The sequence below is a fragment of the Caretta caretta genome, chromosome 9 (genome assembly GCF_965140235.1).
Source record: "Caretta caretta isolate rCarCar2 chromosome 9, rCarCar1.hap1, whole genome shotgun sequence".
NCBI lineage: Eukaryota > Metazoa > Chordata > Testudines > Cheloniidae > Caretta > Caretta caretta.
The window spans coordinates 36,797,124-36,869,212 of NC_134214.1; the positions used below are offsets into that span (position 1 = coordinate 36,797,124).

The 72,089-nt window shown below is 44.2% G+C and overlaps 1 protein-coding gene across 5 annotated transcripts; it reads left to right on the forward strand.

Moving 5' to 3' along the window:
• Positions 1 to 277: 277 nt before the first annotated feature.
• FAM124B (family with sequence similarity 124 member B) lies at positions 278 to 33,375 on the forward strand. Of its 5 annotated transcripts, XM_048863015.2 has the most exons (9): positions 278 to 409; positions 5,820 to 5,851; positions 14,258 to 14,477; positions 14,613 to 14,825; positions 14,934 to 14,989; positions 15,335 to 15,394; positions 16,590 to 16,748; positions 20,212 to 20,954; positions 30,113 to 33,375. In XM_048863015.2, exons 8-9 carry the CDS (start codon positions 20,223 to 20,225, stop codon positions 30,755 to 30,757), a joined length of 1,377 nt encoding a protein of 458 aa, XP_048718972.2. In that variant the 5' UTR covers positions 278 to 409; positions 5,820 to 5,851; positions 14,258 to 14,477; positions 14,613 to 14,825; positions 14,934 to 14,989; positions 15,335 to 15,394; positions 16,590 to 16,748; positions 20,212 to 20,222; the 3' UTR covers positions 30,758 to 33,375. The 5 variants fall into 5 exon arrangements, with proteins under 5 accessions (XP_048718972.2, XP_048718973.2, XP_048718969.2 ...); XM_048863016.2 differs by lacking the exon at positions 16,590 to 16,748; XM_048863012.2 differs by lacking the exon at positions 16,590 to 16,748 and having other exon boundaries at positions 14,934 to 15,394.
• The last annotated feature ends 38,714 nt before the right edge of the window (positions 33,376 to 72,089 follow it).

The window sequence follows — 72,089 nt, forward strand, 5'->3', positions numbered from 1 at the left end:
TTGACTAAAAAATGTCCTTGATTTGGTTGCAATATTTTATTTCCCAAGTAGCTCCCCTGCCTCTTCCCCATGGGTAATTCGTACAAACACCCTCCCGCCTTTCCTGTTCTCTCCCTGCAGGTATCTGCAGCTGCTGTCCCAGACTTGGATTTATACTTCTCTGGGATGATCTCTGGACCAGGCTTCTAGCTAGCAGCTGCTGGCTAGGGCAGGGGAGGAGCAAGTGGAAAGGAGGTAGGCGTGTGGTGCAGCAGGCTGAAGTGTGACTGGCAAGTCCAGGCGGGGATAGTGAGGTTCTTGCTGGCTCAGAGCACTGCACTGAGAGCTGCTCTCTAGAGGTCATGCTGCTGTGAAAGAACATCCTCCTGCTGCAGCATGAGTGCCCGGGCTCCAGGGCAGATACTGCAGGGTAGGTGGGGGCTGCTGCTCTTGTGTCTGGGGAGGCTGTGGGGTGTAAGCTGGTTAGTAATGGGTTTGTTGTTTGGTATCTAGGTGGCAGAGATCAGACAGTCCTTTCTCTTGGACACTCACTCCTGCTGCTGGTGCAGCTTTACATAACATAAGAATGGCCATCTAGCCCAGTATTCTGCCTTCTGACAGTGGCTGGTGCCAAGTACTTCAGAGGGACTGTACAGAACAGGGCAATTATCTAGTGATCCATCCCCTGTGGTCCAGTCCCAGCTTCTGGCAGGCAGAGGTTTGGAAGTGCACAGAGATGAGTGTTGCATACACAGTATTGTAGAACAAGGATTTCATGCCAGTGTGAGTTTAACTCTCTCTGTACTTAAATTTCTTTCTTTGCAGAGGGGTGGGTCTAGTGGGTGCTCAGTAGAACTAGGGAAGGGGGAATGGATGCAGGACTGGCTGTGGAGTGGAGTCCCTGAGTAGTGGAGCTGTCTTCCTAAAGCTTCCCCAGCCTCTTTTATCTCTTTGCTACTAGACTGACAGACCTGGGAGCGGGTGTGGGGAATGGAGGCTCTGAGTCAGACAGTAAATTCTTCAGGACCGGACTCTTGCCTTGTTCTGTAAAATGCCACGTTCACTTCTGGCGCTCTGTAAACAATGGTTATCAGGGGTTGGATCACTAGAACAGTTCTATTACTAAAACTGACGAGTATCTGGTGACTGAAGCTGGCTCTGAACTGGTCACAAAATATTCACAGACCATGTCCTAGCCCAGCCCATGAATCTTGTGCAGTGGGGACTTGGAAAGCAAAGAATTAAAAATGTCAGACCCAATGCAGCAGGCATGCTATTGTATTCCTCCCAGGAAGGGGGCATTCAAATGGCTGGGTAGATTTGCTATGGGGATCGTGTTTCCTCTTCGCCACTCAGGAAGTTTATTTTAGTGTGTGTCTGTCTGTCTCCCACCCCAACCCCATTGGAACTACGTGGATGTGATCCCACTGTTGAGAGCCATCTGAGCACACATAGGATCTTTCCCAGCTTCTTCAGGTTTTACTTTTTAATCAATGAGAAATAATTGTCTTTATTTAAAAACACCTACTGTATCTGTTTCACCCCCTTCTCTAATACTTCAAAATGCAAGGACATTTTTGTGTTGGGGAAAACTTTGTTCATGTGGGATCAACTAACTGGCTAAGAACATAAGAGGTTACCACGGTAACAAGCTTATTCATTTCCTTTCTGGGGTATTTGAGAAATGTGCCCTTTTGACTTGTGTTTAACTTCCCCTACTCCAGTGCTTCTCTTCTCTCAGCCCTGCCCTGCAATCTGAGGGTAAATGTAAAAACAAGTGATAGGGTTCTTCACTGATTGTTTTGGCATTGCTTTTGATTGTGAGAATGAGATACATGTTGGAAGCCAGTGAAACCAATTAGTTCGCCCGTTGCTGCTCTTGTTGATGTCAAACACTTAGTGTGGTTTTGATGAATCCAACAGAAAAACGGTCTATGCTGCTTGAAAGAGAAGTGAGCTTTATGGTTAAACAACAAAACCAGCATGTGGGGAGAGGACTTTATTAACCATGTGTTAAATTAACAAATTATAAAGCACAGTTTGCAACGTAAGCATGTAGCTGACGCTGTATGTACAAAATATCATTGCAAAACTAGTGTGATACTTAATTGCATGCAGTTGTAGAATGGGCTATTTATGGGGCTAAACCCTGTCATGATCTATAGAATCACAGACCTTCTTATACAGGAGGCATTTATTAAAGAAAGCAGCTAAAACTAAAGACCCAAACAGGCTTCCACAAAGCTTGAGTTCCCACTTTGTTGACCAACTACCACACTTTGGAACTCTGTCCAGCACACAGAGACATCTAGTGGCTGAATAATATACTGCAAATAGACATTGCATTTCAAGCCCTCTCCTCCATGAGTACAGGAAGCCCTGTCTGCAGTAGAATCCCTGTTGAGGAAGAGGGAGAGGAAGGATTTCAGGAGCTTGTGCAGGGACTGCAGAACCCAGCTCCCAAGGGGCTATCACCAAGGCTGACCATAGCTCCTCAGGGACGAGGCCAGTGTATCCAGTCCTCAGGCTGGAGTAGTGGCTACAGAGACGTTCCCATTCTGTTTGTGCTCTGAGGACTTTCGAGAAGATCTCTAGGCCAGCTGTTTGGGCTGGTGTCTGGAAACAAGATTTGCCCCTAAAATTAATTAACTAAAAAAAAAAAAAAGAATGCCATCCCCCACTCCTACACCTACCTGTGCACATGGACTTAGTGTTGCTCAGAGCAATATGGACTCAATTGTGAGTCTCAGCTGCTTACAGAGTAGGACCCTAACCATCCTAAGGGTGGTGCCCAGAATGTGTGCTGAGGGAGCCAAGGACACATTTGTTTAACTGATTCCAGAGGAAGCAAGTAATTACTTCAGAGCTACATGTTAACTCTGCAATAAAGGGCTCTTCCTCTGAGGAAGGCATTTGCCTATGAAGGATGTATACTTTTGTGGGGTTATTTCTCAGTGACGGGAAATGTTTCCCAATGGGCTTTTATTAAAATGCTCGTATTTCAGCTCATTTCCCCCTCACATAGACCATGTGCCCTAAGACAAGGATGTCAAGACAAGGTGAACAGGATGATCACACGGGCGGCTCTCTTCAGTGGGAAAATGTTGCTAGTGCTGGGGACCTTGTCTATGTTATGCTGGCTTGTTTCCGTCCCTTAAAGAAAAGATATATCTTCCTGTTGGGAGCAGATGATCAGCCTTTGTTTCCTCCTATCCATGCAAGTTTAACATGTTTTTCTTCTTGCTAAAACCCATTGTAATGTCCTGTCGTATCCACTGTGAATACCTCGGACACCTTTTGAGGGGCTCAACGTACTTCACCTAAGTTATGATGACGATGACAACTTTTCATTATTTGTATTACAGTGCCTAAAGGGCCCAATCAGGGACCAAGGCCCCATTGTGCTAGGCATAGTCCACAGATGTAATAACAAGAGGATCCTGGCCCCATAGAGCTTATAATCTTAGCATATGATAAGACACAGAGAGGCTACAACTAAATGGGGGTAAGGACAAACTAACAGTGAAATGTTCATGCTTAATATAACTAGCAGCACTTAGAGCACACCACCAGCAGGCTCAGATTCCCCTGCTCTGATTTACAGGACAAGCGTGCTGGCCTCCGAGCTACTCTACATGTGCTTACTGACAGCATTCAAGAGTGAAACTGAGTTGCTCACATGAATCAGTTGTTTTTTCATTAGTTCATGTTATTTTTTCTTGAGCCTGTCAATCAGGACAGTGAGTAATCAGACACGTGCTCTTCAGTAATAATTATTTTAACAGAATCGGCAAGCCGCCAAGCTGCATTCTCTCTGTGTTTATATCAGGCTTATTAATCACATCAGCTGAAGCATTTGGTTCCTGCCTACTGACGTTCCATGACTTTTCGCAATGCTTCCAGAGTTTCTGTGCTGTCCTGTAATTTGTTGCGAGGCGCCGAGGCCAGTTCTGCCTTCAGATACATGAGCACATCTCTCATTAACGCCAGCGGAAGCAGTGCCCAGGTAGCTTAAGTATGTGAGTCTGAGATGTTAGAATGGGCTTCTCCAAAGAAATTGCCCGCCCGCCTGCCTGAAAATTCTCTTGTGTGAAGAGAAACATGTTTCAGAGGATCAGTCTGATGACTAGATTAGGGCTAGGCCTCCCCGTAATGTGTTAGAACTTGTAAGAAGGTAGAAAAGGTACAGAAGGGGTTTCTTTGTTGGGGGACTGGGCATGTGCCAAGCTCTGCAAATACATCCCTATCCCTCAGTTCAAAGGAGGCCACCACAATCACATCTGAGCATTGTTATTCCCTGCCAACTGTGGGGCCACTGCTGTCTACAGTGCCCTGGCAACATGACTCCAATGGAGTCATGCTTTCAGGGTTTCTTTCGTTTACAGCAGCCCGTGGTCCCATCCATTTGGGGACATTCCAATGGGAGGGGACGGTGGTTGCCGAAAGTTAACACAGCTTGCGGATGGAGGATGGTCTTGTGTTTAAGGCATTCAACTGAGTCTGGGAATCCATTCCCGTCTCTGCCACAGATTTCCTATGTGACCCTATGCAAGTCACTTAATTTATTTCAGCTTGCTATCTGTAAACAGGGTTAGTTGTACTTCCATAGCTCCCAGGGGTGTTGGGAGATTAATGTTTGTGAGGTGCTCAGCTCACTGTGGGGGCAGTATAAGTACTTTGATGGAATATTTTGCAGTGGAGTTCCTCCTGGGTGCCATGCTTTGGTCAAGGGAGGGAGGTGCCACTGAGATATCTGTCTGCCTCTCTCCTTATTCTTAAATCCATACGTGGAGGAATGGTTCTAGGAGAATGATCTCCCAGTAACAGTTCTCTGGAAGTGCTTTGGGTTAACTGCCAGTCTAAGGTAGTGTCCTTTCTCTGCTTTCAATCATAAGGTGTGTGTGTGTGTGTGTGTGAGAGAGAGAGAGAGAGTCTCATGAATGTTGGTGAGGAGAAATGTAGGTGGATATTTTGTATATCACCACAAAAACTGTAAAATGTGCATTCCCAAATGCCATCCCCTGGGAATCTGTTTTACTGATCCCACTTGTTTAATATTAAAGATTTTAATATTGGGAAATGAGTAGTATGAAGGGTCAAGTTACTTAAACTTAAAATGTCAGAGCAAGTTGGTGGTAGATTGGAAATAGAACCCAGGAGTCCTAAAACTCAGTCCCTTGCTCTCACTACAGGACATGCTACCCTGATTAATTATTATGATATTGTATTCATTCACTGACCTTATTTCTTACCCTTCCATAGCTAGTAATGGGTGAGAAATTTTGAAACTGCATTAAAAGTGTTCACATTAATTGATTTAATTGATAAAGATTTTTTTGCACCTGCTGTGACCTTCTTCCCTTGATGAAATTGCAGGGGCTTGGTAACCTTTCTGAGACAAAGTACATAGCTGTATTGGCAGAAAATGCTATTTCCAAGGTGCATAATGAACTTGGACCAGGATTAGGGAATTGAAAGCAAGAGGTGAGAACAGACATTGAAAATGGAGTCAGACCAAAAACAAAGTGTTTCGAGCTCAGTGCATTCCAACAGTTCATCTGCAGCTGTGTGACGTGACTGCAGTTGGGAAGCTTCCCACTGTAGAAGGCTTCAGAAGGGAGCATTTGACACTGAGGGCAGATTTTACTTTCCAAAACTGCATGAAAAATTGAAAGCAAGCAAAAACAGTGGTATCTCAAGAGTGTATAATGTAAGTGATCAATTTTAATAGTGAAGATAGCTATTGACTCATGCAGCTATAATTCATAGTTTGTAGAAGCTTTTAATTTCAAACACAGTTTTGGTCAAAATAGCATTGACCTTGAATTTTGTTTTCACAGATCTCACTGCAGTGGAGTGTGATCAACCAGCAGTAAGTAACTTTCCCCCTCTAGATAATGCACTTGTTTATTACATAAATTTAAAAACAGTGGGGGGCAGGCAAGGAGGATAGTGCTAATTCAATTCTTCCAGCATGAACTTTCTAAGAACCTTGCTGTACTTACTTGGGCTTTTTCCCTGCTCAGGACTGCACCTTACCAAAAGTAATACCATTAAAGTCTTCTGATGTGCTTCAATTTATGGTCCAATCCTCAACTGCGTGAAACGCCTATTGGAAACAATGGGAATTCAGCACAAGTCAGAACTGCAGGTTTCAGCTGTGGATTCTTTGCAGAGAGATGTGTGTTAATAATTCCTAAGCTGGAATGTGTTATGAGGGGCACTGGTAATTACAGTAGTCAGAAAACTGGCAAAACTTTACTAAAAAGTGAATAGAAAAAACACCCCTAAACCGAGGCCATCTTGATCCAAGTTAGGGCATGTCTACACCGGCAGAGTTACAGCCCCACTCAGAGAGCGTTGAAGGGAAACTGCTGTTGTGTGTTCACACTGTCAGCTGCCCGCTCAATAGCATGTTCACAGTTGTGGCGCTTGCTGCAGTATTTGGAGCGGTGCACTCTGGGCAGTTATCCCACAGAGCATCTCTTCCTCTTCTGCCGCTAAGAGTTGTGGGAAGGTGGAGAGGGTCGCGGGGCACACTGGCTCCTGTCCCAATGCCCCATGATGCATTGCTTCACCTCCCCGCAATCCCTGTGCTTCTGTCTGCATTTGGAGCCCTCTTTCAAGGGTTTGTGTACTGTGCGGTCTGCCTCTTTGGGCTGCAGGAATGGATCCCGAATTGTTGACTAATATGGTGCTCGCTCTGACCAACACGTCACGAGTGGCAGTGTAGTTATTCCTTTAACTACAAAGGCAAGAGGAGTGCGACATTGATCTCGCCACACGTACTAGCTAAGACACGAGATGGCTTGTGGCATTCACGGAGGTGCTGACCACAGTGGAACGCCGCTTTTGCGCTTGGGAAACAAGCACTGAGTGGTGGGATCACATCGTGATGCACGTCTGGGATGACGAGCAGTGGCTGCAGAACTTTTGGATGAGGAAAGCAACATTTATGGGACTGTGTGATGAGCTCACCCCAGCCCTGCGGCACAAGGACATGAGAATGAGAGGTGCCCTGCTGTTGGAGAAGCATGTGACAATTGCACTGTGGAAGCTGGCTACTCCAGACTGCTACCAATCAGTCGCTAATCAGTTTGTAGTGGGAAAGTCGACTGTTGGAGTTGTGTCAACGGAAGTCTGTAGGGCCATTAATCGCATCCTGCTCCGAAAGACAGTGACTCTGGGACATTGTGGATGACTTTTCACAAATAGGCTTTCCTAACTGCGTAGGGGTGATAGATAGCACGCATATTCCAATTCTGGCACCAGATCACCTAGCCATCAAGTACATTAATTGCCAGAGGTATTTCTCAATGGTTCTCCAGGCGCTTATGGATCACCATGGGCATTTCACAGAAATTAACGCAGGCTGGTCCGGAAAGATGCATGACGCATGCATCTTTCAGAACACTGGCCTGTTCTGGAAGCTGCAAGCAGGGACTTTCGTCCCAGACCAGAAGATCACTGTAGGGGAAGTCAAAATGCCTGTTGTGATCCTGGGAGACCCCGCATACCCCTTAATGCCATGGCTTATGAAGCCATACATGGGGCAACTTGATAGCTGCAAGGAGCTGTTCAACAACAGGCTGAGCAAGTGCAGAATTACTGTTGAGTGTGCTTTTTGCTGTTTAAAAGTCTGCTGGTGCTGCCTCAATGGGAACCTGGACTTGGCTGATTACAATATTCCTATGCTTATAGTCGCGTGCTCTACGCTCCATAATATTTGTGAAGGGAAGGGTGAAAGCTTCACTCAGGGCTGGACCACAGAGGCTCAGCCCCTGGAGGCTGAGTTTGAACAGCCAGAGACCAGGGCTATTAGAGGGGTGCAGCACGGGGCCATAAGGATCAGGGATGCCTTGAGGCAGCAATTTGAAGCTGAAAGCCACTAATATTCTTTATGATGTTTGGGAGTGCAGTGCTTGTAATGCTAGGAAGTGATTGGTGCAGACGATGCAATATGTGGATTTAAAATAATTGTATGTTGCTCTGCAGGGCTCTTTTTGCTTTCAATTAATAGAAAAAAGATTGCTTTTAAACCAACACAATTCTTTCATTAAAAGGCAACAACCAGAGGAGAGAGTCAAACCAAAAAAGCCATTTGCACTGAGGGGGAAGGGAAGGTCCCAGGAGGAGGAGGGGTCCTGGGATGGCTAAAGATTTGTGTATGTCCAGGGATCATATCCAACCTCCTTTGGAGTACAGTGCAGCAGGTACTGTACTTCAGCTGGGCCAAACTGTACAGTGATGGGTGTTGAGTGCAGTGGGTACTGGGAGTCCGCAGTGCTGGATTGTGAGGGGGGAGGAGTGGAATGCCATGGGTATAGACTGGAACCAGGAGGTTGATAAGAGTGTGTTGGCAGTCTCTGCGGGGCACATGGGAAAGTGTTTTGCGACAGCGGCTGCAGGGGAAGGCGGGTGCAGAGCTGGTTTGAAGAGCTAGTATTGCCTGGAGCATGTCTGCTTGGTGCTCCATAACCTTTAAGAGCCGCTCCGTGGCTTCGTTCTGGAGTGCCGCATGCTCCTTTTGATCCCTCTTCTCACTGTCCCACCACTCCTTCAATTCCTGTTTCTGCATCATAACATCACACAGAAAGTCCTCCTTAGTTCTTCTTGGCTGTTTTCTAATTCTGCGCAGCCGTTCAGTCACCAATAACAAAGAATGAGCCTGGGCTCCCAGTGTCATCTCTGTGAAGTTTAAATGCAACATTTTACAGAAGCAGTATTGTTTGCAACACAGAGAACACTGATTCAGTGATTTAAATCAGAGCCAGTACTCTCATACCTCTCACTAACTGGCTGACCCCAGGCAAGCACACATGAGCCACAAGACCCGCAAAATGGTGAGTAGCCGCAGGGTCAGGGTAAATCACTCTTCCCAGACCCTGCTGTACACTGGGCACATGGCTCTTGGGGAGAGCCAGCACTGTAGTCGGGGGCTGATAATCATTCCTGTCCCCACACTTTCCACAGGCTGTGTTCATTATGGAAGATATCTTGCTGCTGAGGGTGAGCAGGGAATCAAGGGAGGATCTTCTCCCAGCCTGCAGCTTCCACCCCGGCCCCTATGCAGCTCGCCTGTGTGCAGCAATGGTTCCCCCGCCCCCCGTGATATCACAGTGGCATGGAAAAGTTACTGTTAATGGGGCAAGAAACAAAGCAGCTCTGCCAAAGAACCTGCAGCAGTGGATTGCCCAGTATCTCCAGGAGAGTTTCCTGGAGATCTGAGGGAGATTCCCGTGAAGTGAGAGAGTCAATCAACAGCCTGTTTTGCTGCTGAGACTAGGCATATGGTGGGAGACAAGCCTGCTTTCTGCAACCCTCCTGCCCCCAACAACTCACTTCAGCGATTCCCAAAATCAGACCCGCTTACCAGGGGCCTCCTCTCCTGTTTGCACTTCACCACTCTGCGACAGCTGTGACTGGCTACCCTCCTCTGGGGTAGAAAAGAGCTCCTGGCTGCATGCATCTCTGGCCTCCGAGTCATCCTCTGCCTCTGGGTCCCCCTCCCCCTCCACATCCTCGTCCAAGATTTCCTCCTCCTGGCTCGGTCCACTTCCGACTGGCACTTGAGCCACCGTGGAGGTGGGGTCACCACCGAGTATCGCGTCCAGCTCTTTGTAGAACCGGCAGCTCGTGGGCACAGCACCAGAGTGGCGGTTTGCCTTCTCCGCCTTGTGGTAGGCGTTCCGCAGCGCCTTCACTTTGACCCTGAACTGCACTGTGTCCCAGTCCTGGCCCCTTTCTGTCACGCATTGTGAAATCTGTCTGTAGGTATCACAATTCCTAGAGCTGGAGCGCAGCTGGGGCTGCACAGCTTCCTCTCCCCAAATGCTGATGAGGTCCAGCAGCTCAGCATTGCTCCGGGTGCGTGGAGCAGGCATGGCCACCTGGCAAGATGTGCTGAGACCACTGCACACAGCACCAAGCAAACAGGAAGGGGATTTTCAAAATGCCCCAGGAATTTACGGGGTGGGGATGACGGTTGGTCACCTGAGGGCAGGGCAGTAGAATTCAAACCGATGAGCAGAGAGGTGAGAACAGGCCTTGTGGGACCTCCTGGAGTCCAATCGCAGCGCTGTAATCCACCAGGGCGTCTACACCGGCACCGCAGTGCTGTAGCCTTGGCGCAGAAAGCTCGACGGCCTCTCATTGGGGTGGGGTTTTTTTACAGCGCTGCAATTGCGGAGTTTCTGTGCACTAAGTGACTTGGCAGTGTGTACACCTCAGGAGTTACAGCTCAGAAAAACGTAGACTGGACCTTAGAGTGCTGCTGTGCTTTGAGCATTCAGCTCATGAGCTGTAACAGGAATTGTGCAGAACTCAGCCTATACCCCAGGAATGGTAATGTCTTCTCTTTGCCATTATCTTCACTATAGTAGTTTCTTCCTCTTTTTAATCATAATAATATATTCACATTACAGTAGCAGCCAAAGGTCCCCTCCATGACCCCATGGTGTTAGGTGCTGTATGAAGAGAGAGGTGTAGCCATGATTCCTGCTCGGAGCAGTTTTCTGCCTGCTATTGTGCTGGCCATACAATGTGAATTTCTTTGTTTTATGGTATTTGACATTAGGCCAACTCTTAAAGGGTCAGCAAACTACTAAAGCATCAGGAAATAGAGAGACAGAGGGAATAACACAGTGCCCGCTGTGTTGTAAATTATCTATTGGACAGGCTGCCAGACCCTCCTTTCCACTTGGACAAAAAGTGGATTTAGTTATGCACATTCACAAGTACAGCATAAAGAAAGATCTGGGTGCTTTTCGCATACGTTTTCTAATGCGTGGAGTGCCTAAAGCTTGCACAGGGCTGCCAGGATTAGGCCAATCATCCTGTGTCATGAGCCCAATTGTTAAAAATGGCTATTTCTCACATGGTCTGTTGGCAGAGGTGGTGAACTACAGGCTTCTGAGTTTGGAACTTCTACCTAGTGTGGAACAAGTCACCCCAAACATTCTACTCAGTAGTATAATATATTGTACCAGTTCCACCATCTAAAGCTGGAAGATCCCTGTCCCTGTTTTTATGTAATTCTGTCCTCTGCCCAAACCTTTCTGTAATGTCATACACTAAAGAATCCCAGGGGTTTTGCTGTGTCTGCTGCAGAAGCCATTGTAGGACCCTGCAAGTCACTCCCCCAGATGCTAATTTTCAGTGTTTTTCTTGTGTTTTCTGGTTAGAAGCTGCCCCTTTTAAAATTCCCCTCGAAGGGGTTAATAATCTCTACAGCTTCTCTATCATGATGTTGGCTTCAAGTTAATCAGTGACAAGATCTTAAACTTCCACATAATGTAGGATCCATGCCTGTTTTTTTAAATTAGAATTATAGGTGTATTATTCCCTGTCTGGAGGAGTTGCCCTGAGGAAGGGAAGTAATCTGGAGTCTCACATAGCATGGATCTCAATTGTTTCTTAAAGTGAAGGCTAGATTGACTGGCGAGCATGCCGTCTCCTGGTGACTTGTTCTTATTAACACTTTTTAGGGTGCTGCAAATTTCAGCATCAGTTTATTGGCCTCTTCCAGACCTGAGGGAAAACTCTGTGTGGCTCGAAAGCTGGTCCCTTCCACCCACAGAAGTTGGGCCAATAAAAGATATTACCTCATCCACCTTTTCTCTCTCGCTGGCTTTTTAAGCATTTCTCTGTAAATCGCCTTCAATGTAATTAAATTTAGAGTTTGTTTTTTCCCCTCCTGATTCTGATTTACTTTGTTTACATTTAGCTATTGAATATAAGAGAATTTTCACTTTAGTTTGGAGTCTTTTCTCCCTGCCAGGTCCCTGTGGATTAGCCAAGTCTGCAGATACCTCAAAGGAACATTGATTTGTTTGTAAAAAAAAAAAAACAAAAAAACCACCACTGTTTCGACTAGAATTTGGAGAAGTTCCTGGAGCTGTTTCTGTTGGCCTCAGGGTCTGGAGTAGCTCGTTTTAGGGTAGACCTGGCCTTTTACATTTGTCTTCTAGGTGGCCATTCATTCAATGCTGCTTGTCAGTACTCTCCTAACATCCCCCACTGTCCAGCCCCTCCTGCTTTCATAAAATCCCAAATGGCAGGCCAGAGCATGGCCTGCCCCTGCATGGGTGCTCCGGGGAACAGGGCACAGGAAGTACGTGCCATGGTGTCAGCTGCTGTCACACTCCTGGCAAGTTCTTGCCCCCATCTCTGCACCAGCCAGCAAAGTTAGCAAACCCTGGTGCATTCCTGTTAGGGTATAGTAGCAGCTGCACTGTCCCTGCACATCAGGAAGATACAGGGATATTTTCAATTTTTTCCTTCTACCCTGACATCTTAATTTTTCACTGATGTAAAGATCTTTTTCTAATGGTACCATTTTATTTTTTTAAATTTATTTTTCTTTTCTTAGGAACAAAAATCTTTAGTACCCAAGTCAACGAGCAGGAGCTGGACACAAAGTCCTACTTCATCCTATTACCCCCCGCAATAGTAGATCTGGAACTGATATGGTAGTTCCCTTACAGATGTCCTCCATTTGTACTAAAGATACATTATAATTATAATGTATAATACCCAGCTATGACGTAGCACTTTTCATGTGTAGATCTCAAAGCACATTACAAAGAAGGTTACTACCATTTTACAGATGGGAAATTGAGGCATAGAGAATGGACACGATAGGCCCACGGTCACTCAGCAGGTCAGTGGCAGAACTGGAAATAGAAATCCTGGTTTCTCAAATCACCATCAGTTGCTCTATTTGCTACACCACTTTGCCTCTTATATTATTTCACAAGTAGAAGTAGAAATGGTTGAAATTTTTTGAACAAGAATTTTCACTGAAGAATGTGGGGTCTTATTTAAACAACATGTTGTGGAAAACTGTTGACTTTTTGGAGGTGTTTCTTTTTTGTGATTTTAGTGAAAAATATTGATTAAAAGTTGTGAATATTTTAATAAAAAGGAAAAAAAGACCTCGTTGGAACCTTGTAAAATAAGAAAAATCTGAAATTTCAAATTTTTGGGAGATTTATTTTTTTTAAATTCAACCAGCTCTAAATAGGTGTTTTTCCCCCAGAGTTTTACTGAGCCTCCACGAGGCTGATTTGTACATTATAGGTTTTAGGTACTTAACCTTTCATAAAAAACAGTTAAGAAGAAATCTTGGAGCTGGTTTAAGACTATCTTTTGGAAATGCCACCCATCTTGCTGAGGTAATATAAACCAGAATTCTTTGGAGCTGGTATGTGAAAAGGGAGGGAAAACTGCCTTGATCAGTCTTCTAACCATTTGCCTATTTTCAGCTATAATCAGGTTAGCACGTACTATAGTTACCCCTGTTTTATGTTACTCATCAGAGGTTAAAATGGGCAAGCTATATTTCACAGCTTTAAAAAGGCATAGAGTGTGACTACTCAGAGCTGAGAGTTGGGATTTTGAGCTGCCGGAAGCTGGGGCACACAACCATTAGCTTTTAGTCAGGAAATCCTAACTTGCTGGGGCTTGAGAGTGCAGGATTTTCTGCAGAGTGCTCTGTGCATCTTTGGTTACAGCAGTTCCCTTGATGGCTTTCCACCATTCTTGTCTCTGGATTGTTTGGAAAGCGCACATCAGGAAAGTAGTTCATTTGAAGGACTGCAGAGATTTCCTTCTTCACTTGATCCTTTCATGAAATTTTCACTAGGATATAGTTGTGGTTGACTTCCTCTGTGTAATCAAGAGGGGCAAGTTTATGGCTGTGGCATCTGTAAAACCACACACCATGTCCCTGCCAAGGCTGTCTGAAAATGTCTAATAGTGGGGAGACTGATTTATTCACTGAGTTCTTTGTTCCTTTACCCCTCTTCGATCTAGCTACTGCGTCTCATGCATTTAATAATAATAGGAGCTGGCAGGGGTGGGAGAGCATAGCAGCCTGGTTTATCAAAGTTGCGGAAGCTCACAAATCCAGTCCTCCAGAGTGTAGGTTTGAGGCCAACATCTTTCATGTCTCTCTTCAATGACCCACTCCTTTATTTATATAGAATTAGGGTTTGTTCTTGATGGGCCTGATACAATGATGTCAACAGAAAGACTCCCACTGACTAGAGTGGGCTTTGGCTCAGGCCCCAAAAGATCATTGTGAAATCTGAACCTACCAAGCCCTCAGTCTGGAAAGTGGGTTCTTCTTTTCTTGTATTGATCACCCATGCAGAACCCATCTATCCAGGCCATACAGGTGGAAATATTGGTCCCCCTGAGGTCAATGGAAATTTTGTCTATAGTGTTTTTTATGTCAATGCATAGTCTCATTCCATTCTCTTTTCTGCCTTTTCAGTTCCCTTTGCTGCTGGTGGTCTTTGTCCATTTTGATGTTATACAGTGTGATTGGATGGGAGAGGAAATACTCTGACTATTCTGCAGGTTTTATAGTCTGAGAGACCAGAATCTGTATGTGCAGCTCCCATTGACTTCCAGGGATATGCCCGCACTTTGTGGAGAACTGGAAAACTCTTTTATGACTCAATTTCTCCTCTCCTTGCATGGTTACCTGCCAGGTGTGAAGGTTTTTTTCTTGAAATAAGACAGGGCATGCAGTCTCTGAGGGGGAAATCACTATCTGTAAATGAACTATCAAGAATTAAAATCACTGGGTGATGGTAATTAATGCAAATCCTTACATGTGTCCCCAGAAGTACCACCCCCGGGGGAAATTCCATATCTTGGGTTTGCCCAGGTTCAAGAGGCCCAGCAAACAAAGAACTGGGAATTGTATAAAGTGATAAACCCAGCAAGGGGTCATTCACTTGATGAAAGAACTGAAATGACAGCGTGGCCAAGAGGTTTGAGATCCTGCCGAAGGGGTTTGAAGGACTTTGAAACTCACCAGGAACTCCATGTAGAAGGTGGGTGATGCCTGGCAAAACAGGATGCACATAAGCTGTTCCTTGTTTTCAAGATGTGTTTTTTTCTGTAATGCTAGTGTTCTGAATAAATGTTTTTGCTTTATGAAGGCTGGCTGCTCACTGGCTAACCCTGTCGTCATCCCTGGGAGTGAACAGGATGGCAGGTACTAAACTGAAGTCAGACTTGCTAAGGTGATCACAGTGAGTTGCAGGAGGAAATAGCAGCCTTAAATCCCTGATCTGGAGGAAGAGGAATGCAGGGGGTGCACATTCCCCAAGCTGTCTTTTAGAGTTAGCAAGAAGCTGCCTATCATCTTAGCCAGCAAGGGAACATTGTCTGGCCAAAGATCTTGTGAGCCGTGAAACTCTATCTTGTCTGTTGACCTCTTAGAATACTGTTCCTTAAGGAAAGCATCTCAAGTCACTGGGACTGTTTGTGAGAGCTTGTCCGAAGCTTGTTTTCAAAGGCAGCCTTTTGCTAATTTTTGAATCTTCATTCCTGATGAAAGCTTGCAGAAGTGACTTGGAGCCAGCAGCCTAAGGTGCAGCCTCCTCATTAGCTCCCTCAGGTAAGATAATCAGGGGGATGGTGAGGTTCCACTTCATTCTCTTGTTGTTGTCTGGGATGATCTCATTGTCTTATGAAATCAGACCCTTTTGCATCCTAGCAGAGGTCTGCATTTTCTGTACCTCTTCTATCATAGACCTTTGTTAGTTTTCTAACCTTTTCTGCATTGGTCAGTTGTGGATAAGAAACTGGAAACACCAAAAGAGAAGCCTGTGTTAATGCATTTAATGTTCTAGGGATGAGGGGGTTTTTGGTTTTTTTCCCCTTTCTTCCAGTCATTGTGGTTTTACTTTCCTGGAAAGAAAACATGTTCCTGAGCTGCAAAATTTGGATCCATAGCCAGACTCCTTGAATTTCAGGCATGTTTAAATCTGAGTCTGACCACAATGAATAAATGGTTTGCTCAGTGTCTGTTATGAAAATGCTTTGTGTTTGATCAGATGGACCTTTTCCAGTTGGTGGGTCCAAAAATCAATTTAACCAGGATCTAGAAGGGTGGGGATGAGTCAAAAATCAGAATTCCAGGTCGACAATCAGCATGTAGATTTGTGCTCTACGTGTTTCTTCTTTCTCTACTGGAAAGTGCTGAAAACCTGGTGTGTTGGAATGAATTTTACAGTAAAAAGGATGCAAGAAGTGTTGGTAAAATTACCTATGCTTTACAGTCGTCGTTGTAGCCTGTTGATTACATGAGGCCCTGCCCAGAAACGCTTAGGCAATTCCTACTCAAGCTAAAACTCTTTTATTGACTTCAGTGGTAGCTCTGTCTGTGCCCATGGGGGTTCTGAAAGGTATTGTGTTTAAGTTCGGAGCCATAGTTCCGTTAGAGCTGAGAATTCATTGACCATGCTATAGCTAAGAGGGATTTTAAGGGGACATCAGTGCTGCAGCTGGGTATGAGCCTCCCAGCCCAAGCAGACATACATGCACTAGCTAGCGTGCTAACAGTAACAATGTGGATGTTAGGCCGGGGGGCTAGCTGCCTGAGTACAGGCCTGCCCAGCCCACCGGCTCCATGTTCAGGGGGCAAGGCCCGTGCATCTGGCCGCATTGCTATTTTTAGTATGCTAGTTTGAGTAGAGCTAGTGCATGTCTGTCTAGCTGGGCGGGGAGGCTGGGTCCCAGCTGCAGTGTGTTCATACTCGAAGAACCCACTTTTTTACCTGGTTAAAACCACTTGCCAATTTTCACATTAGCACCTTATTTTGGATTTGTATAACCCGGCATGTATTGCTGCATCCTTTGAGACATCAGTAGCTGATTTTCTTCTCTACCGTATGCTGGGAGAATATGACAGGAGCCACGAACACCAGATCAGAAGTGGAGCTGGATTTTTTGCAAACTTGATCGATCACGTATGTTTTTTTCCTTCATTTGCTCTCTGATGTATTAAGTACATTGTGTAGACCTGTTGGTATGAATATACAAGGGCACTAAACACTTGTAGGCTACTTTATCATGGCATTATCCTCGTGCTGATGCTGTCCCTTTTGAAATCAATGGAAAGACTCTCACTGACTTCACTGGAAGTTTGATGAAGACTTAATGCCTATATATTTTTAATTTTAATAACTCCCCTGCCCCCCCCCCATGCTAGCTCGTAAAATTTCAGTTTAAAATACTCTATTTTTTGTGTTGCATTCAAGAATGTGTCTCCTTCCTGAATATATTTTTACATCCATGGAGTTTTTACTCAGCCAGGCTGTCATAGTGACCTGAACAGAGGTGGAAAAACTGCTTGTTTCCAGAGGTATTGCAGTGAGGTTGATGTGACTCACAACAAGGAAACTAGGGCAAACCATGCTCTCTGTTCACACCTATGAAAACTAAGGGCTTGCCAACAAGCTAGTATATCGGCTCCTTCACTCCTGAGTGTACATGCTGTACTGGAGAAAGGGAAGGAGATGACAATTACTTGTAATCGGATTATTACTGCACTGATCTCTTCTCATGTGTTTCTTCCCCCCCCCCCCCCACACACAGTATAGGGGCTTGCTGGGACATAGGAGGGGAATAGGTTTTTTCCAGCTCTAAGCAGGAGGGATTCTCCGATGCTCCTTTTTCAGTGCTACTCGTGTACTCAGTATGTTGAAACTGAACGTGACCATGCCACTTTCCCTTTGGTGCTCTTGCTAGCACCCTGGGGAAAATGGCGTGTTTAGAAGTAGCAGCACCATGGTGATCCTGGGGAGAGCAAGTGTGGACCAAGGAGGGAGAAAGATGCACACACAAACACACACAATGGGAGTGAAGAGAGAGAGACACCCGATGGGACTGGTGGGGGAGGGGGACACACAGCGTGGGGAGGAAACCCACAAACGGGATGGCAGAATGGATTGACTGCTTAGTCAGGAAGGTATCCAAAGTAGTGGCTGATGATTCAGGTGTTGGTAGAACGGTTGTATCAATAAACACGTGGTCCTGAATATATTTTACGCTCTGATCAGCTACAGTGGGGTTTGTTTTTTGTTTTCTGGCTTATATCATCATCTTCATCCTTCATCATCCTCTATATAGTAGGTTTGATCAGAAAACAACCACAATAATGGGGTTTTTTTTACATATGAGCACAGTAGTGACCCGATAGCCTAGGATGCCCCTTCCAAGCTGCTTGGCTCAGCTGCAGCCTGCCTAAGAGCATGGGTACCATTTGCACTAGTATTACTTACTGAAGACCAAAACCTGAAGTTCCTCCTTAGTTCTAATCAGTCCTCCTCACTCAGGCAAACACCCCGTTCATCTCAAACACAGAGGAAGCCAGCTGACTTTGCTTTCCCATTCGCTGGTATATGAGGTTCAGCACACAGTTAATCAAATATTCCCTTCCCTTTGGGCTGACAAAGGTGCCTTAGAAAAAATGTTGTTCAGAATTCATTTACAGTGTTTCATCTGAAGCCTTAAACACTTACATTGCTTGAAGTGCTATAATTGGTTTCTGTTCTTTTCATTGAATTCCTGTAATTGTCGCCAGGGTAGTTCTGCCCCCACTGCATTTCACTGCAGTTACTGTCAAGTAGCCAGGGCTGTAAAACAGATTTTTGTATAAAACTTCCCCAGATCTTACCTATATCTAATCTATAATTCTGTATTTTATATTGGGATTATCACCATGGTAAAAACCTAGATTAATTAAAATAAGAGTGATTCTCTCTCTCTATGTATGTATATAAAATATATATTTTAAAGTCGATTAAAAGTGGTCTTTTATAATGAGACACATAAGGCCACAACATTCAGACATGGAACTTTCCAAACTTCAAGGTTGTTCAAACCTGGTGTTTCAGTTCAGTCCATTATGGTTCAGTCCATAACATTTGGTTTAAAATACAAACTTTTAATGAACGAGGCTGCTGTCTGTACTGCAGTTTGAAAGTTATTCACTGCTGGATCAAAGTTTGGATAACACAATCCCTTCAAAAACAGAGTTTTGTTAATGCCCGGGTTTGGAAACACCGTTGTTGAACAACAATAGCTGTCATTTTGTGCACTCTGCTTCTTTGGAAAGAGGAAAAGCAAAGAGAGCTGTGGTTCCTAAACATATGTAGTCAGATACATCACCAGAAATTATAATCCTTGACCTAAATACATGCAGAAGTAAAGAAAGTTCTGTCTGAAGAATTGAGGTTAACTTGCTCTGTGTAAATTGCTTCTGAATTGGCAACATGATGGAGAACCCAGGGCCAGTATTGTTTAGTTGTCCAGGGTCCCTAGAGAAAAGCTGGAAGGAGTAATGTTTTCAGCATTCTTTTTGTAGTTGGGTAGAAACTATATTCATCTGTAAAGGCAAATAATAATGGTCATGATCTGTTTACATGCACAAATAACATAAATGTAGGAGCCTATCCAAATACAGCGTAGCAATAGAAATGCACCAAAAAAGGGGGGGGGGGGGGAAGAGGGGAAACCCGGCACTGGGATTACTTTGGAATAAATGTAATAAACAGGGCACTGAAATATTTTGATTAGAACCGAAGGGCAGCATGCTCTCCCTGCTGTGTAAAATGGCACAATGGGAAAACTAGGATTTAAGGCATCTCCCTAAACTCTTGTCTTTCCTTAGATTGATTCACATCTGCACTAATTGTTATCTGCGCAGTTCACATTTGTTTTTCTTTTGTTAGCCTGTTTCCCTTTCTCTTTTTAAAGAATAGTTTATCCGCACACCCTGGAAGGGTGTTACTCATAAAGATCACAAGCTTTAGATCTAGCAAAAACATTGGCACGTTGACTAAAAAAACAATGCATGCTGAGGCTTTAAAACACAAGTGCCGCATTGCATTTGCACTGAGGCAGTAACTGCGTCTCTTGTTGTCCGTTGCCAGGGTTCTGCTAGATCTCAAAGTTTGCATTTCCATGGTCAACTGGCAAGTATATTTTAAAAGTAATCTACGCATTTGAGAATAACTGCGCTAGTATTTCAGTGTTCTTAATCGCCACTGTATTGCACTATGAAGGACAAAAATGTTAGGGCTTGGGTTTTTTGTTTTTGAGGGGGAATGTCAGATGGTTTCTATTTGTATTAGTTGTTGGTTAAAGATCAGGACTGGGAGAGACTTATTCACAGTGAGAGATTTATTCACAGCTCTGTCACTGTTCCTCTGTATGACCTTGGGCAAATCTCTTAACCTCTTTGTGCTTCGTCTTTTATCCGTAAAATATAGATACAGCTACAAGTCTTTACTTCACAGGGATGTTGTGAGGCATGTAAAGCATGCTGAGATCTTCAGATGGGAAGCAAAAGAGAAATCCAAAGTATAATTGTTTATGATTATTCAGTGTATATGGAAGCACTCATCTGTCTTTATTTTTATTCTCAAGGTGATTTTACAATGGATGGAAGAGCAGACTCGTTGGTGATGACTGTGCATCTTCTTGCCACCTCTGGACATTCATTACTCTTGCAGCAAACTCTTGATCGGCTTCTGGCGTGGATCTGCCTGGATGTTCGCCTCTTCCTCGTATCCGAACGTGTTACTCCATTGAAGTATTATGAGAAATATCGCCGGAAAAGCTCTGGATTTCCTGGGATGTCCATTCTCCTTTTCCTGCATGAGGACTTTGGGGAAGAACGGATTTTTCGGGTCCATGATTTTTTCCAGCACCCTCCATGGCAGGATCACCACATGCAACATGCTAATGGGAAACTGTACCCTTATGCACCTGCTAGTCAGGAATTTTATGGTCTGGATGAGCATATGCCTGTATGGGGTTTGCGGCAAGTTCATTATGGCACTGAAATTCTGCGTGTGACCCTCTACTGTAGCTTTGATAACTATGATGATGCAGTCAGACTTTACGAGATGATTCTGCAGAAAGAAGCATCTATGCAGAAGAGTAACTTCTGTGTCTTTGTGCTGTATGCAACAGAAACCGTTGCTGTTCAGCTCTGCTTGAAGCAGCTTCCCCCTGGGGTCTCTGTTGAACTGAAAGAATCTTCTGTGTTGCAATTCAAGGTGCATGAAATTGGGAAGCTGGTACCTCTTCTGCCTAATCCATGTATTCCTATCAGTAGCACCCGATGGCAAACTCAGGACTACGAAGGAAACAAAATCTTGCTTCAGGTATTGGGTTTTTTGTGTGTTTTCTCTTTAATTCAATAGGTGACTTGCTAGCAAAGAACACAGGGTCTGATTGGAAGATAGTTGTTTTACTATTATTTATTTCTTCCTTCAAATTTATAGACTATTTATAGCTGTCCATCCCATACTCTGGGTGCTTTCCCCATTAATAAAACCACACAAAGTAACATAAAAAGATTGCCAGATATTTTTGTAATATCTCCCCCTGGGCTGATACGACATTGCGCAGTTAGACTTGATAAATGATAACCTGAAATGCAAGGCCTTTGCAGGCTGGTCTGTAGACAAAGTTTCACCCTCCGATCAAATTACTGTAAGTGCCTGAATTATTTCTTTATGATAAGGGTTTAGAGTGGAAAAGCTTTCAGAAGCTGATTTCTAGCTGTGCTATTGGGTGCCACCCGAGGAAGGGTATATTTGGGTGTATGGTATCCTTCAATTTTTGTGAATGTTTAGTTGTTCAACTGAGCCGTGAAACTGTACTGCCTAGGCTGGAGTGAATAAATCATAGTGAATAAAGGCTTGTTTCCATGGGTAGTTTTTTTCATGTTAACTTTTGGTTTTTTGGCTTAAACTGACTTGTGTTCACATGGCACAATTCTTTTTAGAATAATCTTGTGTCCTTTTGCAAATTAGATAATCCATTTTGAAAGTGGATTTAGTTCATTTCAGGATGAATTGGTCTGGAAAATGGTTCAAGTGGACCTGTCTGTATTTTGGATGAACTTTTTCACCTTTGGCAGTCCTCCTACTGCTATCCCACACTGCATTGCTTTACATTTGATTTGATCTGTCTGCCTACTTATGTGCACTTTACTGGTCTGGAAGTTGGGAATTTGCATTCGCATCCCCCTTGATATTTGCCAGGAAATCCACTTCAAACATATTGTCCCAAAAGTCCGTTCTTGTTTGGCACGTTGTTCAGTATAGTTCTGTGATCCTTCAGGCCTTACATTACATCTCCTGCCTAGAGGTTACATATGATCCCAGCCCACAATGACACACAAACTTTGCATTTAGTACAGTGGACCCCAAGCACACTTAATTCAGTAAGGTTTCTTCAAGGCTATGGCAGGCTAACATGCATATCAGATATTGTGCATATCTGTCACAGGTAGCATCCCCATTGTACGGATGGGGAAATGGAGGCAGAAAGATTAAAAGCTTGATATATTTGAGGGCATTGTGAGAAGTTGGAGATAAGCATTACACACCTAACAGGAAGCACCCCGCACTTGGTGTTATTGGGCAGTAAATGAGTCACCCAGAGCTAGAAATGAAAAAAATGAATTCAGTGGCTCTGATTCTCCACGCACTTTAAATCAGTTTAACTCCCTTGACTTTAATGAACTAAGTCCTGATTAGCACCAGTGTGAGGGAAAGAATCAGGCCCAATAGCTTTTATAGCTATTTGAGGCAGGAACTTTCATTTAGTATATGGATGTATAGCACCTAACACAACAGGGCCTTGATCTGGTTGTAGGCTCTTGGCATTGCTGTAATACAGTAATAATTACTAAGAGTTAACTTTAAAATGGCTTCATCTTCAAATGGTGGACAGGAGTAAGAGCTATGGGAACAGGCCCAGTATTTGTAACATGCTTTTGAATCAATCTACCTGAATATTTTAGAAATGTCAATTTTGGGGTTGAAAATTTTCCACAAAAAAGTTTGTTTTCCAACGAGTTTATAGATTTAATAGATTTTTTTGAAAATTCAAAATTTCAATTAAAACATATCAACTAAGTGTATTGCTGAACTATTATTCCTTTTGGATCTAAATTACTCAGCATTTTCCATTTAAACATTTTTATGTCCTCGTATTTTCATCCATTTTCTCATACTTCTGTGTACAGTATAATTTGGATTATTTTAATAATTTGTAGCAATCCTGTGTAGTTTTAATTTTTCTCTGATTCTTTGGCAGAAGGATTTCGCCTTCATTTTTATTTTTTCTCTTTCTATTCCTTCTAGAGATTATTTGGTACAATTCCTGCTAATCCATGGCTAATTTCTACACTGATCTCTCACTGTTAATTCTCAATGCAGCTTTTGCTTTTAAGTGTTTGCACTTTTCATCCTGTCTCTCTGAAAATTAGGTGGCTACCCATTTGATGTAGGCAAGGGCTTCACTTTGACAGATGCATTTGAATTCCCTGGCAGGAGAGCGTTAGGATTTGTTTTTTAGCTGTGACTCATCCGCCTCCCGTCAAGGGAACTGGGAGCCAGTCTGAACTTGGGGTTTATGTTTTGTTTTGTTGCTTCGAGAAGCACATTGATATGCTGATAGTTTGGCATGAAGAGCCTGATCCTGTGACCCGGGGACTCTCAGATCCCACGAGAGGTAATGGAAGTCGAGGGCTCTCAGCACCTCCCAGGATTGTATTCTTCATGCTGAAGAAAAGACAGTATCCCTGGTTTGTCAATTAAGAAAAGGAACTAATCCTACTTAAGTCACAAAGGTTCCATATGATCCCTTGCTAATGACCAGTTAGCATTAGTTAGGGCATCTCCATGTTGAATGACTTTTTGGAAACCTATTTAATAGTTTGTCTCTGTTAAGGGATCACCTTCCTGCTTTTCAGTCTGTCCTCCCTGTTGCAGAACTTATCTTGATCAATTACAAGTATAAAATATCCTTGGCTTATCACGCTTACTAGTCCAGGGGTGGGCAAACTTTTTGGCCTGAGGGCCACATCAGGTTTCGGAAATGGTATGGAGGGCCGGTTAGGGGAGGCTGTGCCCTGCCCCCTATCTGCCCCCCCTTGCTTCTCACCCACTGACGGCGCCCCCCCCCGGGACCCCTGCCCCATCCAGCCCGTCCCCCAGCTCCCTGTTCCCTGACCGCCCCCAGAATCCCTGCCTCTGACTGCCCCCCACTGCCCCATCCAACCCCCCCTCCTTCCTGACTGCCCCCCCGGGACCCCTGCCCCCATTCAACTCCCCACCCACCGTTCCCTGCCCTCTGACTGCTCCTGCCCCATCCACACCCCCACCCCCTGACCACCACCCTGAACTCCCCTGCCCTCTATCCAACCCCCTGCCCCCTGACCGTGCAGCACAGAGCACCTGTCAAGGTTCCTCCCCCACTCTGAACTCTAGGGTACAGATGTGGGGACCTGCATGAAAAACCTCCTAAGCTTATCTTTACCAGCTTAGGTCAAAACTTCCCCAAGGTACAAAATATTCCACCCGTTGTCCTTGGATTGGCCGCTACCACCACCAAACTAATACTGGTTACTGGGGAAGAGCTGTTTGGACGCGTCCTTCCCCCCAAAATACTTCCCAAAACCCTGCACCCCACTTCCTGGACAAGGTTTGGTAAAAAGCCTCACCAATTTGCCTAGGTGACTACAGACCCAGACCCTTGGATCTTAAGAACAATGAACAATCCTCCCAACACTTGCACCCCCCCTTTCCTGGGAAATGTTGGATAAAAAGCCTCACCAATTTGCATAGGTGACCACAGACCCAAACCCTTGGATCTGAGAACAATGAAAAAGCATTCAGTTTTCTTACAAGAAAACTTTTAATAAAAATAGAAGTAAATAGAAATAAAGAAATCCCCCCTGTAAAATCAGGATGGTAGATATCTTACAGGGTAATTAGATTCAAAAACATAGAGAACCCCTCTAGGCAAAACCTTAAGTTACAAAAAAGATACACAGACAGAAATAGTTATTCTATTCAGCACAATTCTTTTCTCAGCCATTTAAAGAAATCATCATCTAACGCATCTCTAGCTAGATTACTTACTAAAAGTTCTAAGACTTCATTCCTGGTCTATCCCCGGTAAAGACCAGCATATCGACAGACTATAGACAGACCCTTTGTTTCTCTCCCTCCTCCCAGCTTTTGAAAGCATCTTGTCTCTTCATTGGTCATTTTGGTCAGGTGCCAGCGAGGTACCTTTAGCTTCTTAATCCTTTACAGGTGAGAGGAGCTTTCCCCTGGCCAGGAGGGATTTCAAAGGGGTTTACCCTTCCCTTTATATTTATGACAGCACCAGTGGCTGGCAGCGCTACATCCGCACCGCCCAGAGCGTTGCCCGGCCACCCAGAGCGTTGCTCCGGCGTAGTGTAGGACATAGCTCTCTGTAAGTGCTACCAGTAGCACGTTCCTACGCGGAGCAGTTTAATACTCTACACCAGCAGCATGGCGCACTGAGGCTGCGGGGGAGGGGGCGAGTGGGGGTGGGCCCGGGGACTAGCCTCCCGGGCCAGGAGCTCAGAGGCTGGGCAGGAGGGTCCCGCAGGCCGGATGTGCTCACCCCTATACTAGTCACTCTGTCTGTTCTTCAGAGAATCATAGGTGAGCATTTTTTCTGTCACAGCAGGTGTCAACAGGTGGCAGTGTTACACATAACTTTCCAAGCTCTCTTGTGTTATGACTTGTCTACATGGCGACACAGTTGCAACAAGGTGTGACTGTAAAGTGCTGCGCTAGCTTGCCTTGCACTAAGTGGGTCCTGCTACCATGCACTAAGAGGTCGGTAGTGCGTTTTGACACTAACAGCAGTATGACAAAGTGCACTACAGAATGTTTAGAACATGGTAGCATAGTTCACATGGCAACTTAGTATGTGTTAGGCTAATCCACAGTACATTCACACCCTGGGTTGCCACACATTAAGTTACTGTGTAGACAGGCCCTAAGTGTTTGAGCAAATGTTCAGTCTTAGAAGGACATTGCTGTGTGCTGTTAGTGACTTGGTTACACTAGGTTCTGTGTATAGGCAATCTACAGAGAGGGAGCTGTGTGAGCAGCAGGAAAGTTTGCTCACTGCCTGGGTCTCTGATTATAATCGGTTCTTGAGGCAGAGTTGCTCTCTGGGCATTAGCGTTGAGTTGAGATGCCTGAAAAAAGGGATTGCCCTGCATGCTATTTGTGATTGTCTCTGTTCCAGGACTGGCATATGTGTGTAAATAAAACAAGTTACACTTAGTGACAGAGTCAGGGTGTATTCTGATTTCTTCACCACTGGGAAGCCAAACATCTGCTACCACTTGGCAGAGGGGCAGCTCTGGCATCAGACTGAGACATGGGTGTTGTAAGAGGGGGCAACCCTTTTCAGATAAAGATGCTTGGGTATCAAAATACATTTGGTGACTTAAGGCCTGATCCTGCAAACCCTGAGTCATATGACTTATGCTTACTTGAGTGAGTAGTTTTTTACTCCTTACTAAGAACTACTTCCAAGAGTCAGGGTTGGCAGGCTCTCACCCATAATTACCATTCTCCTTCTGATCCCTCTGTTTTTTTTTCCTCCAGCAAATAAATGATGCTTGGAGTCTATTACTATTCTTATATTTGGGTTATTTATTATGGGATAGATAGTATAATTGATAAGAGACCTGATATTTCACATGCTCACACGTCCTCCGTGATCTCAGTTGTCTTCCTTGAGTTATCTTTAGTTACTTTACTGTTCCATTCTCTACCCTTTCCTGAAGGGTTTATAGGTGATTGCTAATGCTCATACTTCGTTGATATAATCATAGAAATTTAGGGCTGGAAAGGACCACAAGAGGTCATCTGGTCCACTCCCCCATGCTGAAGCAGGACCAAGTGTACCTAGACCATCCCTGACAGGTGGTTGGAGGTTTTTAAGACAAGGTTAGACAATCATAGGGATTCCACAACCTTCCTTGGTTACCTATTCCAGTACTTAACTATTTTTATCATTAGAAAGTTTTCCCTAATCTAAATCTCCCTTGCTAAAGATTGTCAGTTACTTCTTGTCCCACCTTCAGTGGACATGGAGAACAATTGATCGCCATCCTCTTTATAAAACACCCTTACATATTTGAAGACTGTTATGAGGTCCCCCACAGCCTTCTTTTCTCAACACTAAACGTGCCCAGTATTTTTAACCTTTCCACATAGATCAGCTTTTCTAAACCTTTTCTCTTTTTTGTTCCTCTCCTCGGAGTTCTCTCCAGTTTGTCCACATCTTTCCTGAAGTGTGGTGCCCAGAACTGGACACAATACTCCAGCTGAGGCCTGACTAGTACCATGCAGAATGGGACAATTACCTCCGTATCTTCCATACGACCCTTCTATTATAATACACCCCAAAATGATAGTGGCCTTTTCTGCACCTACATCACACTGTTGGTTTGTATTCAATTTGTGATCCATTATAACTCCCAGTAGTACTGCAGTACAACTGTCTAGCCAGTCATTCTGTTATGTAGTTGTGCATTTGACTTTTTTCCTTCCTAAGTGTAGTACTTTGCACCTGCCTTTATTGAATTTCATCTTAAGAACATAAGAAATACCATACTGGGTCACACCAATGATCTATCTAGCCCAATATCCTGTCTCCAACAATGGCTAGTACCAGAGCTTCAAGGGGAGTGTACAGCACAGGGCAGTTGGAGAAATCTACCCCTGTTTTCTCCTCCTGTCTTCCGGCAGTCAGAGGTTTAGGACTGCCCCAAAAGTGGGGTTGCATCCCTGACCATCTTGGCTAGAAGCTATTGTTGGTCCTTTCATCCATGAAATTATCTAGTTATTTTTTGAACCCAGTTATAGGTATGGCCAGCACAACATCCAATGGCAATGGGTTCCACAGGTTAATTGTGTGTTGTGTGAAAGTTACTTCCTCTTCTTCGTATTAAATCTGCTGCCTATGCATTTTTTTTTGTATTGTGGGAAAAGGTAAATAACACTTCTTTATTCACTTTTTCCACATCATTTATGACTTTTAGACCTGTATCTTATCCCCCCTGACTTGTCAATTTTTTTTTGAAGCCAAGCACCCCTAATCTTTTTAGTCTCTCCTCTTATGGAAGCCATTCCTTTATCATCTCTGTTGCCCTTCTCTGAACTTTTTCCAGTTCCGCTATGTCCTTTTTGAGATGGGGGGACCAGAACTGTGGGCACATCATGGATTTACAGAGAGATTATAATATTTACTGTCTTGCAGTCCATGGTTTGGGCATCTTCTTCACATTTGCATATCATGCTGTCCATTTGTGTAGTAGGAAATTGCGTTGTGAGGTTCTGAGGCATTTCACTGTGATCCTTATCTTACATAGCCTGGCAAAGCCAGGTAGCCGATCTGTAGGATCTATAATGAGATCTTGATTCTTGACCTGGCTGTTTATCCACAGCCTCTGCCATTTGTCTTTTGGTGATGGTCCCAAGGTTTTGAGAGCTTTGGTCATTAACCAGAAGGGATTTCAGTATTTAAGGGCATCATCTTGGGGACATATGGAGGTCTTCACAAAAAAGTTAGTCTGGATTTGTTATCACACAGTTGTATTCTCATATTATTGCAAACCACTGATAACTACTCAGAGTATGGTTTTTTTAACTAGTTGTGCACCAACCTTATAGTAATTTAATCTAGATCACATTTCCTTAGTTTGCTTATGAGAATATCATGTGGGATTATGTCAAAAGCCTTATTATATCACATCTACAGCTTTTCCTTGATCCAATAGTCCAGTAACCCTGTCAAAGAAGGAAATTAGGTTGGTTTGGCATGATTTGTTCTTGAAAAATCCATGGTGGCTATTACTTATCACTCTATTATTCTGTTGGTGCTTACAAATTGATTGTTTAAAAATTTATTCCAGCATCTTTCCATGTATCGACGGTAGGCTGAATGGTTTATAATTCTCTAGGTTCTCTTTGTTTCCTCTTTTAAAGATAGGTACTATGTTTGCCCTTCTCCAGTCCTCTGGGACCTTGCCCATCATCCATGAGCTCTTGAAGGCAATCGCTATTGATTCCAAGATTTCTTCAGCTAATTCCTTAAGTAGTATAGAATGAATTTAATCAGGGCCTGATGACTAGAATACATCTAACCTATCTAAATATTCTTTAGCTTGTTCTTCCCATGTTCTGGCTTGTGTTCCTTCCCCCTTGTTAATATTAATTGTGTTAAGCATCTGGTTGCATGTTACGTTTTTAGAGAAGACTGAAGCAAAAAAGGCATCAAACACCTCTGCCTTCATGATGTCATCCATTAGTGGCTCCCCTTCCCCACTAAGTAGTTGACCTAGCCTTCCTTTCTTCTTTCTCTGATTCCTAATGTATTTATAGAACCCTTCTTATTTCCTTTCATGTCCCTTGCTAGGTGTAACTGCTTTTTTTGTGCCATAGCTTTCTGATTTTTGTCCCCACATGCTTATGCTAGTCTTTTGAACTCATCCTTAGCAATTTGTCCATGTTTTCACTTTTTGTAGGATTCCCTTTTGATTTTCAGGTCATTAATGAGCTCCTCATGGAGCCAAATTGGCCTCTTCCTATTCTTGCTATTTTTCCTTTGTGTCAGGATAGTTTGCTGTTGTGCCTTTAATATTTTCTCTTTGAGAAACTGCCACGTCTCCTGAACAATTTTTCCCTTCTGTTCTTCCCCTCCCTACCTGTCAATTGTCTAAGATTGTTAAAGTCTGTTTTTTTTAAGTCCATTGTCCTTATTCTGCTGCTCTCACTCCTTCCTTTCCTTAGAATCATGAAATCTATCATTTCATGGTCACTTTCCTCCAAGTTGCCTTAAACCTTCAGATTCACAACCAATTTCTCCCTGTTAGTCAGAACCAAGCCTAACGTGGCCACCCCCATGGTTACTACTTCCGCCTTCTGAAACAAGAAGTTGTTCCCAACGCACTCCAAGAACTCACTAGACACTTTGTGTTCTGAAGTATTACTTTTTCCAACAGATTTTAATCTTAAAACTCATATGAAAAATGTTAGTTATTTTAACACAAATCAGACTGGATTTTTGGAATCTCAGAACTAAATCAACAAACTAATTTAACATTTGTATGAGACCATAAAATTCAGTGCATGTGTGACTTAAAATAAGGTTAGAAATGATGACTCTAATGGTACCACTGAATCTTTGTTTTTGTTTTGTTTTTCTTTATCAAAAGAGTGAGATTTGTGAACTGTGATTAGTTTCAAAATAAAATGATAAATTTATACATTGAAATGAATGTATTCATAAATTCTTTAGCATGGGTTTCCACATCCGAGTTGTGTAACTGCAGAAGATACTAATGGGACCCTTAATCATTAAGTTGTAGATGATTTCAGCATGATAGCTGCAGTTGAGGACACAGTAGTCACTTCATTGCTGTTCAAGCAATGGTTTAATAGTGTTCTCATCAATCTTTCTTTAACAGGTGCAAGGCAACTCAAAACACACTGAAAAAAATGATGGACTTTCCAATCAGCACAATAATGCAGGTGAAGAAAAGATCCTACAGAATTCCACTCTAGCCCCTTTTCCCACAAAGTGGGTTAATTCAGAGCAGAAAAGCCGGAAGGTCAGAATGATGAAGTGTAAAATCAAATCAGAACACGGAATTATTTCTGGGAGTGTTAGCAGCACCCCACAGAGTAACTCCTGCTCTGCATCCCAGGCCAGCAGTCCAGCAGCTACTTCACAGACTGATACCACCTCTTTCAATGTAAGTGCAGGCACTACACTGACCACCTCCAGCCAAGAAATCCGGTTTCGAAGGCAAGAAGCAGAGACCAATGTTGACACAGGATTCACAGTAGTAAATTCTGAATTCACTCCATCTCCCCTTAGCAGGTTTTCAAGGGACTTGCAGGACAGCCTTCCTCAAGCACAAGCACCAAATTATTCATTAGCTGCTGCTGGCTCCAGAATCAACTTGCCTTCTGAGGCGAGAACCCATCTGCCGTCATTTGCTGTCAAAAGAAATGAAGGCGCAGGACAGACAGCTTCAGACTTTCACTTGCGAATATCAAGAGCAAACTATGGGAATGGAAATGAAGAGGAGGAGGAATTCTTTATTTGACTTGAAACAAATGTGCCTGACAGACTGACTTTAAAACTGATAGCTAAATGCTTTATTCTGGAAACGGAGAGAAAGCAATCTGCATGCTGTTTAACTCTGTGTTTAGACCTAGGCTACCTGTTCTGTGATGGAAAAAGACTTCAGTGGGGTTTTATTGCAATAGAGTGACTCACGTACAAAAATGCTAATGGGACGGAGGGCAAAACCACAAAAAATAATCATGTGCAGTTACACAGTGAGTTTGATTCTTTTCAATACAGAGCACCCAACAGCCTAATTGTGCAATGAATGGGAATAAGCCATGCGAGTCCTATTGCTGTTTGTAAATGTTAATCAGTAGCCTGTGACACGTTCTGTCTTGTGTAGTTGCATTGGAGGGCTTTGGCAGTGGGGAGGCAGTGGAACGCTGCACTGCGAAAAATAGCACTGCGGACTCGGGAGGCGCTGCGTGAGTGTGCAGAGAGCTGTGCAGGGTACACAGAGTTCAGGTGTGCAGGGCACTCGACTCACCTAAAACAGTGCCTCAGCGTCTACTCTGCTATTTATATCTGTGCTAGCTGGGCGTGCAGTGTCTGGACCCTACATGCTGCCATACGTGTACATGTACCTTCGGTAGTGGCATGGTCACAAGGTGTGAACAGGCTTGCAATGTTTTTCTCCTTCTAGGTGCCCTCTCATTTCTCCCTCTGCCATCATTCAGACTTGAAAACTGTGAATGTGATCATTCATATGCATTTAAATGAGACCAAATCACGCCCTCATACTGCTTCTTTTCAAATTTTTGAAGAAAACTATTTAAAATCAATCGTTTGACCTCTTTTTTTTCTCCCCATGAAGCACATTCCCCCTGCCCTCATAGTGCTCCATGGAATAAAGTTAGAAACCATATGCAAGATCTTTATTAGACCTCTGTGCAATTATCAACATGGTGAAAATCCCAATTGAATTTTAAATGACAGGAGACCAACAGGAACCATTGGAGCTGAGAGAGCTACCAGAATGGTAAAAGCTAAACAGTCAGTAAGCCGTGCTCACCAAATGGCAAATGAAGCCATTCATTTAAAAGAAACAAATGTTTATTACCAAGATTAGATTTATTTAAAGTTTGCCTACTCAAGAACGGTTCCCTAGGCCTGAAAGGAGGAGAATTAGAGGGGGCTTGACTGAGGGGTCAAAAATTACAAAGAGCATGGCAAAAATCTGATCAGCCCTTTTTACTCTTGTCCAGAATATGAGGAACACATGGAACCTCACTGCCAAAAAAGGGTAAATGTGGAGTCATGACAAGGAGATGCTACTTTACACTGTGTCTGCTGAAAGTGTCTGCTCTGTCCTGGCTGATGGAATGTTTCATAACAGAGGATTAGGGCTTGACTAGGTTTACATTTGTCATGCTCTTGCCTGCTCTGAGGGAGAACAGACTAGGGAGGGGATGACCAGTGCTGCACCCCATTCATTTCAGATTTAGCCACATCACCATCCCTCGCCAGTAACCAGCCCACTTGAGACTTGTGAACTCAGGCAACCTGGTTTAAGCTTTGCACAGAGTATGCATTATATCAGAGTGCCTGAGGACCCAAGAATCCTGCAGCAGAATTAAGGTCCTGCTTACTGCTGAGTACCAGGGCTGTGCATATAACACTCCTGCTGCTACTGCACAAGGACATTGAGATGCCCACTGCAGCTTGCCTATTAGAAAGGGCTGGAAAATGTTATGATCATTAACAACATTTGCGTCTATGCTAGCTAAAATAAGGAGAGTAAACACACCTTATGCTTCAGTGTGTGACCTTGATTACCCAGGCAGGTCCAAAAGGGTTAATTTCCCCTTTGTGAACAGCCTAGCCTAATCAGCCAGGGGGGCGCTGTGGTTTGTTGGTGTTTTGGCTTGGGGGAGGCTAACTCCCACTTTCATTCCATCCACTTTCTCTTGAATAAATCTGCAAAAGGCTCCTGCTTAGACCTTGAAGTGTGGGTCTTCTCTGAAAAATAACTGTGTAATAGCACAGCATCCTCTCACTCAGCAGATCTGCTCTGCTCCTGTTGTCTCCGAATCCTATCTGTGTATTTCAGTGACACAAAACAAGCTGGGTCAGCTCACATCTTTGTTGCTTTGCGTTGTTTCAGTAGGAGTTCTTTCTTTATGGGATTAAATGCCGGATTGTGAGCAGTGCTGAACACCCTCAGTGGCCATTCAAATGAAAGGGACCTGTGGGTTTTCAGGATCAGGCCCTAATACTGCCAAGATAGAATCAGATGAGTCAGAGCAACTGAGGCTGTTGTTCTCCAGCTGCAACTGTGTGTGTGCTGGGAGAACGAGTTCTGATGTGTAGAATGACACATGTTCCTAACATTATTTTCATCTGCTACATATTGTCATACCGTGCCAGGCTGTCCTGAAAACGGATTCTTATTTTCCTGTGTCCTGTGCAAAGGAAACCATACTGTGTGGCTTGACATGCAGAGTTATAGATCCGAGGTAGAACGTCCATTGCCAGAGATAACTGATCTTCCATTTTATACCTGTACCATGATACACTTACTTTTTTAAAAGATGTGTCATCCTACAGTCTGTAGTAGTTTTAATAATTTTCAATAAAACATAACAAGACATTTTACTGCATATAAGCTGATTATTAACAACAACATCGAGTGGTATAAATTTACCCAGCACTTCATAAACCCAGAGCAAGGTGATTTGCCACCACTGGAGACATGCTAATATGAAGAAGCCAAACGAACACAGGACAAGGGAGAACAGTTCAGGAAAGGATTGGTGGTGGTGGATTACTGGAGAGGAGAATGACGTAGGGGATGGATTCCTGGAATAAGAGGTTTTAAGAAGGGATTTAATGGCTTGTGCCCTAAAAATAGAAGTGTAGCTGTGATGGCATGAGTGCCGGCAGGGTTAGCCGCCCAAGTATGTGTCTAGAGTCTGGAATGGGCTTGCACTTGGGGCCACTAACTTCTTCTGTCACTCGCATTGCTGTGCTTGCACTTCCAGTTTGAGCACACTAGCTTGATCACCTTCCAGCTTCAGTGAAAACAGACCCTGAGTTGAGTGGAGCTAGTCCTAATTTGCCCTAAGAGAATCAGGCCTTGCGGGGGGTGGGGACAAAGGGTGCCTTATGGACAAAAAAGCCAATTCTCTAGCACATAGAAAAGAATGAATGATGGTTCAAATTTAACATAGGGAGGAGGCGACACTATGCTGGTGAGTGAGGTTTAAATGACTAGACAGGTAAGAGCAGTGAGGAGAGAACTGGGAGGCGCATAGAGAGTGAATAATGAGATCTACACAGGCCCAAGATCACATAGGGTTATGTGATGCAGAGGGTTAGGAGCTATACTCGGATTTCTCTTCAGAGCAGTTTTTCCTAGTCGATAGAGCACTGGATTAGGACTCAGAATCCCTGGGTTCTATTTCCAGCTCTGCCACTGGTCTGCAGGGTGACCTTGGATAAAGTCATGTTCAGTCCCCGGGCCTCAGTTTCCCCTTCTGTAAAATGGGGACAATGATCCTGACCTCCTTTGTAAAGTGCTTTGCGTTACACTGATGAAAAGTGCTAGATAAGAGTTTGGTGCTGGTATAACTTAATGTATTGGTATTTATAAAAGATGATGTTCTGTTAAAAGGTGTCTCCTACAACACTCTCCCCACAAGTCAAAGTCACAGTCTTGTATTGCCATTTGAAACAACAAATAATAAACTTATTATGCCATTACAGGCTGCTAAATAGCTAAACCTCTTCACCCTTGAATGCTCCAAGCAATGGATAGAACAACTTCCATTTCCACAAGTACCTGGGAGCCAAGGTAGGCCTTGCAACATGTGCAGAAAGTAAATGTATCCAGTGTCTCAGTTCTCACTCACCACATGGAGGGCACGTTGGTGCTATGTCCAGAGCTCACAGTTATGCTCTGCTTACCAGGTTCATGAAAAGCAGAGTGTAATTTGGAGCAGTCCAGAGGCTGCCCTAACTGACAGCAGGGACTGGGTAGGCTCCTGGTTGCCCCAAAATATGAATGCAGAGGTATCTAAAAGGCACTTCCATGGCCCCCACCACCCTGTTCCTATCCCAAATGCAGGAATAGAATCATACAGAATTGGGGCCAATATTTTCCCCCAGAAGAAAGAATTCACGATTTCAGCAACACACATGTAAAAGGAAAATTCCAGTGTCAAAATCTGAGTGACTAAATCTAATCACATATAAATGTAGTCTTCCTCTAGCATTGGTCCTATTCCCATCTATATGTGGTCAGTGCCTCATGTCTTCTATTCCAATTTGTCTTGAAGCAGTTGCTCAGAAATTCTGCAGCAAATACAATCCTTTTGTATGATATCCATCTTTCTACTTTTGGGTCTTCCAACCCTTTTCAGACCCTCCACTTCTAAGTTTAACACCCAGTTTCCTATATATTCTTCTGATCTTCTTTTGGATGCCCAAACCATCTAAGCCTGTATTCCCGCAGCTTTTCCATAATTAGTACCACCTTTGCACTTTCCCTAATTCATTTGTTCTAAACATGATCCATCTGTGTAACTCCAAACATCCATCTTAACATTTTCATTTCCACTGTATTCAAGACCTGTTCTTGTTTAATCACATATAAAAGTAAATAAAAAATTCAATGCATTTAAAAGAATAATTGACACTTAACAATGATCAAAGTGGCAGCTTGCTATTTTTCAGGCTGGATCTACTGCAAAGTATCCTTACAATGGTACTTTCCACTGAGACCATTCACAGCTATGGAGATAAGAGGGAGTGACAGGTATTCTAAGAATGGTTCTGAATGATCACATGCAATGGACATAGCAGTAAATAACCATTTCTATAACAAATCACTGCTCTTTTCCTTAGCCTTATTGCTCTATCTTTCTTGGAACTGAAGGTTCAAATCCCAGCAGGTTCATATCCTTTGTGCTTCAAGACAGATGAACAAGAATGTGAGCCTTCCTAATACGATCCTTTAACAAACAAGGCTATATCTGCCCAGTGAGGGCCTCTGTCCAGCCATTTTCTGTCAGAGTAGAGATTTGGCTCATGTTTCACAGCTGAAATGTCTTTCCTCTCTGTAGGATGCTGTATGGTCATTGGCCCATCACTCCCCAGCCTGAAGCATTTCACTAGTGCTGTGAAGTACTTGTGGGTCTTTCGGGACAAAATGCCCTCAATAAATGTTTGTATCCCAAGCTCCTGGAGCCTTTGATCTATGGTTCCAGTTAAAGGCTGTTTCCAGTATAAATGGGAATTGCTATTTCTTTTCAAAATGAGCAACAGTATCTTTAAAGTGATGTTCAAAGTGTCCTGAAGAGAGACACGCAAGATAACGGCCCAATCCTGTTTCCATTGAAGTCCAAGGCAAAATTCTCGTGGATTTCAGTGGAAACAGAATTAGGGCCTTAGACCCTCTGAGCAAATTTAGGTTAAAAAAAAAAAAGTACTTCCATAGTAATCCCACAAGCAGATTAAGGTGAAACAGAGCAATGTTCAGTTCCTAAAGAAAGCACATGTACCTATCCAAACTCTGTGCCTAACACATTGTACAGAAATGGAAAAGTGATGGCTTGTTAGAGAAAACAATGTGATGGTCAGAGGTTGTCCCTGCACCCTCCTGGAGCCTTGTAGCCTTGTTTTGTGGATCCACACAGGTGGACTCCTGTCCCTACACGGAGCCCTGCCTAAGGGTTCACGCACATTCATCACACTGCAAAACTGGGTCCAGAATCAGGAGATAATGCTTCAAAGCAATTAGGAAGTTTTTCTGAGCTGTTCAGAGTGCTGGAGTTTTTGCCCAGTGTTTTAGGGTTAAACTGAAGGACACTAGGACCATGGCAGTTCCTTAGTTTGGTTCTTTAAATACCGTGCAGCTTAGTATAAGACAAAATCAGCCATATGAGATCTGCTTGCCTTACATTCATATTTAATGGTATTACACTGAATAATTTAAACCTCTGGTTTTCTATCGCAAGTTAAATTCTATAGCTCACTTTAAGTTTCACCTTGCTTGAATACTGGGCCACTTTGTCTCCAGTTTGCTAGTTTGTGTATCTCGCTGACTTCAGTGGAGTTATCTGAGGGGTGAGTTTGGGCTCCCACTGTATATTCTCTCTGCGTCTTCCAGTTCAGAGGCATGAGTTGTTTCCGGTGTGAGTTAGTCTGAGGTGCTAAATGTGAGCTCAGCACGGCACAAGGCATGGACTGAAGACCGTGCTTTCCCCAAGGAGCTTCCAAAGATGATGGGGCAAAGCTGCAAGGCCAGCAATTTAACTGTAGTTATTTTGATCCCTTCTTGTGAACATCACAAATGAGTCTTTAGGATGGACTTGAATGTTGGAGGTTGATAGTGTGGCAAATCAGAAAGGGGGAGCATTGTATGAATAGTGGGTGTGTTGGGTAAAAAGAGAGAGGTGGGATGGGATTGGATGAGGTATACTACCCCTGTAGGTCTTCGAAAGGCCCCAGGCATGTTAGCCAGAATCACCCAGAGGTAGAGCTAAACTCCAGACAGGTCATGCCTTCTCAGCCAGGTCTGCAGAGTTATGGGAACAGACTGCCAAGGTGTGTCTAGAGAGTAGATGTAGCTTATTAAACGCTGCGGCCCAGATGCTATACATAAAGGGGAAGAAAGGAGTGACTTAGCAGTGGGCTTTGCCTGAGCAACCTGGTCAAGCTTGCTAGGGCCTTCTAGAGCCCACACAAGTCATGTATCCCAGGACATTTGTGGGTGAAGTCGATAAAGAGTATCTAGGTTAGCATACCTAGCTGAAGAGAAGAAAAGCTTTTATCCATTATCTTTTTACATAATATTTGTTCTAAAGTCTTAGTTATAGCGAAACAAGTAAGACTAAACATGCCTCCATAGAGAGCTGAATAATGATGCACAGTATTATGCCCAGAGGTGCTATGGGATTACAACTGAGAATAAGAAGCAGGAGAGAAAGAAGTAAATCACTTCCTATGTTTATATAGAGCCTGAAATGATGCAGTTCCAGTCTGGTTGGCCCCTAGGCCCTTGCACTGTAGAAATGTTAAATAAGAAGGATCAGCAAAAGAAAAGTAGGTGAGAAATAGAGTGATAAGAAAAGAATACTGTACAATAAAGAATTGCTATAGAAGTAGGACAACTACTATTACAGGCTTTTCGTTTTCAAAGCATTAGGCCAAATTCATCCCTGGTGTAATTTATTGGCTTCTTTGCATTCACATCAGAAATGAATTTGGGGAATGGGACATGATTCTAACCTAACCCTGATTTTAGATTGAAATTGGGTCTAATTGCTGTGGAGTTGCTCATCAATAATACCGTTAAGTTATATGTCTATAAATCGTGTCTTTATCTAGTGGTGCGGGATACGCTTCAGTGTGATGCCATACTTTGTGCTATAGATCAAGCAACCCAGAATCCCCAGCAAACTATCTAGGCATATTGGGCCTGACTCAAGGTTTGCCTAGACTGCTACAAATCAGGAATTATGACACTGAAATTTCTGTATGTCCATTTATTTCTATTTCTACTTTCTTGCAACACCGATGTTGGTGAGCTACAATACATTAGTCTGCAGGTGGGGTAGCCCTGGCACTACTTTGAGTAGAACCACCAGAAGTGTGAAAGTGAATGACGATGGTTTACAGAACAGCATGGACTTAGGCTACAGTCTGACTGGCTGAAGGGGTGCAAAGACATATAATTAATTTCCCAACAAACGTACATTCAATGGGAGGGTTATAGTCAGTCTTCAGATTGCACTGCCCTTCACACAGTGTTGATGATGGAAGCGGGACTGTGACCCAGTGACTTAGGTGAAATGAATTTGGTTCTCTCAATCTAATTCTCTATTGGCAATTATCCACATTGTAACTGACAAACTTGTTAGCATTCTCAGCAGAGAGGCCCGGGATTGACTTGGCGTGGGGAATGAAATAGCCCTTGACCTCTACGGGTGGTCCCTTATTAAGTCTGAGGAAATATCGGCAGTTTAGTGGTCAAGGTGCAGGGGCTAAATAGAAGATTCGAGTCTATAGAGCTGTCAATCAGGAGCTCTTTGTGAGCACTACATTCACAAACACACTATCAAACATTTCCAAGACAAATAGATCAGATTTCTGTTTCACCAGACCAAAAAGAAATCTAATAGGAAGGACGAATTCATTCCCCAACCCAGGCCAATAGCAGTATAATCTCTGAGGGGAAAATGCTAGGACTATATTTTCTTTGTTATATCACATTAATCTGCATCTGCTCTCATCCACCCTGCCTATTGAGCAAATCACCCATTTAATTTTTTTAAATGCTCTTCTCATTTTGATGGCTTTTGTAATTACTAACTTTGTAGAACCATTCTTGCCAAGCCATGCTGGTACTAACTCAAAAGATCACTTTAAATGATGCTTAAATAATTAATTGGCCAGCCCTGCTGAATACAAAAATGCTGCAATGGCTTCATTTAGCAGGAGACTCAGCCAAACATTTTTAGCCTAAAATAAAAGGTTATTCTCTCATTTGCTCAAGTCAGACGGTGTCAGTAATGGGGAGGGGGCAATGCTGGAGATGAAAGAGCCTGTCAGTCTGAGAGAAGAGCAAAATAAAGGTGGCAGTTTGGAAAAGAGGGGAGTGCTCCGTGGATTCTACTTAATGCTGGATTCTACTTAAACGGGCACTATTGATGCTGTTGCTTTAATTCTTCTAGCCCCTGGCTACAGTAACAGTGCCTTTTGTCTAGCCTGAAAGCATCAGAATGGTATTTTCTGAAGCTCAGGGGATGAGTTGCCAGGGAGAGAGAGAGAGAGCAGCGTTCCGTAGCATCCTAGATACAGAATATAAAAAGCATTGGGCTTAATGCCCAGCACATATTGGCCTTGGGCCCAGGAATAAGGTAGATACCGTGGGCTAAATTAACCCCTGGTGTAACTCCACTGAAGTTAAGTTCTGCAATGGATCACCGTGACCTCTTATATTGAAAAAAACATTGGAATGGAGGCTTAGAAGACTTGGGTGGAGAAACAAATGCTGGATGAAGTTCCTCTGTAGGGACTAAGGCTCATGTCTCATTTTGGGTCAAATTCAGCTCTCATTTACACCTCTGTGAATCTGGAGTGACCTCAGTGAAGTTGGTCCAGATTTATACTGCTGAGGCTGACACAGGAGTTGGTCTTTCTCCCTTGTCTTAGCAGTGGCAGGATAGATGTCATCTGTGTATGTTTGTTGCTTGCTCCCTTCCTCATGTGCTGACACCCAAGACCATTAGGACCTGGCTGCAGTTTGTGTGGTGTGCAGCTCATGGGAAATCCAGAAAAGAGGATTAGCAGAAAGACAGGAAGAAACCTGTCACTTTAGATGAGCCCAGACAAGGAGCACTGGGCAAATTTGTATTGCAACCAGCTGCAGTTTTTATCCTCATGATGATCAATAAACTGGCTTATGACATAAGATTCCTGTTGGCATTTTAGCATATGTTGCATTTAGACCCAATGGGTTATGTATTTAACTAGTATCATTAAATGCACTATTACAATTTCATTTAAATGCATTACATTGCTGGTAAAGAGTGCGAACTGGAAGACATGAACAACGGAGCCCTCAGTTTTATCCACAGGCAGGTACAGCATATGAGCTTCCCTATGTTGCTTTGACTCTGCCCTGACCTGCCTCTTCAGTGTAAGTCAAGCTTCATTTCTATTCAGTCCTTGGGCTTTGCTGAGTCTGGCAGACAATTTTTTTTGCTTTTATTACCAATCTATTGTGACCAGTCCACATGTCAATTTACTTCATACGGGTCATTGAAGAGCCTTTCAGTCTCTGTTGAACTGGATCAAATTACTACTAGTGACCTAGATGTGAAAAGCTACACAGCCCATTACCAATCTTCTGTAGAATCTGGCTGACATTCACTTGATGAAATAGACAAGGTGTTATATTCCACTCTGGTGCAAAGTGACATCATTTACATTAGGGCCAAACTGGAGTGGCCAGGAAAGAAGGTGTTATGGAGTGGCTCATGACTGAGAGTGCCGACCTCAGGACAGACTGTCAAAAAGCAGTCTGGGGCAGACACCCCAAACAGGTGGTATGTTCTATAATTAGATTTAACCAACCCAGTAACAAAGGTGAACTTCCAAAGTACCAGAGTAATCTTATAATGAAGTCACAGACAGTCCTGTTAGATATTCCAGTCTATTTTGCCACCAGGGCAAGTTGGTCTATGTGATAAATGGTCACTTACACCAAAAATCACAAACTATTCAGGTTACTCCCAGTCCCAAGAGATCTGTCACTTATCCCAGATCAATTTGTACTGTAGGTCTCACACAAAAGCCAGTGCTGGTAACCAATCCTTTAACTAACTAAAGGTTTATTAAGTAGGAAAAAGAAATAAGAGTTATTTACAGGTTAAAGCAGGCAATGTATACACACAAGTGATTTTAGTCTATGGTTTCAAAAGGTGACAGATATAAGCACTAGATGTCTTTTCAGTGCTAACCCATGCCAAGAAGCATGGGGATCTCCAGGAGTATGTTGAGGACCCCCTACCCCTCAGAATCCAGACAGCATAAAAGGGAGTTCGTTTCTCCTTGTCAGGGATTTTTATCCCAAAACTGCTGGGATGAATTCACGTGAAAATCTGTCCTGCCTGGAGGGAGTTAGGAATACAATCAACAAAGTCTCTGCCCTCTGATGCTACACAATATGTCATTTGCCTTGGATGCCAGACAAGCACTTTACCTCAGTCAATGCTTCTTTTCCTGTTTGTTGAGTTACACAATTAGAGAGGTTTACAGTGTGAACACTCGATATAACTTTATATCATGGGCTATCAAGGTTATAAGTGGGATTAATACATGCAGCATCCTACAAGCGTTTTATAAAGTCTAAGCACATTCTTATCAACTTATCTAACATCTATTTTGATGATGCCAACTCGCAGGTAAGCCAGACTAGTTTCCAGCTATACATTTTTTTAGTGTTCAGTAAGGCCTTGGCATGAGCTGGCACCTGGTCTGTCAGCATTACAGTGTGTAGGGAGATGGTGAAATGTAGGTGTCACCATAATTATGAAGTGCTTTGGAAGTGAAGAGAACCTTGAATTTAATGTGGAATAAAATGGGAAATGGGTGCAGAGAGTCAACAATGAGTGAAACAGATCTTACTCTCCGGAAAGGAAGGAGATATTGTAGCTGTGATTTGGAAGTGCGGGGCAGGCAGGGGAGAAGAAGTAGAGGTTGCAATCATCAGGACTGAAAATCACCATAGTATGGCTTAAAGTTTTGGCAACAGGGATGGAGAGAAAGGGATGAATCTGGAAAATGTAGAAGAAATGACCCTGCAAGAGCCTGGATGTAAGAGAAGGAAAGGCGATATCTGGTAGTGAGTTTGCAAACTTGAAAGGGTGGGGCCAAGGATGACAGAATGAGGGGAAAGGAGAAGGTCTAGGGTAAAGAGAAGCTGGATTTAACCTATGTTAAGTCTGAGGCAAAGGTGAGTTATTTAGCAGCCTATTCTGCAGGGGGCTGAGGTGAAAAGAGATGCAGAAGTGGATGGCAGGAAAGAAGCCAGGGGATGAACTGTAGCATTAGGAATCACTAGGGGACATCTGAAATTATGGGAGTGGATGAGAAGGCAGGGAGAAGAGGAGGTGACTAAGGACAGAGCTCTGGGGCACTCCAGCCAGGAGGGAGAAGGAGTGATGAAAGGTAAGAGAAGAACCAGCAAAACACTCATTGGCACCTCGCCTTCTAAAACGCTGTATGAAAGTTACATTACATGAGACCAACCTTGCTTTTATTTGTTACTTGGCCTTTAAGATGTTATCTACATTGCAAATGAGCCTTTTATTCATCTCCCCTGCCTTCTTCTGTTCCTGGTCCCAGAGAGAAGAATCCCCTGTTCATTGAATCATAGACTTTAAGGTCAGAAGGGACCATTATGATTGTCTAGTCTGACCTCCTGCACAACGCAGGCCACAGAATCTCACCCACCCACTCTTGTAACAAACCCTTAACATATGTCTGAGCTATGGAAGTCCTCAAATTGTGGTTTGAAGACTTCAAGATGCAGATAATCCTCCAGCAAGTGACCCGTGCCCCACGCTGCAGAGGAAGGCAAAAACCACGCAGGGTCTCTGCCAATCTGCCCTGGAGGAAAATTCCTTCCCGACCACAAATATGGCGATCAGCTAAACCCTGAGCATGTGGGCAAGACTCACCAGCCAGACACCCAGGAAAGAATTCTCTGATGTAACTCAGATCCCACCACATCTAACATCCCATCACAGGCCATTGGGCCTATTTACCACTAATAGTCAAAGATCAATTCATTGCCAATTGCCAAAATTAGGCTATCCCATCGTACCATCCCCCCCATAAACTTATCAGGCTTAGTCTTGAAGCCAGATATGTCTTTTCCCCTTGGAAGGCTGTTCCAGAACTTCACTCCTTTGATAGTTAGAAACAGTCATCTAATTTCAAGTCTCAACTTCCTGGTGGTCAGTTTATATCCATTTGTTCTTGTGTCCACATTGGTACTGAGCTTAAATAATTCCTCTCCCTCTCCGGTATTTATCCCTCTGATATATTTATAGAGAGCAATCATAGAATATCAGGGTTGGAAGGGACCTCAGGAGGTCATCTAGTCCAACCCCCTGCTCAAAAGCAGGACCAATCCCCAATTAAATCATCCCAGCCAGGGCTTTGTCAAGCCTGACCTTAAAAACTTCTAAGGAAGGAGATTCCACCACCTCCCTAGGCAATGCATTCCAGTGTTTCACCACCCTCATAGTGAAAAAGTTTTTCCTAATATCCAATCTAAACCTCCCCCACTGCAACTTGAGACCATTACTCCTCATTCTGTCATCTGCTACCACTGAGAATAGTCTAGAACCATCCTCTCTGGAACCACCTCTCAGGTAGTTGAAAGCAGCTATCAAATCCCCCCTCATTCTTCTCTTCTGCAGACTAAACAATCCCAGTTCCCTCAGCCTCTCCTCATCAGTCATGTGTTCCAGACCCCTAATCATTTTTGTTGCCCTTCGCTGGACTCTTTCCAATTTATCCACATCCTTCTTGTAGTGTGGGGCCCAAAACTGGACACAGTACTCCAGATGAGGCCTCACCAATGTCGAATAGAGGGGGACGATCACGTCCTTCGATCTGCTCGCTATGCCCCTACTTATACATCCCAAAATGCCATTGGCCTTCTTGGCAACAAGCGCACACTGCTGACTCATATCCAGCTTCTCGTCCACTGTCACCCCTAGGTCCTTTTCCGCAGAACTGCTGTCTAGCCATTCGGTCCCTAGTCTGTAGCTGTGCATTGGGTTCTTCCATCCTAAGTGCAGGACCCTGCACTTATCTTTATTGAACCTCATCAGATTTCTTTTGGCCCAATCCTCCAATTTGTCTAGGTCCCTCTGTATCCTATCCCTGCCCTCCAGCATATCTACCACTCCTCCCAGTTTAGTATCATCCGCAAATTTGCTGAGAGTGCAATCTACACCATCCTCCAGATCATTTATGAAGATATTGAACAAAATCGGCCCCAGGACCGACCCCTGGGGCACTCCACTTGACACCGGCTGCCAACTAGACATGGAGCCATTGATCACTACCCGTTGAGCCTGACAATCTAGCCAACTTTCTACCCACCTTATAGTGCATTCATCCAGCCCATACTTCTTTAACTTGCTGACAAGAATACTGTGGGAGACCGTGTCAAAAGCTTTGCTAAAGTCAAGAAACTATACATCCACTGCTTTCCCTTCATCCACAGAACAAGTAATCTCATCATAGAAGGTGATTAGATTAGTCAGGCATGACCTTCCCTTGGTGAATCCATGCTGACTGTTCCTGATCACTTTCCTCTCATGTAAGTGCTTCAGGATTGATTCTTTGAGGACCTGCTCCATGATTTTTCCAGGGACTGAAGTGAGGCTGACTGGCCTGTAGTTCCCAGGATCCTCCTTCTTCCCTTTTTTAAAGATTGGCACTACATTAGCCTTTTTCCAGTCATCTGGGACTTCCCCCGTTCGCCACGAGTTTTCAAAGATAATGGCCAATTGCTCTGCAATCACAGCCGCCAATTCCTTCAGCACTCTCGGATGCAACTCGTCCGGCCCCATGGACTTGTGCACGTCCAGCTTTTCTAAATAGTCCCTAACCACCTCTTTCTCCACAGAGGGCTGGCCATCTATTCCCCATGTTGTGATGCCCAGCGCAGCAGTCTGGGAGCTGACCTTGTTAGTTAAGACAGAGGCAAAAAAAGCATTGAGTACATTAGCTTTTTCCACATCCTCTGTCATTAGGTTGCCTCCCTCATTCATTAAGGGGCCCACACTTTCCTTGGCTTTCTTCTTGTTGCCAACATACCTGAAGAAACCCTTCTTGTTACTCTTAACATCTCTCGCTAGCTGCAGCTCCAGGTGCGATTTGGCCCTCCTGATTTCATTCCTACATGCCCGAGCAATATTTTTATACTCTTCCCTGGTCATATGTCCAACCTTCCACTTCTTGTAAGCTTCTTTTTTATGTTTAAGATCCGCTAGGATTTCACCGTTAAACCAAGCTGGTTGCCTGCCATATTTACTATTCTTTCGACACATCGGGATGGTTTGTCCCTGTAACCTCAACAGGGATTCCTTGAAATACAGCCAGCTCTCCTGGACTCCTTTCCCCTTCATGTTAGTCCCCCAGGGGATCCTACCCATCCGTTCCCTGAGGGAGTCGAAGTCTGCTTTCCTGAAGTCCAGGGTCCGTATCCTGCTGCTTACCTTTCTTCCCTGTGTCAGGATCCTGAACTCAACCAACTCATGGTCACTGCCTCCCAGATTCCCATCCACTTTTGCTTCCCCTACTAATTCTTCCCGGTTTGTGAGCAGCAGGTCAAGAAAAGCTCCCCCCCTAGTTGGCTCCTCTAGCACTTGCACCAGGAAATTGTCCCCTACGCTTTCCAAAAACTTCCTGGATTGTCTATGCACCGCTGTATTGCTCTCCCAGCAGATATCAGGAAAATTAAAGTCACCCATGAGAACCAGGGCATGCGATCTAGTAGCTTCTGCGAGCTGCCAGAAGAAAGCTTCATCCACCTCATCCCCCTGGTCCGGTGGTCTATAGCAGACTCCCACCACTACATCACTCTTGTTGCTCACACTTTTAAACTTAATCCAGAGACACTCAGGTTTTTCTGCAGTTTCGTACCGGAGCTCTGAGCAGTCATACAGTGCTACTCCCCCACCTTTTATGCCCTGCCTGTTCTTCCTGAACAGTTTATAACCATCCATGACAGTACTCCAGTCATGTGAGTTATCCCACCAAGTCTCTGTTATTCCAATCACGTCATAATTCCTTGACATCACCAGGTCCTCCAGTTCTCCCTGCTTGTTTCCAAGGCTTTGTGCATTCGTATATAAGCACTTGAGATAACCTGCTGATCGCCCCTCATTCTCAGTATGAGGCAGGAGCCCTCCCCTCACAGACATTCCTGCCTGTGCTTCCTCCCGGTATCCCGCTTTCCCACTTACCTCAGGGCTTTGGTCTCCTTCCCCCGGTGAACCTAGTTTAAAGCCCTCCTCACTAGGTTAGCGAGCCTGCTCACAAAGATGCTCTTCCCTCTCTTCGTAAGGTGGAGCCCATCTCTGCCTAGCACTGCTCCTTCATGGAACACCATCCCATGGTCAAAGAATCCAAAGCCTTCTGTCCGACACCACCTGCGTAGCCATTCGTTGACTTCCACGATTCAACGGTCCCTACCCAGGCCTTTTCCTTCCACGGGGAGGATGGACGAGAACACCACTTGCGCCTCAAACTCCTTTATCCTTCTTCCCAGAGCCACACAGTCCGCAGTGATCCGCTCAAGGTCATTCTTGGCAATATCATTGGTGCCCACGTGGAGAAGCAGGAAGGGGTAGCGATCCGAGGGCTTGATGAGTCTCAGCAGTCTCTCCGTCACATCGCGAATCTTAGCCCCCGGCAAGCAGCAGACTTCTCGGTTTTCCCGGTCAGGGCGGCAGATAGATGACTCAGTCCCCCGGAGTAGAGAGTCCCCGACCACCACCACCCGCCTCCTTCTCTTGGGAGTGGTGGTCGTGGAACCCCCCATCTCAGGACAGTGCATCTCATGCCTTCCAACCAGCGGAGTCGTCTCCTGCTTTCTCCCCCCAGACATATCATCTAGTCCACTCTCCGCAATGGTACCTGTGGAGAGAATATGAAAGCGGTTAGTTACCTGTGTCCCGAACATTCCCCCTTCTTCTTCTGGAGGTCACATGTTGCCAAGCTTCTTCACTGGCCTCTTGGCTCCGCTGTGCAACCTGCTCTAAATCTTTAGAGCTTTGTGCCCGTAGAAGCATATCCTGACTTTTGTCCAGAAAATCCTCCGTTTCTCGTATGCAACTCAGGGTCGTTATCTGTTGCTCCAGACCTTCAATCTTCTCTTCCAATATGGAGACCAGCTTGCACTTTGTACAGACAAAGTCGCTTCTGTCCTGTGGAAGAAAGACAAACATGGCACATCCAGTGCAGGTCACAACAGCTGAACCCCCCCCCCCTTCCATATCACCTTCCGACTATGAGCTTCCTCAGAGAAGTTGGCAAGATGTAAGCCTCACTGGACTCACTCCAGGCGAACTCCCAGGCAAACTCCTGCTGTGTGCTGCTCTGCTGTCCCCCACTGCTCAGCTGGTTCGCGAAGCTCTGGCTATTTTTAAACAGCCAGGCTTCCCTGAAACAAACAAACAGACAGCCCCAGTGCCCGCCCCCTGCAGGCTACCAGCCAATCAGGCACTCGCTCAGGCTCTCACACTGCCCTCCCAGCAAACACACACTCGGGTACTTACTCAGCAAACACGCACTCGGATACTCACAAATCCCAGGCAAACTCTTGCTGTGTGCTGCTCTGCTGTCCCCCACTGCTCAGCTGGTTCGCCGCCGCTCATATCTCCCCTCAGCCTTCTTTTGGTTAGGCTAAACAAGCTAAGCTCTTTGAGTCTCCTTTCATAAGACAGGTTTTCCATTCCTTGAATTATCCTAGTAGCCCTTCTCTGTACCTGTTCCAGTTTGAATTCATCCTTCTTAAACATGGGAGACCAGAACTGCACACAGTATTCCAGGTGAGGTCTCACCAGTGCCTTGTATAATGGTACTAACACCTCCTTATCTCTACTGGAAATACCTCTTGATGCATCCCAAGACCGCATTAGCTTTTTTCACAGCCATATCACTTTGGTGGCTCATAGTTATCCTGTGATCAACCAATACTCTGAGGTCTTTCTCCTCTTCTGTTACTTCCAAGTGATGCGTCCCCAGCTTATAACTAAAATTCTTGTTGTTTATCCCTAAATGCATGACCTTGCACTTTTCACTATTAAATTTCATCCTATTACTATTACTCCCGTTTACAAGGTCATCCAGATCCTCCTGTAGGATATCCTAGTCCTTCTCTGTATTGGCAATACCTCCCAGCTTTGTGTCATCCGCAAACTTTACTAGCACACTCCCACCTTTTGTGCCAAGGTCAGTAATGAAATGAAAAGATTAAATAAGATTGGTCCCAAAACCCATCCCTGAGGAACTCCACTGGTGACCTCCCTGCAGCCTGACAGTTCACCTTTCAGTGTGACCCGCTGTAGTCTCCCCTTTAACCAATTCCTTACCCACCTTTCAATTTTCATGTTGATCCCCATCTGAAGACAGATTTGCTGGAAAGAGAAGACACACAGTACACAAGAACAATAATCCACAGCCTTGCAGTGACCTAGGAGGCAATTTAGAGGATTGGTAACCAGCACCCAGAGTCCCCAAAAGCTCCATAACTAATTGAGAATTAAGGATGAGCTCACCTGCCCTACAGGATGCTTGTAGCTAGCTGGATAAATATGTATTTGTACAGCATAAGCCTGAAAGTCAAGATTCTAAAGCAGACGCAGAGCAAGAGACAGTCTTGTGTCATTCGGTTAATATATTCTTCTACACCAAGAGCAATGGATAATAGAAGAAAGTATCAAGGACACGTGGTATGCTGCCTACACTAGATGTTCCCTGTGCAGATTATTATTGTATTGTTGCTTTATTACTTGTATTATGATAATGGCTCCAATCAGGGATACAGGCCTCGTTGTGCAAGGACCAGTAAAAATAGATCACAAAAGATGGTGTCTGCTGCCAAGGAGCTTACACTCTCAGTTTAGGCTACGTTTCTTTGCGTTGCAGAGCTTGCATCCCAGTTGCTCATGCAATGGGTAAGGAATGTGACCTGTCTCAAAAGAAAAGGGAGAGTCCCTGCACTGTTTGGTACTTGTAACGTCACATAACATCAGAACAGACCAACACAGGTGGAGATGTCAGAGGCAGGCTCAGGTCCCAAGAATATGTTGTGCTATATGTATGTATGTTTCTAAATGTTAGGTCATGGCTGTGGAGAAGACAATATACTCACACCTTGCTGGAAAAGTCAGAGATCTGATCTGATCTAACCTATCATAGCATTGTGTGCGTGTGTATGGAAAAAGGGAAGGCATTGGCTATCATTATTATTAGATGGCTGGCTTTTCTAGCATGGTACCACAACTATTCATCCTATCACTAATGCACCAGCTCCATCTTGTGACCAGAAATGGCAGCATTTTCAGAGCGTTTCAAGTCCCTTTTGTGACCTAGTTTTCTCTCATGCACGGTTGATAATAACTGCACTTTACGGTTTCTCTTAAACTTGCTTGTTTTTTTCAAAGAGCGTAACATTCAGCAACAAGCATAGGAGTGAGAATGGAATTGTGGCAGGAGAGCACTTAGATGCTAATGGTCTCGTCTGAAAGGTCTATGGTGGACGGCAAGCAGGGAGCCCCTTTCTGTCTCCTCTATCTTGCCTGTATCTCTACAGGCAAGGGAAATGCTGAGAAATCTTCTCTGTATGCAACACCTCTCATCTCTTTCAATTGACATGTTATCTGCCATCTTGCTGCCCAATCCATGCACTTGATTAGGTCCTTGGGGAGTCTCTCAGATGCCTCTTTAGTTATCTCTGCCTCCAGTTTGGGCTTTCAGCCCTCACTTTCATCCTCACTAAATTCACCCTAAAATGTAAGGAAATAATAAAGAATTTAATAACAAAAGGAGACCAATTTACCCTTAATTCATGCATTTTCGCTGCTAAGAAACCATCCAGGCATTAAAGAGGATTGTCATGTAGAGGCTAGGAAAAAAAGCCGTCCTTCCTCAGCAGATTTTTACCTTTTCCTGTCGTCTCAGATACGGAGCCCGCAATGTAATATGCTGTTTCTAATTCTATCCACCAGTGGTGTGGTTGAGTGCGCACGCGCACACGCGGTTAGAAGATACAGAGCTGCAATGTCTAAAACACTGACGCTTTGCTAAAAACCCTGGAGCAGCAGCACTTTTTCTACCAGTTACAGCAAAAATTATTATGTTCAAACCAACTAGCAGTAACATCCTTGCAAAACAGTCCAGGGGTTTAAAAGAAGGGCCTGCTCCTGTTGGAAGCAATAAGAGCCACAGACCCCTTCTGCTGGGGTTCCAAGTTCCCTTCCTCCCCATTTAGGTAAATGAGTGTTGCTAATTAGCATCCCACAGCCTCGAGCCTCAGAGCTGGCTTAACCCTGGAGTCAGCGTTCCAGTGTGCACATCACAAACTGCATAGAAAGGATGAGACCCAACATCTTTGACTCATGGATAAACTGGGGGAGAAAAATCTGTGGCACTCTAGATTGTCCAGGAGTTTGGCTTGTGACTAAATGGGTCTCCTCCCGAAGATTTCTCCAAGGGAATTATGGAGCTAAATGCATATTTGACTGGTTCAGAATTTGATAAAATACACCCAGGAACCGTGTAGATTACAGCCATGTGTTATTTTGTTTACTGCACAAGAATGATAGCTCTCCTAACCATTAGGGGAGATCCAGCCCTAATAATTACCCAGTCTCCTGTTGGACATCTTCATTAGTTGTCTTGCCCTAAAGTACACAATATCTGGGACCGGGCCTGGAATGCCTTTAAAGAGACAATAACTCTTGGAACTGAAGGGTCTTCTAGTAGTAATATTACCAAACCTTCATAAAGAAGTCAAACCCTTGTGATGAAATCATGAGGGTTGGCCATGCTGTATTGGATGGGATGCTAGAAGAAAGGTCCATTAAATCAAACAAGTGGACTGATTATCCAGCTTCTTTATACACATGATAGCCATAGTTGCCTTCAGAAGGTCTGAGACAAAGACTGAACAAAGAAGCTGTGACTGGGGTCCCAGTGGGGGCCAGCTGAGGTTACCCAATTAGGGTGAACTGCAAAGAATGGGGCAGACAAACCCCAAAGTTGGTGGATAATTCAATACATAGATCTACCAAGCTAGCATAAAACAGCTTCTTTATTACCTCACTGGTTGTCCGGAAACCAACAACACTTAAAGCAACCCAGCCTCAGGTATCCAAGTCAAATATGATGAAGATTTCTGAAAATCTTATTTCATCATATAAAAGAAAAGGTTCTACCAATCCCAAAGGATCAAACACTTTACCTCCCTGGTTATTGAATACTCCAGATCTTACCCAAATACATGCATACAGCCAATTCTTATTAACTAAACTAAAATTTATTACAAAATGAGAGGGAGAGTATGATGAAAAGATCAGTATACATACAGACATGAGTTTGATTCTTGAGGTTTAGATACATAGCAGAGATGGTGAGCACTGTAGCTGCAAAGAGTTTTTAGAATTTAATTCATAGGTTTTACTCCAATGTCCAGGATGTACCAGCATAACTGGGATCTCATCTTGTGACTCAAACTTCCCCTGATGAAGCGTAAGCAGATCTGAGATAAGAAGGATCAGGACCCAAGGACCTTTCATATAATTTCAGGTCTTCTTTGAAAAGTTGGAGTCCCTCCGAGAACAATAGGCCCTTATTTCCTAAGCATAGTCATTAATTATTCACAGACTAACATAAGGCAGTTTATCCATCAGGCAGTCTATCACCAGTACTTAGCTTTACGAATTAACATAAGACAATCACCTATTCCTTCACCATTTGCAGGGAGGGATTACCCAATAGGCAGACTAAGCACGTGCAAAGCAAAGCAGGGGGCATTAAAAAAAAGGTTGTTTTTTTTTTTTTTAAATCATATTTGATATTTCAAAAAAAGTATCGAAGTAGTCATAAAAATCTGGGAAAAATCAGAACTTTGTTAGACTTCCTTACACTCCACTACACACTCTTCCCCCGTTTTTCTGTTCTCTTTTTATTACTTATCCCCACCTAAACCAGGGCGGCGTCCTCGAAATAATGTGAGGAAATCAGATTCTGTCATGTATTGCAATAAATTTGTTTTATTATTGATATATTATTCTGAGTTATACGTACTTGTATCATACTTATTCAAGACAATATGTGATGAACTCATTGGTCTAATGAGTGACAAAGTTCGTTCAGCTATTGTGGATGAAATAAGAAACTGAAGTACCCAGCAGTAATCTGTCGACTCTACACCTGATCTTTCACATATTGATCAATTGATTATTGTACTAAGATATGTGTCTCCCACAGATGGAAAACCAGTTGAATGATTTATAACATTCCTCAATTTGAAAAGCCACACTGGCGAAGAAATGGAAAATCAAGTACTGCATTATCTGTGCCAAGTTTGCAAAATAGATTTCTCAAAGTGCAGAGGTCAGTCTTATGACAACGCTGCCAACATGTCAGGGCATTTTCAAGGAATGCAGAAGAAGCTTTTAGAACAGAACACATATGCCATATTCATGCCATGTGCTGCACACACTTTCAATCTTGTTGGCCGCAGTGCTGTTAATTATTGTCTGGTGGCAGTAAGTTTTTTTTCTCAACAGTCCAGTAACTTTATACATTTTTCTCTGCCTCAACACACTGATGGGCAGTTCTTAAAACATATTTGGGCCATGATCGTGTGTTGAAATCTCTTTCACAAAATCACAAAAGGGAGAAACTATATGAGAGGCAGAAAACATTGCAAACAAGATGCAAGAACTAGAGTTTGTATTCATGTTGACCATGTGGAATGAAATTTTACAACACTTTTACCACACAAGTCAAGCTCTCTAAAAAAAAAGAATTGGATTTGAAAATATGTGCAGGCCTCTGTCAATCATTAGCAGACCACTTACACACTTTGAGGAATGATTCTGAAAGATTTGAAGACATATCAAAAGATATCTTGCCTGATACTAACTGCAAAGAAGCCCAGTCCCGCAAGCGAATCAGGAAAAGACAAGCAAATGATAGCAGTGCAACAGAAACAGCATTGAATCCTAGAGACAAATTTCGCGTATCTACTTAATAATTGATATACATGAAGCTCATATGAAGAGGAAAGGTGACGTGTACAAAGAAGTATCAAGTAGATTTTCTTTTCTAAACGATATGGACTTATCTGATGAACAGTATTCACAAGGTTCCCAAAAGCTAGTTGACTCATACCCTGTTGACTTGAACATGAATCTCTGTGGAGAAGTACGGCAGTTCCATTGTTATATATGTGCAAAGTTTCATGAAACAGGAAAAATGAAATTCAGTCACATTGATCTTCATGACACAATACTGCAAGACGGAATACAATGTGCATTTCCAAATGTAGTGCACTACGTATTTTTCTAACATTGATGATTACGAACTGCTCCACAGAACGCTCTTTTTATCAGCTGAAAAGAATAAAAAACCCTCAGAGAACAGCAATGTGTCAGGACTGACTTGATTCACTTTCCCTATTGTGTATGGAAGTGGACATGCTACTTCGAGTAAGCTTCAATGAATTTACCCAGAATTTTGAAATCAGAAAATCTAGAAAGAAGCTATTTTAATTTCAGCATACATGTAAGTTTTGTGTCATTTCAAAAAATAAAATTTTATTTTAAGGTATAGTATTGTTTTTATTTTGAAATACATATGGGGGGGGCACCATAATCTTTTCAGTGCTTAGTCTCTAAAGGTCTTAATCTGGCCCTGACCATTCGCTGTACATTTCAAAGAGAGATGAATAGGGAGATATCCTGTGTTTACAATTCATTTAAATGCTAGGATGTTCTTTTGATCTCTCAATTATCAGAATACAGCATAGACAGGGACTGTTGATTACATTGTTGACCCTATCATATATATATATGGAAATACACAAACATTATCTCCCCCACATGTCTTTAAGGGTTGAATTTGAGTCATTTATTTTGCGGGATGTTTAACCTTTCTGGCCATGCATCACAGGAGCTTGTTATACAAATACTGTTGATGGGAAAATGCTAATGTTTTAATTAAAGATGTGGGACTAGATTTCCAAAAAAGCTCAGCACCTCACCTACAACATTGTGAGGCTCAGTCTGGCTTTGCATGAAGTCAGCGTTCTGGTGGTCCAGATATTTGAAAGAGCTCAACACATAGACTTTTTGAAAACCTGGCCATTTTTTGTGTTGCTTAACCAGTTCTGGGTTATCTTGAAAATCTGACCCACTATCTCCTTTCTTTTAAAATAACTAAACTTCCCTGGGCTATAATGTCAGGCTCCAAACACAGATGTGGACATTCAGAAATGAAATGACTAATTTGCATTAGCTCATAAGTGTCCAATGCAGTGTAGCTGTAGCCATGTCAGTCCCAGAATATTTGAGAGACAAGGTGGGTGAGGTAATGTCTTTTCTTGGACCAACTTCTGTTGATGCCCCCCTCGCCCTCCAGGCACCCCCTCTGGGCGAGAGACAAGCTTTTTAGCTCTAGCTCTCTGTGGCTTGAAATCTAGTCTCTCACCAACAGAAGTTGGTGCAAGAAAAGATATTACCTCACCCATCTTGTCTCTAAGTGTACAAAGCATTTGTAGTATTAAATATAAACACCTGTCCCCTCAGCCCCATCATCTTTAACCTCGCCATGGAGCCGTTGCTGCGAGCGATCTCCAATGGCACAGATGGCTTCAACCTCCACGGTGAGAGGGTGAGCGTCCTGGCTTATGCGGATGACCTGGTCCTGACCACAGACGACCCAGAGAACCTCCAACATATGCTAGATGCCACCAGTCGAGCTGCCAATTGGATGGGGCTCCGCTTCAATGCAAAGAAGTGTGCATCTCTCCACATTGACGGCAGCAAAAGGGACTCGGTGCAGATGACAGGGTTCCAGATCCAGGGAGAGCCTGTCATCCCCCTGGCAGAGGGGCAGGCGTACCAGCACCTTGGCAAGCCAACGGGTTTCCGTGTCCAGCAAACACAAGATGAAACCATCCAGGAGATCTTGCAGGATGCCGCCAAGATCGACGCCTCCCTGCTAGCACCGTGGCAGAAGATAAATGCCCTGAACACCTTCCTGATCCCCCGCATCTCGTTCGTCCTAAGGGGATCCGCCGTGGAGAAGGTACCCCTCAACAAGGCAGACAAGATCATCCAGCAGCTGGTGAAGAAGTGGCTGTTCCTTCCCCAGAGAGCCAGCAACGAGCTGGTCTATGTCGCCCACAGACATAGTGGTGCCAATGTCCCCCGCATGGGTGACCTGTGTGACATCGCGGTGATCACCCACGCCTTCCGCCTGCTGACGTGTCCCGACGCCATGGTAAGGAATATCGCAGCAAACGCCCTTCATGACGCAACAAAGAAGTGGATCAGCAGAGCCCCCTCCAACCAAGACACTGCCAGCTTCCCGAGCGGTTCCCTGGATGGCGAATTTGGACGGGACGGGCACGACATCACTTCACTGTGGTCCCGCGCTCGCAATGCCATGCGTCGCCTGGGAAAGCGCATCAGCTGCCGCTGGGAGTGGTGCGAGGAGCGCTAGGAGCTGGGAGTCCTGGTGCTGCAGATCAGGTCTGAGGACAACACCATTGTCACCCCGAGCACCAGGGGCATGCTGGAGAGGACCCTGAAGGCAGCCATCCACTCGCTGTACATGGAAACCCTGAAGCATAAACCGGACCAGGGTAAAGCCTTCGAACTGACCAGCAAGTGGGATGCCAGCAACCACTTCCTCGCTGGGGGCGGCTTCGCGCGTTTTGCTGACTGGCGGTTCATCCACCGTGCCTGGCTCAACTGCGTCCTGCTCAACGGAGCCGTCCACCACAGGAACCAAGACAAGTGTTGCAGGAAGTGCGGCTACTCCAACAAGACCCTGCCCCACGTCCTGTGCAGCTGAAAGCCCCATTCCAGAGCCTGGCAGCTGCGGCACAACGCCATCCAGAACCGCCTGGGGGAGGTCGCCGTGAATGGTGCCATCCCCGGTACTGACAGCCAGTTGCGACCTGACGTGGTCGTCACCTACAAGGCCCAGAAAGAGATCATCCTCGTCGATGTCACGGTCTCCTTTGAGAACAGGACCCCGGCCTTCCACGAAGCCTGAGCTCGTAAGCTGGAAGAATACGCCCCCCGGCCAACACCCTGAGAGCCAAGGGCTACGAGGTGCAGGTGGATGCCCTGATCGTCGAAGCCCTGGCGCTTGGGACCCCTGCAACGAGCGTGTGCTGCGGACCCGTGGGATCAGTCGACGCTACGCACGGCTCATGTGGCGCCTCATGGTCTCAGACACCATCCGATGGTCCAGGGACATCTACATCGAACACATCACCGGTCACCGACAGTACCAGGAGGTGTGAGTCGGTACGACATCGTGCATCCGCTATGGGAAAGGGACTGAGAGACTTTTTCCATTGGACCACATGAACTGGAACCATAAACTCACTGAACATTAAATCCCACCAAATGAGGGTAAATCCATCCTTATCACTGTATCCACTCATTATACTCCACACCTGAACATGTCCATTATATGGACAACATATCGCCATATCTCAATGTCTGTACTTTGACCCCTTAAACTTTTACCCCCAATCGGGGAGATTGCAGATTATGTATTCCTTATGCCAGCCATTCCTAAACCAAATTTCACACCCCTTGATAATCTGTACCTTATTCCCTGATAACCAGAAACTTCTATGCTTAAACTCTGTACCGGTTTCTTTTTACTTCAACATCATCTTAATAAAATTATTAAATATAAACACCTCTCCCACTACACCCCAGTACCTAATGTATTTTAGGGGCCTGGGTTCTTCAGGTGGGCTGTTATTGACTTGCTCATGTCAGGTCAATGCCTGGCAACAGGATCTGAGGTGATCGAGGAGTGGTGTGAAAGCATAGTGCCTCCCAGGTTGTTGAGGCTGCTACCTAATGCATGTCATCCTACACCCAGTAACAACTTCAGAGTACGAGATAATTTACCCAGTGCTCTAAGGAGTCAGTAAACCAGTCAGGAGTCAAACAGCAAGAGCCCTAGGACAGGACACTAGGAGAGAGATTACTGGTGAAAGGGACTGTGACAGTTTTGGAAGTGTATCTGTGTCACTATTTATGATTATAACCTTCAGTGTGGATTAGAATTTCCATTCTGTGGCAAAAACCCAGACTGTCTGGGGAACTGAAACAGGGCTTTCTAGGAGTCATCAACATTGGATAGCTCTGACTTGGTGGGACAGTGGGAGATACCAACAGAACTATTAGCTGTTAGCAGTCCTCTCTGCCCAGCAGCCCATGGGGAGAAGGTGCGTGTTGGAGAATGGACTATCCCAGTACAAGAAGAGAAGCAGAAAAAGGTGACAAACTTTTTAAAATGACATGTTGTCAAGCAAAGAGGGCCAGCCCCTTGCCAGAACCAGACTCAGCAGGAAGAGAGGTGAGGGGGACAAAAGGGGCTCTTCCATCCCCCCTCTCCCCACCCCCAAGGACAATGACCAGAACACAAAATTTCTCAAGAGTGGGAAGGACTCTGAGGGAGGGAATGGTGTTCAGGAATTTGTTGTTTTCCATAGATCTGTAACTGTTCTGTGCTCTCTAACAGTTCAGTGTGTGTGTGTGTGTGTGTGTGTGTAAGATGTGTGCATTTCTTTAACTATGTTGGTGTGTAACTAGAGAACCGAAGAGCTCACCCAGCCAGCTGGATACTGCAGGAAATGGATTGGGGCTTGGGAGAGTCAAGGCTCTGGTTCCACGGTGTAGGTGGCTGGACTGCCAGTAGGGTGTCAGACAGTAGGGTGCCTGAGTGATCCAGAGCGAGAACCAGTCATCAGTCCCTACTCAGACCCAAGGAGCTTAGCAGCTCATGGGATTCAGCAGTTGGATCCCTTTACAACAAACTGGTGTCCATCCAGAGGGTGGGCCTGGATGAGGGTATGACACAGACAAAGCAATCATTCATGAAGCAAATAAACCTAATCAATCCACCCATCAGCGCTCCCCATCTCCCAGCCAGCCATTCTCCCAGAGGGCCTGAGACTGTGACTCTGTTGGTCTCACTGGGACATGTTTACACAATTAACATTTACTTGAGCTCTGATCTCTTTCAGGGCATTGTTGGCAGACATATGGCTGGAAGGTGCAGTCAGTAGCAAGGAAACAGTCTTATACAACCTCAGGAATTTAATCCCACTGGTCACAGCAGACTGGGTGCATCTCCTGAACACGCAGCCCAGCACAGTATAGAGCTGGGTGAACTTTTTCAGACTTGAACCTGGGTCTCCTACATGCTAGGTGACTGCACTAACCACTGGGCTACAGAGCATATGGGGGCAGGGGGAAGGAGGTCCTGCCACCCCCACCTCCTCCTGTTTGCTTCTAATGAAATTGTAGTTAAAAATACCCCAAATCTAAACAAAACATTGTTAAACCCCAAACTTTTTTTCATTTTTGTTTCACCAAGAAAAATGAAACATTGTTTGTTTCGGGTGAACCCCAAAGAGGTTTTTTTGCTTTGTTTTGTGCAGCCAGTGAACTGGAAAAGTCAAGTTTTTTGCACAGCTCCAATCCTATGGTGTAACAGCAAGATCCCAGCCCCCACCTGGGTTGTCCTTCCACCAAGGGTTCTTTGGCCATACGGTCCTGATCCAAATGCCACTGAAGTCAGTGGGATGCTGCATACTGATTTCAGAAGACTTTGGCTCAAACAGCTTGATCCTGCCCCTACTGAAGTCAGTGCCATTATTGCAATTAACTTCAATGTGTCCAGAATCAGGCCCTGACTAGATAATGACCCGAAGGGCATCCTCTGTGGTTCCCACTAACCTAGCCACAATGAAGGTGTGGAACAATGAGGCACTTCAGAAATGGAGGCATGTGAGGGGCAGGCTCCTCAGGCCGCAGCAAGCAGCTCACTTCAGCTCTTCTCAGGAGTTAAACTGGGGCTTGCTGTCTGAGCAGTGAGTCTCTCTCAGCAGGCCAGGCAAACCTCCATGGACTGGCAGTCAGGGGAAAACATAGCAGGCAGTTTGTGCTGTGGAACCCATCCTAGGCTTTTCCTTCCCTTCACTCCCCTCCCTCTGGGGAGAAAACACTGGCAGCAGGACCAACAGCATGAGCTGAGGGGCCGCAAAGAGTTTGGACCCCCTGCTCCACACCTGGCCTGAGAAGGGGCAGAATGGAATGATGAGCTCCCGGAGCTGCCACCCCCAGCCTGGTAAGGTAGGAGAGGGGGACCCTGCTGTGTGCCTCCCACCCTCGGTCTGGGAGAGGGAGGTGAAGAACCCCAGGAGGAGCAGAGATGAGGCTGGGGGCCTGAACTGAGACAAGGGGAACAGAACTGAGGAGTGGGGGATGGGGAGTGGAGAACAGGATTAATTGCTTGGCAGGGGATGGGCAGATGTGGGAGATGAGAGCCCCTGTAGCAAGGGCCAGAATCCCCTTTCCCAATAAATGTGGGAGAGTGGGCAACACTGGCTGTCAAACATATGCTGGGGATGAGCATGGGGAGTTCAGAAATCACTGACAGACCCTGTGACGCTGGCAGGCCAAGGTGTCAGCTCATGAACGCTGACTAATGCATAGCTGGAAACCAGGCTGGCTTACCTGTGCGTTAGTACAGTTACAATAGATATTCATGTTAGAAGAATGTGTTTAGTGTTTAGACTTTATGGAATGCTTGCAGGATGCTACTTATAATATCTGTGTCCCACGCTATAATGTAATACTCAAGTGTTTGCTCCATAACTGAAGCTATGTAAATCACCAAACAGGAAAAAAAAACTTCACCATATGCAAAATTCTGGGTTCCTACCAAAGGGGTCATCTCCTTCCCATCAGGAAGGACTATTGAATCCAAATGGGCCATTGTGGAACAAAGATTTTGTCAATTTCTGCCCTCTCCCATCCATGACAAGGTAACATGGAAGTGCTTGTATCATCAGTTTGGATGCTAGTGAGGTGGGGATAAAAATCCCTGTCCAGGAGGAATTAGGGTCTCTATTCTGTCTGAACTCTGAGGGGCAAAGATTCCTAAACATAAGCAAGAGCTCCCCAAGCTGCTTGGCTTGGGTTAGCCCTAAAGGAGACACAGTTCTGCTTATCACAGAAGCTGTTATTACCTTTTGAACTTAAGACTGTATCTCATTTGTGTATGTTTATCTACTTTACCCTTGTAAATAGAGCTCATTTCTTTTTTCTAGTCAATAAACGTTTAGTTAGTTTATTGCAGGATTGGCTACAAATATTGTCTTTGGTTTGAGATCTGAATACATATGACCTGGGGTAAGTGACTGGCCCTTTGGGACTGAGAGTAACCTGAATATTGTTGAGTTTTGGCATAAGGAACCATCTGTCACTAAGTCCAGCTTGCCTGGGTGGCAAATAGACTGGAATGCCCAAGGGGACTGTATGTGACTCCATGGTGAGACTGTTACAGTGCTTTAGGAGTTCACACTTGTTAGAAGGCTAGTGAAATATAATTCTAATACATACAACCAGTTTGGGGTTTTTGCTCTGCTTCTTGACAGTTTGCCTGGAGGTTGGCACTCATGGTTGTGAGCCCCTCAAGACAGCATAACAGACCCCAAAAGCACAATATATTTTTTAAAAAGATTGTGATTTTTGGCCCAATCTCATGATTTTGGGGACATCTGATTTATGATTTTTAATCCCTTGAGGTTGGCAATACTGAGAACTAAAATATGTATGTGCTGTGTGTTGACATGAAGACCAATGTGAAGTCATTGCTTTTTAAAAGGGTACAGAATAGTGCTTCAAGCCCAGGGATCTCACTAAATACTGATGATATAATTTTAAAAAAACACTCATTACTGATTTTCTTGACTATTTTGCCTGTTTTTACAGAGATTTCACTAATGCTGTTTTATAAATCTGGGGGCCCAGTTTTCCTCCTGAGCATGGGAGAATCCTGCAAATATAGCACAGCTGTGTTATGGTGCATGGAAGCTCAGAGCGCTGGTACAGTTTTCTGGTGAATCCTGAGTAACTTTTACAGAATGCCATTCATATAAAATCTGGATGGCACTAAAATGTTCTGAAGCAGTACTCAACAGCACATACAGAATAGTTTATAACTCAGTATGTAGTCAAATCGCTCCACCAACTAAGAACGGCCATGCACCACCACCCACAGAATCGAGAAAGAGCTATCAATCTGTCAATCCTTTCCGTGTCCGGGGTGAGTGAGGTTTCCCGTGTTGAGTCAAATTACGAGACTCTGGCATGCTACTCAGTATGTTGTAAGAAAAGGAGTACTTGTGGCACCTTAGAGACTAACCAATTTATTTGAGCATGAGCTTTCGTGAGCTACAGCTCACTTCATCAGATGCATACCGTGGAATGCATCTGATGAAGTGAGCTGTAGCTCACGAAAGCTCATGCTCAAATAAATTGGTTAGTCTCTAAGGTGCCACAAGTACTCCTTTTCTTTTTGCGAATACAGACTAACACGGCTGTTCCTCTGAAACCTGTCAGTATGTAGTGTAAGCCATTGACCACTAGGGGGAAGCAACCCTATTGTGCAACCGTGAACTCCGAAGTGTATATTTGGCTTTTCAGTATTTGTTTCATTATCGCTGTAGGAAAATGGAGATTTCAATAAACAGGGCTATTCATTTAATCTTACTTGTTTTCTCTTGTCCTCCAATGGCCCGTCTAGCTCCTATGTTAGGGATGTCAGGGGACCGTCCTTTCTCTCAGAGGTATGTCTACACTGCAGCTGGGAGGTGTCATTTCCAGCTGCAGGAGATACACACACAGCTTTGATCGAGCTAGTGTGCTAATTGCAGTGTGGCCATGGTGCTGGTGGTGGGATGGACTAGCCACCTGAGTATGTACCTAAGATGGGACCGTATTCTGGCAGCTAGCCTGAGCTGCTGCCTGCCCCACCACTACACAGCTATTTTTAGTGCAGTGCTCAATCAAAACTAGAACACATGTGTCTACCTGAGCTGGAAATTACAGCTGTAGTGTAGACATAGCCAGAGTTTCTGGGTGAAAACTTAGCCTCTCTATTTCACTCATTAAGACCCTGATCCAGCAAGGTACTTAAGCATGTGCCTGCCTTGAAGCATGTGAATAGTCTCACTGACTTCAGAGGGACTACTCACACTTACAGATAGGCATGTGCTTAAGAACTTTGGTAGATGGGAGGCCTCAGTGATGAGATCTTTGAGACTCCTGGTTAGGCAATACGATGGCATATCTAAATTTAAGCAAGTGCTGTCACCCTGCCTTCAATAGGAAACCAGGTAGATGCAGGGATTCATTTTTGTTCAGCTAAGCACCATAAATACTATATATTTTCAAGGGTTCATATCAGTCACAAAACTCTCTGTTGGTCACTGATTTATTAATTTGCCATATGTTGTGATTATATAAGGTATTGCTGGCTAAACACAGTCCATCTGGTTCTATTTATTCAAATCCTCTTTTTAATCAATAATTTGCTCAACTTAAAAATATAAATTAACAAGAGATGAATTTTATATCGGTGCAGTCAGACACTTTACAATACAGCTAATTTTGTATTCTAGGAAGTGGTAGCATGCCGACTCACCTTTCCCTCCCAAGAGGTATTCAGTACCTGTATGCAGCCTATCTTTTCAGAAGTGACTACTGATATTGTATTTCAGTTATTGAGTGTCCAACTTTTGAGATATTTGAAAGGGGCCTGATTTTCAGAAAGTGCTCATCACCTTTAAATATCTCAAGCTGGGTCCCCCAAATCACCAGTGACTTTTAACTAGGGGATTCCAATATCTCCCCTTAGATCTCGTCTTTCCCCTCCTCCTCCCTTACAAACACGGTTAGTCTCTATGGTGCTACAAGTGCTCCTTTTCTTTTTGCGAATACAGACTAACACGGCTGCTACTCTGAAATCTGTAGACTATAAAGCCCAATTTCCCCAAGGAAGGAGGTGGCCCATTTAGCCACATAGAAGGTTCCATGAGCCAGATTTGGTTGATCAGCTTCATCCAGTCTTAAAATTCCATTGCACAACATTTTAAATGGGGAAACTGAAGGCTAAAGGACTTGGGTGAGGTCAAAAAGCAAGTGGGTACTTGGGTGGTCCAAACCCAGATCTCCTATTCCTGATCCTGTGGCTTAACCAGTAGACTCTGCTGCTTCCCCTGAATTTCTGTAGAATATTCTCTACCTAGTCTTCTAGCAGGCATCTCCAGAACATGAAATTCTTTCCTTAATTCTTGCTTGCATTGGCTGCAATGCCATCCTGATTTTTAATTCTCACAATTTGAAAATGGATTTGACAGCTTTCCATCTTCTCTGGAGCACTTGCATTAACATTCCAGTTCAGAATTCCAGCTCTAGTGCTGCTTATGGTACAGGCCTCATTTCCACAAGCTTGTGTTAATGTTCTTTAAAAGTCCCAAAGGCTTTCTTTTCCCTCATCACCCTAATTCAGGAGCTGGCAGTCTGGTTATGCTGGGAGATAATTAGGTATATAAATTTGCTCCAGCAGACATGATAGCAGCAGCTTCCTCATCTCAAAGGAGTATCAAAAATTGTGGCAGCCTAAGTTTTTAATCACATCCTAACATCAGTAAATGCTTTGCCCAGAGTAGGCTTGACAGGAAGGAAGAGGGCTTTTCTAGCTATAAGTATTTATAAAGAATCGATCACTCTGGCATATGATCACTGTGCAAGGTTTAAAAATATCCTGACAGCTGCGGGGTGGAAGGAAAATACTTCTGGTCTAATACTAACCTCACTCTGTTCTACAGCTGTGATTGAGCATGTTGAAATGGAGGGGGAAAATGTCCCCTGCTGCCCCCCTGTCCCATTTTTGTCTTTCATGCATTCTCTCCTAGCCCAGTTTGGATTCTTGGTTGCTTAAGAGTCTGGCATGTAGGTAGTCTTCCTTTAACCAGCAGAGGGGGCTATGTCTTTGTGTTCCATCTCCAAAATGACAAGAGGGTTACCTACCCCATCAGATGTATGAGACACACACAGCCCTTGTCATTACATGGGAGCACGCTGCCCATGTGAGCGATGCTTTGCTACTTCACCACTTGGCTGCTGGAGTCCTTTCCAGACAATCAAATTACTTCTTTCTACACCATCTGTGTCACAATGGATCTCTTCAGCCACATTAGCAGTGACATCACTTTAATGAACAATAGTGAATTATGCGTAGTGACCGTTGAGGTGTAAAAGGAATGAGAAATTAGTTCCCCAGGCTGCTACTGAGCACTCTGTTCTGGGGGTGGGGAGCATCTTATGCCTCTTCTCCTTTCTGCACTCTGACATGGCCAAAGCACACGCTAATATTCAGAGGAAGCTGCATCCAGCTGTCATTGCACAAAGGGAATGTATTGAGCATATGGGTGAGTGTAGAGCTGGGAGTTGGCATCTGGCAATGAGGAAGTCTAAAGGATCCCTCACATCCTTACAGAAGAACTGGCATAAAGTAGCTGTAAACAGCCAGGAGCCATCATCCGTGTGAGGGAATATCCCTGACAGATGCTGAACTGACATAACTCTATATCCTGCCCCTCCCCACCAACACAGAGTGCATAACAGTGTCCTGTGGATGTTCAGAGAGTGAGTGGGTTAGGGCAGCCCTTGGGGCTGCTCTAATCTGCTTCAGAGGCCTAAGTGTTCTCTAGCAGCCCAGGCTTGGAGAGGCACAAGTTGCCCTGGCTTGGACCTTGTACTGGGACAAAGCTCAGAACCGCTGGAGGGCTCAGTTCGCTCCTCTGTCTCCAGTTGGTGCCTCTTTTCTCAGGCTGGCTGCACTCTTGTTTTTTCCTAGTGCTTACGCTGCACCAAAAGCCTAATCTGGATTGAAGAGGCCAAAGTTCTCTGGTTGAGGCTCTACGCAGCTCTGATTCAACCCGTTCCCTGATGTAATTGCACAACGTAAAATAGCATTTAGTCACCTTGCCAGAGCTATGGACCAATCCTATGCAATAGACTGGCACTTCACTGAACAACCCCAAGAGCAGCCTGTTAGTAAGAGCATGGGGGCTTGACATAAGATGATGTCATCTTTACAGCACATAAAACCAAATGAAGACAAATCTTATCAGGTTATCTTACTTGCATCTTAACTTCCTGTTCCAACATCACCATTCCCCTATTCTGTGCCCTGCTCTCTGCCCCGTCACTCCATGCGTAGTAATAGTTATTGCACTTTTAAACATATTAACCATTGTGACAAAGTTCCTCCTCTGCCTTGGGTGGGTCCTCTGTTTATTGACAGATTTGCTTGCCTCAGAGATTCACAGAAGCCCTCAGTTTGGCCACTTTTGCTAGTGGCTCAAACCTGCCATTCACTCAGCTAACCTCGTCACTGGCCAGCATGGGGAAAGGGGGGAGAACAATCCCCACAGTCTCTGTGGACCCACCTAGTGGATCAGGGTACAGGCCAGGGACCTCCGCCTCTGGTGGGACCCACAGTCCAGGTCAACTCCTCTTGTATCAAATAGGGAGTTGCGGGGATAGGGGGAACCCGGGCCAACCCTCTACTAAAGGTTCCAGCCCAGGGCCCTGTGGATCGCAGCTATCTACAGTGTTTCCTGTAACAGCTGCGTGACAGCTACAACTCCCTGGCTACTTCCCCATGGCCTCCTCCCAACACCTTCTTTGTCCTCACAGCAGGACCTTCCTCCTGATGACACTTGTTGTCCTCAGTCCTCCAGCAGTACGTCTTCTCACTCTCAGCTTCTTGCGCGCCTCTTGCTCCAAGCTCCGCGCACACACCTCACTAACTGAAGTGAGGTCCTTTTTAAACCAGGTGCCCTGATTAGCCTGCCTGTCCTAATTGATTCTAGCAGCTTCTTAATTGGCTCCCGGTGTCCTAATTAGCCTGTCTGCCATAATTGGTTCCAGCAACTTCCTGATTGATCTGGAACAGCCCATTATCTTACTCAGGGGAAAGGGACTTGCTTAATCTGGGGCTAATGTATCTACCTTCTATCACTCTCCTGTAGCCATCTGGCCTGACCCTGTCACACCATATAAAAGGAGACCTAGCTTGACAAGCACTAAATGTTAGTGTACAGACAAAGAGGTGTGTGTGTGTGTGTGTGTGTGTGTGTACAATGAAGCCTTTTAATGGCCACCAAAGGGATCTTTTCCTGGCCAATGTACTGCAATTAGCGCTGATGAACATCCACAGCCACTGAGATTTGACTGGCTGTTAGCGAAGGTAACAATCTGTACTGGTGGCACACCCATGGAAAAAAAAATGTATCAGCTGTGCTTCCTCCTTCCTTTCTCAGATATGGTCACCTCATTTGCTGTTAGAAATCACAAAGCTGAAAGAGCTATGCTATTTGCATATATCTAATATCCACAATTCTGCTGGTTGTTAATGGAGCAACTGACTCGGGCTCCGAACCTGTACATGATGGCATGCAGGAGATCACTGCATGCACAGTGAAGCTGCTTTAACTTTGGTGGGGCTCTGTGCTGCTGCAGCAATCCATCTGCATGCTACATATTTAAGGCCCTTTATTTTTCTTTTTAATTCTATTTAAGATTTCCTGGGCATTTTTAATGTCAGCAGTAGTCAGAGCCAGGAAAGCAAAGCAGCTACTGTTTATTATTTCTTTGTGTTTAGGAAGTGCCCAAAGGTCCACATCAGGATCAGGGCCATCTATGCTAGCTAGTATATAAACACATAGGTTGACATGGTCTGGCCCAAAGGGCTTAAAATCTAATTTAAAGCAAGATCCATAAAAGTCAATGGATGCACTGCAGACTGGATGAAATCAATAGATCCATTCGTAGGACCTAGCACTCATACTTCATTCTTGGCATCAATATCTATAGCTCAACCTTATCATTTATACTTTTTCAATTCCACTCTTGCCGCACACAACTTCATTTCCCGTCTCTGGCAGTACACAGCGATTCTTTGGCTGAACACACTGAAACTTATAATTAAGCATTTGTCTAGTCTTGTGGGTTGATCTATCATGTAGATGTGAACAAATAGGTTTATTCATCTTGCTTACTGCAGTTGAAAACTCAAATTCAGAAAAAAGTACCAACATTAAAAATGGTATGAAAGTAACACAAGGTATCTCCTGTCTCATTTTTGGCCATCATGTCAGATTGGGAGAGGCATGAGTGGTACAATACTAGACATCCTTCTTCATCTGAAAAAGGTTAGCCTTGTTTAGCAAAAGTTTCTAGGCTCTCTAGGCATTGATGTTTCTTAGCCTGACATACTCTTCACCAATACACAAAGGCTAGGATTGTCAAAGGATCCGACAGGAGGCAGGCACCCAAAACCCAATGAAGCTGGACATCTAACTCAGTCAGACTGCTTTGAAAATTCCAGTTAAGTTTGTTTGGGTTTCTTTGTTACAGGAAGTGAAATTGCAACATTTGTTTATTTTCTGGCTGCTTTAAAGTGAGCTTTAGAGCTCTACTTAGCTTTAGAACTGCCACATTTTTGACCTGAAAACAAATCTGCATATTTATTGCTGTTCAAGGATTGGTTTAAATCACCCCCTGATGCTGAGTCAAACTGAGTCAAAAGCAAACAAAAGGGATTATATTCAGGAAAACTCCTAAAACGTTCTTTCCCCGGCACTACTTATAATGTAATGGTCGTTTTAACAATTCTGTCCAAATGAAATAAACTAATCTTCTTGGCCACTCCTCAGATTGCGAGTTCTGTTTTACAGCCTGGTACTGAATATAAAAACTAGAGATAGTTTTGTTGTATTCCTTTTCTCACCCCATGTATTGTATTGCCATTTTAGATTGGAAATGCTTGAAGGCAGTGACCATGTGTTTGAATTGCACCTAATACAACGGGAACCCTGTTCTGAAACCAAGGCCTTTGGTCACTACTGCAAGAGAAATCAATCACAGTAATTGGGCGAGCCCTCGGGCGGGGAGACATGAATTCTAGAGCAGTCAGTGAGCATTACAAAATGTACCATTCTCAGGGTCTGTTTTAGTGCCCAGTAAAGTCAGCAGGAGCCTTTTCATTGACTTCAATAGGCATCGAATCAAGACCTGCATGTAGAATGTATGTAATTCTATCATCAAACTGGCTGTTAAGGATGTAAGGTAATTTTTTCAAATGTGCCAGTGACTTAGGAGCCTAGGATTTCAGTGGAAGTTAGGCACCTAATCTGCTTAGATGCTTTTAAAAATCCTACTATCTGAATCTTTAGGTCTAAATACTTTTAAAATCTGGCCTAAAGTCACTTTGAAAATTGGACTTTGGCTCCAAAGTCACTTAAGTGCTTTTGAAAATGCTACCCATGAGCTCCTTGGGATAGGGACTCTTTCTTCAGCTGTTTTGTACATTGCCAAGCACATTGTCAGGGCGCTCTAATGATCATAATGGACTACAAGGATGGAGATTTTCCAGAAGGCTTAGCATTCGCCCAACTCTGCTCCCAGTCAAGCCAATAGGTTTTTTACTATAGACTTTAATAGGTTTAGTCCAGTGCTGAATGCTTGTGAAAATTCCATGTTTAGTCTTCTTCCCATGCCCTATTTCTCTTCTTTCCCCAGCTGTCCTCACTGATTTATTTTAAATCCTTTTATTTTAACTCCTGCCTTTTCTGGTGTAGCTTTTGGAAAGTTCACTCTAAATAAATAGTTTATAATTATTCATAATCATTAAGTAACTAGCTGCCAAAGCTGAATCAATCAGTCTTGCGACTGTGGTAAAAGCCTAAAAGGTCTAAAAACTGTCTTACTACATGCCTTGTTATGGGAGCCCTAGTGTTTATATAGAAACTTTGCCTTATGTAGTTTTCCTGACTTTCCAAATCACTTTCTCAGAGAAGACCTTTTTTTGGTCTGAATCTGATAATAAACACTGATAATAATCACTGGTCTGATAATAAACACTGTTCCACATGGGCACGTCGTTGTTTTGAACCTATAAATAAATCCCTAATGTTCAGTTTCTTCCTGTTTTATTGTGTTGCAATTGCTTCTACATTACCCAGCACCTCGGGTTTTTTCTGTCATGCCCTGTTTCACATGGTGGGTTGGCACTGTCTTGCACTGTCCTTGCACGTGATATATGATGTGTGCGTTTTATTAAACAGGAAATATCTTTCAATAACTCTAGTTCAAAGAGATTAAATTGGCTGTGCAATGTGTCAGAATCACTAGTACAGTCACATCTGTACCAGATGCTGTTCTCTTTATTGCATCCTTTGTATTTGGTACCATGTTTTGTGGGAGGAGAGATTGCTTGTGCTCAGCACTGTTGATAAACAGTCTCTTTATTTATCTGCCTAACTGTGGACTTAAGGATCGGATCTTTAGGGCCCCCCCGCACCCCCTTTATTGTTGGCAGGGCCGGCTCCAGGCACCAGCGTTCCAAGCAGGGGCTTGGGGCAGCAGTTTGAAAGGGGCGGCTGCTTTTCCGCCGCGGCGGCAATTCAGCGGCAGCTTCTCTCTTTTGCCGTCCATGGCGGCAGTTTTTTTCACTGCTTGGGGTGGCAAAAGCTGTAGAGCCGGCCCTGATTGTTGGTCATCTTGGCCTTAACACCCAGCATCATGGTTCCAACTTTTCTGATGTCAATTTGCAGCACTTTGAGAAATACTGCAAGATTATTGTGGGCTGGAAGCCCAGCTGAACCTAAAACAAGGCAGAATTGCTAGGGGTGCTATGAGGTATTGTCTACCCTTTATTATGAGAGATGGACTGTTAATCAGAGTTTCCGGGAGGACTGGGAAACACGGTGCTGTGAGAATCTAGCAGAAGTGGAGTCAGTGTCGCCCAAATATGCCTATGAACTACTTACTGTGATTGTGCCAGTAAAGACTCTCCCTTTCCGTCTGTGCATGATCCTAACAAAGCCTGTCTCTGTAGAATCCGGCTGGGGGAGTACAACATAAACAAAGTGAAGCAAGAGTGAACTGTAACCAACAGGCAGCATATGGTAGCTGTGAAAAATTAGCAGGTCCTTGGAATCCTATTTAGGGGTGGGAGCTCCTTAGTCACTGTAATGACATCAGCTCATTCTGATAAGTGTTGAAAATTTCCAGACAGCGAGTGTCACTGGAAGGCCTTGTAATTCTGAATGTTTTTTTAAAGGGCGGTCTACACAAGCATAACTTCTGTGGGCTGTGAATTACACAGAAAGCAATGTTGCAATGAAAGTCCCACACGTTTAGAAAAAGTCTGATTTTTTTAACATATTGCAGTTGTAAAGTATTGTACCAGCTGACTGACTGTTAGAAATTTTTTCTTTCAATTATTTGATTTATGATAACTTGTCCAAAACCCACTTTAAATTGCAAGAATTTACATTCCACCCAACTGAGTCATGCACTTACTATTTTGTGGTTAACGAGGTAACATTTAAGAGTCTAACTGAAACCATAAAAGCAAGGAAAGTCTTTGAGTTAAGCCTGAAACTCTATCCCTGACCCACCCAGTCACATCTCGGTGTGGAAGCTTGCCTGCTAGAACTCTGCAGTACCTGGGTATTGTAGGGATCCAACTATAACCCTTAACATGATTGTATTTGCTGGTTTAATTCAGTCCCTTATTGCTTCAGTGTAACTTTGAGATTTGACTAATTGTTTTGGTTTTTGTGGTGGGCCAAATTCTGCTGTGTTACACAGGGATAAATCTGGAAATGTTCCAGCAAATCAATGAAATTTGTGCCTATCGGATTGAGAGGAGAAACTGTTCCCAAGCTATTGATATAGGAAAGTGGATGGAGGATGAAAATGCTTATTTAACATGATGTGAAAACCACAGTTACATCACTGGGGGTGGATAGAGCCTTATAACTTCAGCACTGGAAACACAGGCCTCTATCAGCTAAGCTACAGGAGAATGTCCTTTATTTAATGAGTAGCAGGCTATGGAGGGATAGCTCTGTGGTTTGAGCTTTGGCCTGCTAAACCCAGGGTTGTGAGTTCAATCCTTGAGGGGGCCATTTAGGGATCTGGGGCAAAAATTGGGGATGGGTCCTGCTTTGAGCGGGGGGTTGGACTAGATGCCCTCCTGAGGGCCCTTCCAACCCTGATATTCTCTGATGGGGACAGCCTCTAGAGGTGATACTGAGACACTTGCTGAGGCAATGTGTTACAATAACACGGGATCGGACTTGCCCTCTGGATGCTTTGAGTCTTTGCTTTGGTTCTAATAATGGCCGATGAGCTATGTGCACAATTACAAAAACTGTTAGTTCAGATTTAATTTGTAATGTGCAATCATTGCACATAATGTGGCTATTTTAGAGCTGCTGTAGTGTATATTTAATATTTATCTGTTTAATTTACTTCACATACAAACACAACAGCAGTTTCATACCCATAATACATTCTTAGGAATAGTATGCTGTGTATTTTTATTATTGTGTATTAGTAGTACATTGTGTAGTACTGAATGAACAGTGACAACATGAAAGTAGATACATATGTGCAACATTTACGTTTGCATTCTTAAATGGCCAATTTTTAAAGTCAAAGCAAGTAGTCCCCTTTGCAGACTAACCACTTACAAAAAGTAATCTTACGGTAACTGCTAGTACAGAGTAGCTTTGGGAGGAGTGGTCCCTCATTAAAAGTTGCTCTGAGACGTAGAACACTGAGATTGGAGTGAATTTCCCATTTCTCACCGTGGTGATTAGAGGAGCAGCTGTAGCTTGTGTCAAAGCCAAACACAGTGCCATGCTTTGGCTCCAAGGTGGCTGTATCATATTTCCCATTGGAAAGCATGTGGGAGGACTCCAGTAAACAGTGCTGGTGTAACCCACACCAGGTGACACTCTCCACTAGGGTGGCTGGGCTGAGTATAAACGTTGATGAACCTCCGACAGCCTTGAGGAACAGTGTCTTTTGGCATAGGCCGTAGATGCTCATGGTTTCAGATCCAGAAGTCCTGGTTTCAGTATCCCAGGTCCAGAAGTCCCAGGCTGCCAATGACCCAGTCATAGGTATCGTGTTACAAGTGGTGGCCTGTCTTTGTGTGACTCAGCCAACACTAGAGGGGTACAGAGCCCCATGCTCAGTTGGTGTGGGTTACATAGACTACCATATTTGAGTTGCGGTTTTGGGTTGTGATTAAGCAGTCTTTTCTAAAACTAAAAAAGAGTGTTAATT

Coding starts and splice junctions, on each gene's coding strand:
- FAM124B (XM_048863012.2), top strand. CDS start 20,223: ATGGATGGAAGAGCAGACTCGTTGGTGATGACTGTGCATCTTCTTGCC. Junction 20,955..30,112: donor GAAACAAAATCTTGCTTCAG/GTATTGGGTTTT, acceptor TTTCTTTAACAG/GTGCAAGGCAACTCAAAACA.